General features: G+C 43.2%; 2 protein-coding genes across 5 annotated transcripts in view; both read left to right on the top strand.

Moving 5' to 3' along the window:
• The window catches only part of rnf10 (ring finger protein 10), a 28149-nt gene extending 10442 nt beyond the window's left edge, over positions 1–17707 (top strand). Inside the window, exons 2-17 of the mRNA XM_023978392.2 lie at positions 791–975; positions 1258–1463; positions 1567–1657; positions 1746–1930; positions 2048–2184; positions 13774–13928; positions 14101–14229; positions 14320–14545; positions 14663–14796; positions 14913–15030; positions 15143–15244; positions 15340–15477; positions 15851–15942; positions 16103–16160; positions 16331–16495; positions 16593–17707. Coding sequence (XP_023834160.1) covers positions 791–975; positions 1258–1463; positions 1567–1657; positions 1746–1930; positions 2048–2184; positions 13774–13928; positions 14101–14229; positions 14320–14545; positions 14663–14796; positions 14913–15030; positions 15143–15244; positions 15340–15477; positions 15851–15942; positions 16103–16160; positions 16331–16495; positions 16593–16666 — 2195 coding nt within the window. The 3' untranslated portion in view covers positions 16667–17707. The remainder of the gene's footprint in view (positions 1–790; positions 976–1257; positions 1464–1566; positions 1658–1745; positions 1931–2047; positions 2185–13773; positions 13929–14100; positions 14230–14319; positions 14546–14662; positions 14797–14912; positions 15031–15142; positions 15245–15339; positions 15478–15850; positions 15943–16102; positions 16161–16330; positions 16496–16592) is intronic.
• Positions 17708–29743: 12036 nt separating this feature from the next.
• Positions 29744–69624, top strand: LOC111957482 (uncharacterized protein KIAA1671). 4 transcript variants are annotated; one of them, XM_070437018.1, is made up of 14 exons: positions 29744–29982; positions 34355–34445; positions 35173–35301; positions 36187–37541; positions 37647–37737; positions 39033–41771; positions 44325–44450; positions 57908–58017; positions 61749–61914; positions 62005–62176; positions 67050–67189; positions 67330–67472; positions 67609–67698; positions 67898–69624. In XM_070437018.1, exons 2-13 carry the CDS (start codon positions 34395–34397, stop codon positions 67682–67684), a joined length of 5298 nt encoding a protein of 1765 aa, XP_070293119.1. In that variant the 5' UTR covers positions 29744–29982; positions 34355–34394; the 3' UTR covers positions 67685–67698; positions 67898–69624. The 4 variants fall into 4 exon arrangements, with proteins under 4 accessions (XP_070293119.1, XP_070293118.1, XP_023834084.2 ...); XM_070437017.1 differs by having other exon boundaries at positions 29745–29982; positions 57902–58017; XM_023978316.3 differs by lacking the exon at positions 35173–35301 and having other exon boundaries at positions 29746–29982; positions 57902–58017.
• Positions 69625–72089: the final 2465 nt, after the last annotated feature.

The following is a 72089-nucleotide window of genomic DNA, read 5'->3' as shown; positions in this document are numbered from 1 at the left end:
TTACTTTCTTCTCCAACACTTTGTTTTTGCATTATTTAAACCAAATTGAACATGTTTCATTATTTATTTGAGGCTAAATAGATTTTTATTGATGTATTATATTAAGTTAAAATAAGTGTTCATTCAGTATTGTTGTAATTGTCATTATTACAAATAAAATACATTTTAAAAATCGGCCGATTTTTTTGGTCCTCCAATAATCGGTACCGGCGTTGAAAAATCATAATCGGTCGACCTCTAATCTCTACCTCATTTGAAGTTGAAATATAAAATGGTTTAGGTAGGGGTCGACCGGTTGCTGACCACTGTTGTAGACTGTATCTTTGCCATTCATTTGGGATTGAGGCATGTAACAGGATCTACACACATAACAGGTCATTTTAGAGTGATCTATCACTTGTGTGCAAGTATGACTTGACTTGCTCTGGCTTGTGCTGATAAGTGCACATGACACGGCCCACCCTGTACTAGTCATGTGGGTTCTAAAGATTAGCTTTTTTTTAAACTAGAGGACCGGCAGGATATGTTTACCTTTTACCAATATGCCTTTCTGCTTTGGTGTCTTTCAGAGAGGTATTTGGTACAACAGTAATAATATCAGCAAGATTTGCATAATCTTCACCCTTCCCTTGGTTGATTTAGGCTACAAGCTGGTACAAGTTAATTTCTACTTTACATCACAGTGCCCCGCAACAGTGAGCATGAGAAAAGCTATGATAATGCAAATAGAATTGCTGATGATCCTGCTGGAATGATAAATCCCCTTATTTTCCCCTGTGATTCTCCCCAGATGGTAAGAATAATGGAGGTTCTAAGCGCTACAGCCGCAAGCGAGAGCCCTCCGTTCCCAAGAGTGACAGTTTCCCTGGCCCTCGTCGCACCAATTCACAGAAAAGCAAGAATTTTGACAAGAGACCTCCCCAGAGAGGTGGATCCCGGCAGTATGGCGTTACAGGTGGAGGAAGATGTGAAGAGGTGAGCATTCACAAGATAACAAAAACATGTATCTGTTGTTGGCTATGGAATAACCTACATAAGCCTATTTAAGAGAGCTTTGTTCGGCCCTATACTTGTATATTCCAACTTTTGGGATCTTGTTAGCTCTTAAATAGCACTTATTACAGTGAATATTTATATGCTAGAATGGTTTGAGTCACTGATCGGTAGAAACAAGGCAGCATCAACCCATAGGAATATTATTATTCCTGCCTGTGAACCAGGAAAGTCGGGTTCTAATTATTTTCTCCCTTCCCTCAGGTAGCAGAGTGCCGCCAGGCTGAGTTCAGCCCGGCTCAGTTTGCTGGACCTAAAAAGATCAGTCTAAACCACTTGCTCAACTTCACCTTTGAGCCTCGTGTGGGCCATGGTGGTCTAGGAGGAGAAGGACACTCCTGCTGGGGCCGCCGCAACAAGTGGGGCCACAAGCATAAGCCCTTCAACAAGGAGCTTTTCCTGCAGGCCAAGTGAGCGCCCTCTCAATTCAAATCTTTCTTGTACAGTATGACAGAAGGCTTGTTGAATTGTTAGTTTGGTGTTTATTAACTTTTTGGTCTCCTTTTGCCTTAGTTGCCAGTTTGTGGTGACCGATGACCAGGACTACAAGGCTCACTTCACTGACCCAGACACTCTGGTGAACTGGGACTGTGTGCAGCAAGTGGTAGGTTCCGTACATCAGCCCTCTCTTTCGCTTGAAATCACCACCTCCTAATTGGACTTTTATTGCATCTATTATTTCCCCCCTCCAGCGCATCTACAGTCATGAGGTGCCCTCCTGCCCCATCTGCCTCTACCCCCCGGTAGCGGCCCATATCACCCGCTGTGGCCATATCTTCTGCTGGCCATGCATGCTGCACTACCTGTCTCTCAGTGACAAGAGCTGGTCCAAGTGCCCCATCTGCTATGAGTCTGTGCACTCTGATGACCTCAAAAGGTTAGAGAGATGTTAAGCAGCCCTATTAGAACATTCTGTATCGCCACCTTTGGGAAAGAAAATATAATGGTTGAAAATGGTGAATAACGCACTCTATCCCCTCATGTCTCACTGCAGTGTGGTTGCGATGGAAACCAGGCAGTATGCAGTCGGTGACCTCATCACCATGTGCTTAATGCGGAGGGAGAAGGGGGCTCTGGTGGCCATGCCCAGCTCTCAGTGGGTGAAGGTGGAGGAGCCTATACTCTTTGGAGGTGAGTGATGAGGAGGATGATTACCATATGTTTGTGTTGTCACGATACCAGAAGTTTGACTTCTATACCAGGTTTAGTATCACGATACCGCAAGGAGAATGACTGTGATTTTCCAGGTTTTTGCTCTGAAAATCACACATTTTAATGTTTTAATCACACCAGGGGACCACTTTTGAAAAACGAATACATTTTGATTTGTGTAGCTACCCTTTATTTCATGTGCACATGCACCAGTGTTGCCATGTCTGCGGTTTTCCTGCAGCTTGGACTACTTTGAAAATGATGTCCTGGTGAAAATGTATTGGTTGCTGGTTTTTGGGCTACTTCTAAATTGTGCCGTGGCCACCATGGCATTTCTCTTTATAAAAACAAATTAGAACCTCTTCTGGTTAGAACCCTTCATCTCAATATCCGACTAAAATGACATACCCAAATCTAACTGGCTGTAGCTCAGGACCTGAGGCAAGGATCAAATCGAATTTGATTGGCCACATACACGTTTAGCAGATGTTATTGCGGGTGTAGCTAAATGCTTGTTTCTAGCTCCAACGGTGCAGTAGTATCTAACAAGTAATATCTAACAATTTCACAACAATACACACAAATCTAAAGTAAATGAATGGAATTAAGAATATATAAATATTTGGACGAGCAATGTCAGCGCGGCATAGACTAAAATACAGTAGAGTAGAATAGTATATACATATGAGATGAGTAATGCAAAATATGTCAATTTATTAGTGACCGAGTGTTCCATTATTAAAGTGGCCAGTGATTTCAAGTCTATGTATATAGGGCAGCAGCCTCTAGGGTACTAGTGATGGCTATTTAACAGTCTGATGGCCTTGAGATAGAAGCTGTTTTTCAGTCTCTCGGTCCCAGCTTTAATGCACCTGTACTGACCTCGCCTTCTGGATGATGAGTGAGGTGAACAGGCAGTGGTCGGGTGGTTGTTGTCCTTGATGATCTTCTTGATGATCTTCCTTCCAGTGACATTGGGTTCTGTAAGTGTCCTGGAGGGCAGATGGTTTGCCCCTGGTGATGCGTTCGGCAGACCGCACCACCCTCTGGAGAGCCCTGCGGTTGCGGGTGGTGCTACTATTGTTGTGTTGTCTGCCAACTTGATTAAGTAGAAGGCGTGCGTGGCCACGCAATCATGGGTGAACAGGGAGTGCAGGAGGGGGCTAAGCACGCACCCTTGTGGGGCCGCTGTGTTGAGGATCAGCGAAGTGGAGGTGTTGTTAAATACCTTCACCACCTGAGGGGCGGCCCGTCAGGAAATCCAGGACCCAGTTGCACAGGGCGGGGTTCAGACCCAGGGCCCGAGCTTAATGATGAGCTTGGAGGGTACTATGGTGTTGAATACTGAGCTATAGTCAATGACTTTGCACACACACTGTTGCATATTTGTGATACTATTTTAAAGGAAACACTTTGAAGTTTGTGGAGATGTATGTAGGAGAATATATTCTCCTAATGTAGGAAGAATATAACACAATAGATCTGGTAAAACATCAAATAAAACAACAACTTGGGAATTTTATTGCATCATCTTTGAAATGCAAAAGAAAGGCCATACATTGAGATAGGAAGCTGGGGATAATTTAGATGTTGTCCACAACAGGGCAACAGTGTGTGTGAAAAGTTTCAGACCGATATATTCAAGAATGTGAGAGCTAGTGCTGGGCGATATGGCCAAAATCTCATATCCCGATAGGTCATTTCATATAACGATACATATCATGATATACACATTTTCTGTTAATTCAATGAATAAATAGTTTATCTAAAATGACCACATGTAAAGGCCTATTTCTTATTACATTTTGAATTATACTCAACAAATAAAGGTATTAGCATTTGGTACCTTGGGTCGAGTGTTAGCACCAACTCACGAAACCCCAGTTTCTCGACCGTGTAAATTGGGGCCAAGTCTTTGCAGATGTAAATTGTAACTGCAGCTGTTATCTCCTATCTTCGTGATTCTTTTCCATATGCTGTGCCGCGGGCAAAAGCCTCTTGCAACGTCTGAGTCGAGGGTTTGTTTTGAGCACTCAACTGTACTTTTTTGGGTCTCATCCGTAGACTCTCTCCATACTGTTTCACTTGATTCTTGCGTAGGTGGTAAAAGAGGTTAGTGGTGTTTGAGCCTGTTGTCAGGACCGGCCTGCGGCATATTCTGCAGAGGACGGTTTTCTGGTCCGTGTCGGACTTTTCATACCCAAACCACGTCCATGCGACCAAAGTGGCCCTTATTTTAGGTACGGTCTCCGTGCTTTGTGTCACGTTCGCTCTCCTCCATGTTTGTTTGTGTTGCAAATTTCAGAACGCAAAGCGACGTCCAATGGATGAAAACTATTGCCGTAAAGAGTGTGATTTGCGACACAACGAAATAAATGATAAAGCGTAATATGAAACCATAGACGTTTTTCTATCGTCACACGATATATATCGTCATATCGCCCAGCCCTAGTGAGGTACATAATATTTAGTATGAAGTCTCCCAGATGTCCCTCATGAGTTTGCCCAAATGTAGCCAAGTGGCCTCCAAGTGGCTGAATTGGTCAATTGATTAATGTAAGTACATAACATTTTTGTATGTTCTCTATAGTTATGTTAATTAAAAAATAAGGTAACACAAAGATGAAGGGGGCTGTACTTTCCAGTCATGTCCAGCTGAGGTCCTGGCTACCTTTTAGGTTGAAATGTTGGTGGAAGTGGCACCACGTCATCCTCTAGTACAGTGTGCCAACAGTCCTCTCCCTCGGTGGTAGTTGCCCCCGGTGCACTGGCCCTCCTCCGCTTCTGGGCTGGCAGCTTCACACCTCTAGATGGCCTGGTGGGGGTGGAGCCAGAGAAAGCAGCAGGGGTCAGACTGGAGGAACCAGTTCCTACTTTTGAATGAGTGGGGGATGGAGGGCTTGAACGTGGTCTCTTTAGAGTTGGCTCCCAGAGGTCATCTCTACCACTATTGAGGATATTTTTTTTTTCTTCAGTTAAGTCAAGTTTACTATTACTTGTTTTATTTAACCTTTATTTTAGCAGGGGGTGAGCCCTGCGTCAATACATCAAATACACAAGACATATGTATAAACATTTATATTGAGTATGGGGAACACAATCACTATAATGAAATATGTGGACCAATAGGCAACATGACACTCAAACCACAGCCAACATAACATACACACACACAGTGCATTCGGAAAGTATTCAGACCCCTTGACTTTCTCCACATTTTGTTACATTACAGCCTTATTCTAAAACTGATTTTTTTTTTTTAATTTAAAATTTAAAAAAATTAAAATAAAAAATAAATCCTCATCAATTTACACACAATACCCCATAATGACAAAGAAAAAACAAGTTGTTAGAAATGTTTGCAAATGTATTAAAAATAAAATTAAAAAGTATTTAGACCCTTTGCTATGAGACTCAAAATTGAGCTCAAGTGCATCCTGTTTACGTTTATCATCCTTGAGATGTTTCTACAACTTGATAGGAGTCCACCTGTGGTAAATTCAATTGATTGGACATTATTTAGAATGGCACCACCTGTCTATATAAGGTCCCACAGTTGACTGTGCATGTCAGAGCAAAAACCAAGCCATGAGTTGTCCGTAGAGCTCAGACAGGATTATGTCGAGCGACAGATCTGGGGAAGGGTACCAAAAATATTCTGCAGCATTGACTGTCCCCACAAAACACAGTGGCCATCATTCTTAAAAGGAAGAAGTTTGGAACCACCAAGACTCTACCTAGAGCTGGCCGCTCGACCAAACTGAGCAATCTGGTGAAAGAACCCAATGGTAACACTGACAGAGCTCAAGAGTTCCTCTGTGGAGATGGGAGAAATTTCCAGAAGGACAACCATCTCTGCAGCACTCCACCAATCAGTCCTTTATGGTAGAGTGGCCAGACGGAAGCCACTCCTCAGTAAAAGGCACATGACTGCTTGCTTCGAGTTTGACAAAAGGAACCTAAAGGGGACTTGATGAGAAACAAGATCCTCTGGTCTGATGAAACCAAGATGGAACTCTTTGGCCTGAATGCCAAGTGTCACGTCTGGAGGAAACCTGGCACCATCCCTACGGTGAAGCATGGTGATGGCAGCATCATAATGTGGGGATGTTTTTCATTGGCAGTGACTGGGACACTAGTCAGGATCGAGGGAAAGATCAACGGAGCAAAGTACAGAGTGCTCAGGACATCAGACTGGAGCAAAGATTCACCTTCCAACAGGACAACGACCCTAAGCACACAGCCAAGACAAAGCAGGAGTGGCTTCAGGACAAGTCTCTGAATGTCCAAGAGGCCCAGCCAGAGCCCGGACCTGAACCTGATCAAACATCTCTGGAGAGACTTGAAAATAGCTATGCAGCAATGCTCCCCATCCAACCTGACAGAGCTTGAGAGGATCTGCAGAGAAGAATGTGAGAAACTCCCCAAATACAGGTGTGCCAAACTTGTAGCGTCATACCCATGAAGACTCGAGGCTGTAATCTCTGTCAAAGGTGCTTCAACAAAGTACTGAGTAAAGGGTCTGAATACTTATGTGAATGTGATATTTCAGTTTTTTTAATACATTTGCATACATTTCTAATACCCTGTTTTTTTCTTTGTCATTATGGGATATTGTGTGTAGATTAAAAAAACAATTGTATAAATGTTAGAATAAGGCTGTAACATAACAAAATGGGGAAAAAGTCAAGGGGTCTGAATACTTTCTGAAAACACTGTAGGGTAAGTTAATACATTGTATACTTGGACTTCGATTCAACTCTTCCACTCTGACACGGAACCCAAACCGGATGCGCGCATAAATGTATTTTGTCCCGCTACACCAAACGCGATCACGACACGCAGGTTAAAATATCAAAACAAACTCTGAACCAATTACATTAATTTGTGAACAGCTCGAAAAGCATTAAACATTTATGCAATTTAGCTTGTTAGCTTGCACTTGCTAGCTAATTTGTCCTATTTAGCTAGCTTGCTGTTGCTAGCTAATTTGTCCTGGGATATAAACATTGAGTTGTTATTTTACCTGAAATGCACAAGGTCCTCTACTCCGACAATTAATCCACACACAAAACGGTCAACCGAATCATTTATAGTCATCTCTCTTCCTTCCAGGCTTTTTCTTCATATAACTTATATGGTGATTGGCATCTAAACTTTCATAGTATTACTACACCGACCGGCAACACAGTTCGTCTTTCAATCACCCACGTGGGTATAACCAATGAGGAGATGGCACGTGGATATGTGCTTCTATAAACCAATGAGGAGATGGGAGAGGCAGGCCTTGCAGCACGATCAGCGTCAGAAAGAAGGAGTTCTATTTTAGCCCTTGGCAACGCAGACGCTCGTTGACGCAATAATTGAACAGCATAGATTTCTAAAATGTATTTTGCAACGCGAGCGGTGTGCGAGCGGTGTGGTCAGCCTATTAGTAGCCAAGTTTTACTTTTTCAGTTTTGAGAAAGTTTGTAGAATAGAACAAACCGCTGCGTAACGCAAATTACCGTTCGTTCTGTTTTCTTTCCCCTTGAGAATGAACATGGTTGTGCACAGGTCTAGCTTGATGGCTGTTTGTCGTCAAAGGGCGTTCACATACTACTGTAAAGCCCAGCTCATTGGTTATCTGGCTAGCTATGTTACGATAAGTGGTCATAGGACCAATACACTGTCAATCAAGGGAACACCGCTCGTCTCATTGGTGCGTAATGATGGCTGACCTTCATGGGCTAATTGACGTGCTGTGTAGCCAATATGTAATGTTGAATGATGGAACAAGTTTGGTTGCCTTCTAGAGTGTCTGAGGATTGCACAGAAACCGAATTTGACTGGGTTAAACAATGTTTTGCAGATTAGATTTAATAAATTGTTCTGTTGCAAGTTGAAAGAGTCGGAATTCATGCAAAACACTGTATACGACATGGATGTTGTTAGAGGTCGACCGATTATGATTTTTCAACGCCGATACCGATTTATTGGAGGACCACAAAAAGCCGATACCGATTAATCGTCCGTATTTTTAAATGTTATTAATTTTTTATTTATATTCATATTCAATGACAACAATACTGAATGAACACTTATTTTAACTTAATATAATACAGAAATAAAATCTATTTTGTCTCAAATAAATAATGAAACATGCTCAATTTGAAAAAAATAAAATAATAATCTTACGTTTAAGTTCCTTGCTCAGAACCAATGAAAGCTGGTGGTTCAATATTCCCAGTTAAGAAATGTTAGGTTGCAGTTATTATAGGAATTATGACGCGTCGACTATTTCTCTCTCTACCATTTGTATTTCATATACCTTTGACTATTGGATGTTCTAATAGGCACTTTAGTATTGCCAGCCTAATCTCAGAAGTTGATAGGCTTGAAGTCATAAGCAACGCTGTGATCAAGCATTGCTAAGAGCTGCTGGCAAACGCAGTAAAGTTTGAATGAATGCTTACGAGCTTGCTGCTTACCACCGCTCAGTCAGACTGCTCTATGAAATATGAAATCATATACTTAATTATAATATAATAAACACAGAAATACGAGCCTTTGGTCATTAATATGGTCAAATCCGGAAACTATCATTTCGAAAACAAAAAGTTTATTATTTCAGTGAAATACGGACCGTTACGTATTTTATGGAACGGGTGGCAACCCTAAATCTAAATCTTGCTGTTACATTGCACAAACTTCAATGTTATGTCATAATTATGTAAAATTCTGACAAATTAGTTCGCAACGCATATTTAGCATATTTAGCTAAAAGAAATCCAGGTTAGCAGGCAATATTAACCAGGTGAAATTGTGTAATTTCTCTTGCGTTCATTGCACGCAGAGTCAGGGTATATGCAACAGTTTGGGCCGCCTGGCTCTTTGCGAACTAATTTGCCAGAATTTTACGTAATTATGACATAACATTGAAGGTTGTGCAATGTAACAGGAATATTTAGACTCGTGGATGCCACCTGTTAGATAAAATACGGAACGGAATAAACGTTTTGTTTTCGAGGTGATAGTTTTCAGATTAGTCAAAGGTATATGGTTTAGAGAGAAATAGTCGACGCGTTATAATTCCTGTAATAACTTGCGGCTGAACTTGAAAGGGGCTCCTTCGTTATTTTACCGTTCATGTCTTCCATAGAGAATGTCTTGATCTACTTCAAATAAGGTCTGTGTTTCGCGGAGGAGCAGACTGACAGGGGACCATGCAGACAAGCTTTGCTTTCTGCACTACAACCTAAAACTTCTTAACTGGGAATATTGAAGACCCATGAAAGCTGGTGGTTCGTTTTAACATATGTTCTCATGTTATTTGAGACTAAATAGATTTTATTTATGTATTATATTAAGTTAAAATAAAAGTGTTTTATTGTTCATTGTTCATTCAGTATTGTTGCAATTGTCATTATTACAAAAATGTGTGTGTGTGTATGAGATATATATATATATATATATAAATACATTTTATTTTTAAATCGGCCGATTTAATCGGTATCGGCTTTTTTTGTCCTCCAATAATCGGTATCGGCGTTGAAAAATCATAATCGGTCGACCTCTAGTTGTTAGGATATAAATATGGATTTTATCAAACAAAACTATGCTACATTTAATCTCTGGTACCCTCAGGATGACAAATCAGAGCAAGATTACTGAATGTACGTACATTATTTACCGTCAGAGGTGAATGTATCAAACCAATTGCCTTGATAAAGGAATTTTGTTGTTGTGCACTATCCTCAAACAATAGCATGGTATTTTTGCGCTGTAATGGCTATTGTAAATTGGACACTGCAGTTAGATTAACAATCATTTAAGCTTTCTGCCAATATAAGACATGTCTATGTCCTGGAAAATTGGCTGTTTACAATGACATTCTAGTGAAATATATATGGATTTGGAGTGGTCAATGTGTTGGTAATTTTAGTTAAACCTGGCAACCTTGCTTAGTATTGTTTGGTTTCTGTAGCACACATGGAATTAGAAAGATTCTTCCAGGTAGACATAGGTTACTTTGCAGTACATTTTTAATTGAGTTTTTTGTGGAAGCCTTTCCATCTACCTGACGACGGTTAGCATTAGCATGCTAAAGGCAACACAAAGTGGTAGACATGCAAGCGCTGCACGCATTCCTGTGTCCTATTGTCTTCAGAAAGTTGCAGGGAATATGAATCAGGGATGCATTCTGTTTGTCTTAAACTTGGGATAATTAATACATTTTTGAATAAGTAAAATACATTTAGTTGGTTTCCAAACGTGAGAGACTTTTAATAGACGAACCGGAAGTAACAAAATTCTATCTAATCGTTTTTCATGTTGTAGTTAGGGCTGTTGCAGGGACCGTATTACCGCCACACCGGCAGTCATGACCACAGTCAAAGTAATCTCTTGACATGTGTTTGTAGTAAGCAACTTGCCAACTACCATCAGGTCCTAATGGCCTGGTACTCAGGGCTCTATTGTCCCTCTAACCACTCTGACATCAATGCAAATGCTATCGAAATCACATCAACCACTTATCAAAATAATATCATGATTTTAAAACTCGCCTCACTGTGACGACAGCAGGTTCAACAGCAGGTTGAAACTGAGTGGGAAACACGGTTGTTGTTGATGTTGTTTTAAAGCCAAACAACGAAATGGACAGCGCTTTAAGGTGATTTAATTCAAAGCATTTAAGACATTGCATGTAGAACATCCATACACATAGTAGAGCTTATGCATTCGCCTATATACAGTGGGCAAAAAAGTATTTAGTCAGCCACCAATTGTGCAAGTTCTCCCACTTAAAAAGATGAGAGAGGCCAGAAAATCACATTGTAGGAAATATTTTTAATTTTTAATTTTTTTTATCCCATTTTCTCGAAACAGAGCCTGGGCGCAAACCCAGAGACTCTGGTGGCGCAGTTAGCACTGCGATGCAGTGCCCTAGACCACTGCGCCACCCGGGAGGCACATTGTAGGATTTTTAATGAATTTATTTTCAAATTATGGTGGAAAATAAGTATTTGGTCACCTACAAACAAGCAAGATTTCTGGCTCTCACAGGCCTTTTTAAGAGGTTCCTCTGTCCTCCACTCGTTACCTGTATTAATGGCACCTGTTTGAACTTGTTATCAGTATAAAAGACACCTGTCCACAACCTCAAACAGTCACACTCCAAACTCCACTATGGCCAAGACCAAAGAGCTGTCAAAGGACACCAGAAACAAAATTGTAGACCTGCACCAGGCTGGGAAGACTGAATCTGCAATAGGTAAGCAGCTTGGTTTGAAGAAATCAACTGTGGGAGCAATTATTAGGAAATGGAAGACATACAAGACCACTGATAATCTCCCTCGATCTGGGGCTCCACGCAAGATCTCACCCCGTGGGGTCAAAATGATCACAAGAACGGTGAGCAAAAATCCCAGAACCACACGGGGGGGACCTAGTGAATGACCTGCAGAGAGCTGGGACCAAAGTAACCATACCATCAGCAGGGGCATTGAAGATGAAACGTGGCTGGGTCTTTCAGCATGACAATGATCCCAAACACACCRCCCGGGCAACGAAGGAGTGGCTTCGTAAGAAGCATTTCAAGGTCCTGGAGTGGCCTAGCCAGTATCCAGATCTCAACCCCATAGAAAATCTTTGGAGGGAGTTGAAAGTCCGTGTTGCCCAGCAACAGCCCCAAAACATCAGTGCTCTAGAGGAGATCTGCATGGAGGAATGGGCCAAAATACCAGCAACAGTGTGTGAAAACCTTGTGAAGACTTACAGAAAACGTTTGACCTCTGTCATTGCCAACAAAGGGTATATAACAAAGTATTGAGGTAAACTTTTGTTATTGACCAAATACTTATTTTCCACCATAATTTGCAAATAACTTCATTAAAAATCCTACAATGTGATTTTCTGGATTTTTTTTCTCATTTTGTCTGTCATAATTGAAGTGTACCTATGATGAAAATTACAGGCCTCATCTTTTTAAGTGGAAGAACTTGCACAATTGGTGGCTGACTAAATACTTTTTTGCCCCACTATGAGCCCAAGCCACACCAAAACAGAATCAAAATAATGATTGTGCCACAGTTATACAATACATCACCTACCGCATATAAAAAACATCTATTTAAGATGTCTTTGGTACATAATTGGTCTAGCCTATAATCCACAATTAAACAATCTAGTAATTGCTTTTGAGTGTGGACTGTATTATGCATTCTGGATGGACTGGTTACCTTATGTTACGCTCCAATCTTTCTATCCATGAGTCTGGGAGGGAACATATAGGCCTAGGCGATGCCGTTGGTTCATTGATTGTGCAGGGCAGTTTACGAATTTAGCCTACATTTTATAGTGAATTTGAGTTTGAATAACCTAGTAATGGGGCACGTTTTAATGTTTTCATAATTTATAGGTTGACACACTGCCTTTTTTAGCTATAGAATATCTCACCACTGCGTTTCTCCATCTCCTCTCCTTCATTGCTTTCTCGGTCGTGCAGAGATGGGGGGGGGGCTGTCAACAGTTTATTGAAATGTTTTGTTGTGAAAACTTGTTACTATCGACGTTTCCAAAATTAAGCATTGGGTAGCTGCAGGAACATGGTTGGAGAGCCCATGACAAACATGTGTGAAGTGAAATGAATGTTTTTTAAACAGACATTTCTATATGCAATCCCATGTGAAAGCAGAGTTTTGAATGTTGCCACTAAAAAGAGGATCCCAGCTGCTACTATAGTAGCATACCCAGCATGATTTACACTGCGGGAAGCGGCTGCCAGTCGTTATTCAAATGCATATGGATTACATTTATCTGTCCCTGGTCCTGCCCTTTTTTGTGACTTTTTAAAATAGTTAATAGCCTGTAGTCGCATCATGCAGCCCATATATGTTTGGATTTCTAAGACATTCTAAGGTTTGTGTCATTCACAACTAAAGTTGCCAAATAACTCTAAATCCTGCGTATAGGAGCCGTTTCAAATGATCACTTTTTATGCTCAACATAGCCGCTTCATATGCGCACCCGCTCCGATATTGAAAAATATCCTTTCTATTTTATTCCGCTAAGTTCAATTATATTATTCTTACAATAAAATCATATAAAATAATGGCACTCATAAGCATATCTTGTCTGCTAAATAAACTAAAGCCTACAGCCTTTGGCATGGCGCATAGTCAGTAGTAGGCCAACTCATATTCGGTTCCTTTTGAAATATATATTTTTTTCATTTAATGTCTCTTTAGATCTGCCTAAAATAGATGATGGATTTATTGTGATGGTGTATATTAAATGGATTTATTACACTTTTTTAAAATGTAAATGTTCCAAAGGCACGCATCAGTGACTTGTATGCCTGGAGATGCTAAACATGTTTGTTCATTAACGGTCAATTACCGTGAGATCAGCATACATTTGCATGACAATAACCGGCTAACAAAATGTCATGACTGCCACAGTCCTAGTTTGTAGTATTGAAAAAGTACCAAAGTTTTAGTGTACCATGCAACACTGTTTACCATATACCTGTTTCTGTGGTATGGTATATGTGAGTCGTTGTGACACGGCTGTACCCCTGTGCTGTAGATGTGCATCTGAGCCCGTACTCCAAACTGCTGCTGGCCTCTCAGGAGCAGGTGCTGGGCCTAGTGGCCGAGGAGAAGGCCGCTCTGCAGGGTCAGCTCACCCAGGGAGAGGATGCCACAGCCTGTTTCATCCAGAGTGCCCTGTGCAATCTGCAGGTAACACTGACAAACTAGCAGCTTGTAATTTAAAATACAGGCAGCTTCTACTGCATGAAGCAAGAAGTGATGTGTGTGAAGTTTGACTTGTTACACAAACTTAGGTCAAGTCATATATGATATGCCTATATAGCATGAACTGACCCCCTCTCTTTCCTGTGCTGTGGTCCAGGAGCGAGTGGAAGCTCTGCTGAAGCACCAGAAGGCATGTGCTGAGGACAACCTGGAACTGTCAAATCTCACCCTGGCAGATCCCCCCTCCCCTGAGGAGGAAGTGGTGACCACCTTTAGCAGTACCAAGGTAATTGTTTGCATTTATAACCCATTAATATACTCTCCAAACTCGCCCGTGTTATTGGCTCAGAGATTCTCCATGTTTTACTCTTTTCAGCCAGTTCTGCAGTATTCCTCTGCATTTGATGATGAGGTGGCAGAGGTTCCAGAGGAGGACCCTGAGGAACCACAGCTCCCTGAAGGGCTCCTGGAGAGAGTGCTGGAGGAGTCCCCTGAGGATGCAGCTCCAGAGCCCCAGCCTGCTGAGGAGAACCATCCCAGCCAGGCTGAAACGACGCGCCCCCAAACCTCAGAGCATGGACCCTCCTACTACTTCTACCAAGGTAGGATACCCTTTAGCAGAACTACGGTTTATCAGTGTCTCTCCACTTAACATCTACCATGTCCTCTTTATTACATTCAAAAGTCCAGTCTCTGCACTTACTCCTTTGTTCTTCCAGCGGAGGACTGCCAGCAGATGTTCCTGCACCCAGTGAATGTGCGCTGTCTGCAACGTGAGTACGGCAGCCTAGAGGCCAGCCCCCACACTATCACGGCCACTGTGGTGGAGATTGAGGGGCAAACTATCACTGAGGTAAGTGATTAGATCTAAACCATGTTTGTTCTTGAAAAATGTACCAAGACTTTGTTTCTTCTGCTTCATCCCAGGAACATGTGCAATATCTCAGGTTTTGATTCTCTTGGCTACAGGAGATTCGCCGTCGACACCGCTACCTGGCTCACCTGCCGCTCACCTGTGAGTTCAGTATCTGTGAGCTGGCCCTGCAGCCCCCCACCCTGTCCAAAGAGACCCTGGACAGCTTTGCAGGTCAGAACCTAACATACTCTCTATTCTAGTCATGTACATTGCTTCTTAGAGTAAATACTAATCCAATACTGATCTTCTTTCTCCCTCACTTTTTTTTCCTTCTGACTCTCAGATGATTTGGAGAAAAGAAAGCGTCTCAGACAAAAGAAAGCAAGGGATGAGAAGCGCAGGGAGAGGCGTATTGAGATGGAGGAGAACAAGAAGCAGGGGAAATGTGAGTCCATTTTACTTTTGGTTGTTTCTCAATGTAGAATGTGTAACTGAAAAATTGTCGTCAGATAAAGTATCTTCATATGAATGTTTTCTCAGATCCAGAGGTGCATATTGGGCTGGAGAATCTTCAGCAGTTCCCGGCATTTGGGTCACCACCTCACAACGGCAGTCCACAAGTGTATCCTGAATTTCTGTTGGCCCCTCACTCAGCCCTCACCAGCAGCGCTGTCTCTGGTGAGACCAGCTCTTTCAACTGTCCTTTATTTTGACAGGCTTGGAAATTTAAAGTGTCACTGTTTTATGGACTTCTGATAGTAATGTTTGTATTTTGTGCCATGGAATTCGTTTTTTATTTAACCTTTTATTTAACTAGGCAAGTCAGTTAAGAACAATTTCTTATTTACAAGGACAGCCTAGGAACAGTGGGTTAACTGCCTTGTTCAGGGGCAGAACGACAGATTTGTACCTTGTCAGCTCGGGGATTCGATCTAGCAACCTTTCTGTTACTGGCCCAACGCTCTAACCACTAGGCTACCTGCCGCCCCAAATATAGCACATTACAAATGGTGTCTTGTAAACTGAAATCGCCATTTCCATCTTGTTGTAGATGGGATGATGTTCCCTAGTCTGACTGGAGACAGCCTTGCGCCCAGCGTGGGCTGTGTGGAGGATGACTCTCACTGCATGTCCTTTGCTCAGGTCTGTAGGCCTAACTCATTAATTTAGTCACTCCTACATGTCTGTACCTACTATTTTTTTATTACGAGCTGATTACCTTGGATGTCAGGATGTTACAACTTTTGGATATAGACAATTTAGATGACTTTTCTCTCATCACCCCTTATTCTCCCCTGATAAGATGCTGAGGGATGGGAAAGCCAGGGCTGATGCTGGGCCGTGGACCACTCCAAAGAAAGGTGACAACTCCACGTCTACATCATTCATTTCTCCTCAGTTTCTGTTAGTGTTTGCTCAAATCAGTTGGCACGGTGAGCACTGTCAGCTGAACCCTATGTTTGTTTGGACCATAGTGTCAGTGTTGGACCATGTTTGATTGTTTTTTGTTGTTGTTGTGCTGCTCCCTCAGAAATGCTTCTGGCTCCTCCAGCGGCAGACAGCGATGGAGAGAGTGATGTGTCTGACCGGGTCCCAGTGCCCAGTTTCCAGAACTCTTTCAGCCAGGCCTTTGAGGAGGCACTCCTGCAGCTGGACCATGGTCCAACTGCTCCACCACAGCCAGTGGTCATCCCTGGTCAGTCTTTCACTGTGTTTGTCTGTGTCTTAGCTTGTGTAAGTGATGCCTTATTTGTGGAGTTGGAAGACTGCATACTTATCCTATTCTCTCTCAGATGAAAAGGGGGGAAAGAAGAAGAAGAAGAAACAGAAGCTTCTGTTCAGCACCTCTATGATTCACACAAAGTAGATGACACTGAAGTTGAAATGTATCCCTTCAACTGCTCACATTTTAGTTTGATCCATCTCTTGTCACTGTCATTTTCCCATGCAGCTCTATTTTAGAATGACAGACAATGGAGAATTTTTGTTGTTGTATGTAGCCAAGGTAAGTAATGCCTCGACCACAGTCCCACTCACAATTTCTTACATTGTGCCATTGGTTTATTATGCGTTCTACAATACTTCTGGTGCACAAAGATTTGTTCCAACTTCCTGCCACATTGAAAATCTTCTTTAAAAATATGCTGCAAGGATGGAGGGTAGAATGAGTTACATTTGATATAGAGACCATATTAGGATCTACGTTGGGTTGAATGGAATCGTTTTGAGGGGTGCATTTTATTTGGGGTAGCAGTCAGCCAGCTGCAGGTACCATCCCAGATTTTCAATCCCAAGTCCCAAACACTGTCAGCCCTGAATTTGGTCTTCAAAAAAATGTCTGCTTAACAAAAACAAAAAACGTATCCAATGCAAGTTGTATGTTCTGCTTGCGTTTTACTCTGATTTGGCCTGAACATAGCACAACCTCTATGCATGAGTCTGATTCTCATACCGGTCTGGAGGAAATGCAAGGAATACAGTGTAGCTTGTATTAAAGAAAGGATTGGAAATATTTTGTGTGTTGATGGCAGACAACTCAAATACACTGTGGACCTTGTGTTTGAATTATTAGACCATGGATATGCAGTTTCTTCTCTTTGATCTATTAATTTTCCCCCTTCTACCATAGTCGTTTGTCCTTCCTAGTCTAATTTGTAACATTGGCACTTTACCCCCCTGGTTTCAATTCAGTGTTGCAAATATGTTTTATGTGTGAAGCTAGAGATCTGCTGACTTTTGATTACTTGCTATATAAGGAGTGAAAAGGTGGGATGTAAAGATACTATATAGAAGATGTTTTGTTTGAGGGTTCTTTTTGGTCATTGATTATTTTTTAAGTTTGTAGTGAACATGAACATTAAAAATGTCAACTGGCCTGACATTGGAATAAAGGATTATGCACAGCAAACTAATTGTCAGGTTATTTTTTGTATTGCAGCGAAATGAGAGGGTATTGATGCACAATTTATTTTGTTACTATTATTTTTTACTTTAGTTGACACGTGGCTGTCAGAAGGAGTAAGGTAGTTGAGTGTACTGGGATTATTTTTTTAACCTTTTCTTAACTGACTTGCCTAGTTAAATACAAATTCTTATTTCCAATGACGGCCTAGGAACAGTGGGTTAACTGCCATGTTCAGGGACAGAACGACATATTTTTACCTTGTCAGCTCGGGGTTTCGATTTTGCAACCTTCCGGTTACTAGTCCACCTGCCTAGTGAATGGCTTGATTTATGAAAAATGTCTCTGAAAATGTTTTAATAAATCAGAACCTACCTATCAAGAACAATTTCGAAATAAATGTGCGATTTTGGGGGGGGGGGAATACGACCGCTAGATGGCCCGTACACGCAAAGGATATTGTAATTTTTTCTCAGGGGTTCGTTCAGTTCAATTGGACGTTTGCTACGTTGCGTAAAGATTTGTATTAAACGACACGTTTTCCCAAAACGTTCTTGATGATACTGAGGTACGTTTCCTCCGTTTGGTGGGTATGGATTGATGCAATGAGTGGCGTATTTAAAGGGAAGTGGTTGGCCGCGTTTCATTTTGAACTCATAACCTAATCCCTCCCCGTTTTTCAACTGGTCGTTCAGAACAGGACCGTTTCCGTTTAATTGAACGAAGCAGTACGTTTCTCGTATTGAACGCAGCCCAGGAGGACCCAAGCAGCAGCCGATTCTAACCTGTCACCGACCGTGTCAGGGTAGTAATGAAAACTGTACAAAGGGTGGCACACCATACCTACCAATTTGTAGCTAACAGCCAGCCAAGTGCGACCAGCTACATTACCACAATCCTAGCATTAGATACCTAGCCACCTAGCTAGAATTCTTAACATATCATACGTTTGGCAAATTCGTAACATGTTGTACATTAAGCAAATTTGTAACATATTGTACGTTTTGACAATTCGTAACATATCATACGAAATGGGTGATGGACATCCACACATGAATAAATACCATATGAAAGGTAACATATCATACTAAATGGAGTCCCTTGGATTTACAGACGGAATAATACGAAGTGCACTGAGACCAGGTTGAATGTTCTCCATTGTTATTCTGAAAGCTTGTTTATACTGTGTACTGATAGCCTTGTCTCTTGTAATACATTTTGCACTCTACAAAAAGTGCCTTTGCTGACCTTTATAGATAATCATGACAATATAGCTTGTAAATAATCTTGTCTCTGTTATTATTTTTGATAACTAGGTAGTAGGCCATCACTGTATACAGCACGCCTTGATAAGCAGTATATAGTCATATCGGCCTACAGCTTGTAAATAATTGTATCCATTGCTGTTCAGAAAGCTTTATTATACTGTGTCCTTAATAGCCTGGTTAATATTCATTACATTTAACTTGTAAATAAATTAGATTTTCGTTTTGATAATAAAGTTTAGCTTTTGTGTTTTTGTTGTTGAGTGTGTATTAATTTCAAGACCATGAATAGGGGAAAGAATTGGAGGGCGCTCCACCAATGTGAGTCGAGGTGCAAACAAAAAATCGAATCATCATCGAAAAGAAAAAGGAGCAACACTCCCTCACCATAAAGTAAGTTTTATTTAAGCAAGGTTAAAAGATTGACGTTTTGGCCTTCAATGGACCATGGATAGTACCAGGTCATTTAAAGCTGTGTTTCTGGATATTTACGACACAGTCCCACTCCAAAACTTCACATATTTGTTTAGTAGAGACCTTTGTGAGTATTTCCCACCCCACTTTAGCTGAGACAGGTAGAAACGTATCTTTACAAGCCAATATGTATCCCATGTACAGTGTATTGCATTGGGGGCTACGGAGGGGTGGAGTGAAAATCCAGCCGCAGGCCGTACGACCGGTGGTTGAAAAAGTACCCAATTGTCATACTTGAGTAAAAGTATAGATACCTTAATAGAAAATTACAAGTAAAAGTGAAAGTCACCAAGTAAAATACTACTTGAGTAAAAGTCTAAAAGCATTTGGTTTTAAATATACCTAAGTGTCAAAAGTAAATTTAATAGCTAAAATATACTTAAGTATTGAAAGTAAAAGTATAAAACATTTAAAATTCCCTATATTAAGCAAACCAGACAGCACCATTTTCTAGTTTTTATTTATTTATGGTTAGCCAAGGGCACACTCCAACACAATTTACAAACAAAGCATTTGTGTTTAGTGAATACACCAGATCAGAGGCAATAGGGATGACCAGGGATGTTCTCTTGATAAGTGCATGAATTTGACCATTTTCCTGTCCTGCTAGCCATTCAAAATGTGAAGAGTAGTTTTGGGTGTCAGGGAAAATGGATGGAGTAAAAAGTACATTATTTTCTTTAGGGATGTAGGGAAGTAAAAGTAGTCAAAAATATAAATAGTAAAGTACAGATACCCCCAAAAACTACTTTAGTAGTACTTTAAAGTATTTGTACTGAAGTACTTTACAGTCCACCTCCAAGACTAACCTTAGGATAGTAGAGACCCTACTGAGTATTTCCCATTCCACTTTAGCTGAGACAGGTAGAAAACGTTCTCTCTACAAGCCAATATGTATCCCATGTACAGTCTATTAGTGTTTTGCATTGGGGGCTATGGATGGGGCAGAGCGAACAGCCAGAAGCAGGCAGTGCGACACAGTCCCCTTATAAAACGGGCCATCTTTGGTTAACAGAGACACGACTGAGTATTTCCCTACCCCAGTTTATATGATACAGGTAGTAAAGTTCTCTTCTACAACCCAATAAGTATCCCATACACAGTGTAGTGTATTACATTGCAGTGAATGGAGTAAGGAGTCGCCAGCACTCTGTATTATTATAAACCCGTTGCCCAGCACAAGATACCAATTTAAGTTTCGCATAGTCTGAGTAATTCCAATAATATACACTGCTCAAAAAAATAAAGGGAACACTTAAACAACACAATGTAACTCCAAGTCAATCACACTTCTGTGAAATCAAACTGTCCACTTAGGAAGCAACACTGATTGACAATAAATTGCACACTGTTAGCTGCTGTTGTGCAAATGAAATAGACAAAAGGTGGAAATTATAGGCAATTAGCAAGACACCCCCAATAAGGAGTGGTTCTGCAGGTGGTGACCACAGACCACTTCTCAGTTCCTATGCTTCCTGGCTGATGTTTTGGTCACTTTTGAATGCTGGCGGTGCTTTCACTCTAGTGGTAGCATGAGACGAAGTCTACAACCCACACAAGTGGCCCAGGTAGTGCAGCTCATCCAGGATGGCACATCAATGCGAGCTGTGGCAAGAAGGTTTGCTTGTTCTGTCAGCGTAGTGTCCAGAGCATGGAGGCGCTACCGGGAGACAGGCCAGTACATCAGGAGACGTGGAGGAGGCCGTAGAGGGGCAACAACCCAGCAGCAGGACCGCTACCTCCGCCTTTGAGCAGGAGGAGCACTGCCAGAGCCCTGCAAAATGACCTCCAGCAGGCCACAAATGTGCATGTGTCTGCTCAAACGGTCAGAAACAGACTCCATGAGGGTGGTATGAGGGCCCGACGTCCACAGGTGGGGGTGTGTCTTACAGCCCAACACCGTGCAGGACGTTTGGCATTTGCCAGAGAACACCGAGATTGGCAAATTCGCCACTGGCGCCCTGTGCTCTTCACAGATGAAAGCAGGTTCACACTGAGCACGTGACAGACGTGACAGAGTCTGGAGACGCCGTGGAGAACGTTCTGCTGCCTGCAACATCCTTAGCATGACCGGTTTGGCGGTGGGTCAGTCATGGTGTGGAGTGGCATTTCTTTGGGGGGCCGCACAGCCCCCCATGTGCTCGCCAGAGGTAGCCTGACTGCCATTAGGTACCGAGATGAGATCCTCAGACCCTTGTGAGACCATATGCTGGTGCGGTTGGCCCTGGGTTCCTCCTAATGCAAGACAATGCTAGACCTCATGTGGCTGGAGTGTGTCAGCAGTTCCTGCAAGAGGAAGGCATTGATGCTATGGACTGGCCCGCCCGTTCCCAGACCTGAATCCAATTGAGCACATCTGGGACATCATGTCTCGCTCCATCCACCAACGCCACATTGCACCACAGACTGTCCAGGAGTTGGCGGATGCTTTAGTCCAGGTCTGGGAGGAGATGCCTCAGGAGACCATCCGCCACCTCATCAGGAGCATGCCCAGGCGTTGTAGGGAGGTCATACAGGCACGTCGGAGGCCACACACACTACTGAGCCTCATTTTGACTTGTTTTAAGGACATTATATCAAAGTTGGATCAGCCTGTAGTGTGGTTTTCCACTTTAATTTGAGTGTGACTCCAAATCCAGACCTCCATGGGTTGATAAATTTGATTTCCATTTATCATTTTTGTGTGATTTTGTTGTCAGCACATTCAACTATGTAAAGAAAAAAGTATTTAATAAGAATATTTCATTCATTCAGATCTAGAATGTGTTATTTTAGTGTTCCCTTTATTTTTTTGAGCAGTGTATATTTGAATTTGATAAAAATGGTATTTCTTTAAATATAGCATACACAATAGCTTTTAACATACCAATGTGTAAACTTTCAAAATAAATGTTGGTATAAAAATAAAATTATCCATGTATTTTTTCAAAGGTTGCAATGCTGTGAATATCAGTTGTACCGCACTAGTGCGAAGAATTATCGATATTCCGAGTTTAGCGTGTCTTTTTAGGAGACAATTTTTTTTATCCGCGATCATACTGCCAGCATAACAGCCTAATGCTAGCTAGGCTAGGGGTGAGGGTTAAGTTTGGGAGTTAGGTTAAAGGGTTAAGGTTATGGGAAGTGTTGGCTAACATGCTAAGAAGTTGCAAAGTAGCTCAAAAGTAGTAAGTAGTTGAAAAAAAAATACTTATTTTCCACCATAATTTGCAAATAAATTCATTAAAAATCCTACAATGTGATTTTCTGGATTTTCTTTCTCATTTTGTCTGTCATAGTTGAAGTGTACCCATGATGAAAATTACAGGCCTCTCTCATCTTTTTAAGTGGGAGAACTTGCACAATTGGTGGCTGACTAAATACTTTTTTGCCCCACTGTGTATATATATATATATATATCGTTGGACTTGTAACCGAAAGGTTGCAAGATCGAATCTCTGGGCTGACAAGGTAAAAATCTGTCATTCTGCACCTGAACACCTGGATATATATATAAGAAATTTGTGGAGTGGTTGAAAAACGAGTTTTAATGACTCCAACCTAAGTGTATGTAAACTTCCGACTTCAACTGTATGTGTATATATATATATATAAATATATACACACATACATATATACATATATATACAGTTGAAGTCGGAAGTTTACATACACTTTGGTTGGAGTCATTAAAACTCGTTTGTCAACCACTCCACAAATCTCTTGTTAACAAACTATAGTTTTGGCAAGTCGGTTAGGACATCTACTTTGTGCATGACAAGTAATTTTTCCAACAATTATTTAGACAGATTATTTAATATAATTCACTGTATCACAATTCCAGTGGGTCAGAAGTTTACATACACTAAGTTGACTGCCTTTAACACAGCTTGGAAAATTCTTGAAATGATGTCATGGCTTTAGAAGCTTGATAGACTAATTGACATCATTTGAGTCAATTGGAGGTTTACCTGTGGATGTATTTCAAGGCCTACCTTCAAACTCAGTGCCTCTTTGCTTGACATCATGGGAAAATCAAAAGAAATCAGCCAAGACCTCAGAAAAGAAATTGTAGACCTCCACAAGTCTGGTTCATCCATGGGAGCAATTTCCAAATGCCTGAAGGTACCACGTTCATGTCATCTGTACAAACAATAGTACNAATTTCCAAATGCCTGAAGGTACCACGTTCATGTCATCTGTACAAACAATAGTACGCAAGTATAAACACCATGGGACCACGCAGCCATCATACCGCTCAGGAAGGAGACGCGTTCTGTCTCCTAGAGATGAACGTACTTTGGTGCGAAAAGTGCAAATCAATCCCAGAACAACAGCAAAGGACCTTGTGAAGATGCAAGAGGAAACGGGTACAAAAGTATCTATATCCACAGTAAAACTAGTCCTATATCGACATAACCTGAAAGGCCGCTCAGCCATAAAAAAAGCCAGACTACGGTTTGTATCTGCACATGGGGACAACGATCGTACTTTTTGGAGAAATGTCCTCTGGTCTGATGAAACAAAAATAGAACTGTTTGGTCATAATGACCATCGTTATATTTGGAGGAAAAAGGGGGAGGCTTGCAAGCCGAAGAACACCATCCCAACCGTGAAGCACGGGGGTGTCACGCTCCTGACCTGTTTTCCCTTGTTTTGTATTTGTTTAGAATGGTCAGGGCGTGAGTTGGGGTGGGCATTCTATGTTATGTGTTTCTATGTTTAGGTTCATTGTTAATTAGCCTGATATGGTTCTCAATCAGGGGCAGGTGTTTTACGGTTCCTCTGATTGAGAACCATATTAAGGTAGGCTGTTCACACCGTTTGTTTGTGGGTGATTGTTCCTGTGTCAGTGTTTGTGCCACACGGGACTGTTTCGTTTGTTAGTTTGTTCCTGCGTTCTTCGTTGTCTGTAAGTTCTCATGTTCAGGTCTGTTTACGTCGTTTATTGTTTTGTAGTTTGTTAAGAGTTTTTCCGTCTTCGTCTTTCTTCAAATAAATCATCATGTATTCTCCCCAAGCTGCGTTTTGGTCCGATCCATGCTCCTCCTCAGACGAGGAGGAAAACGACCGTTACAGGGGGTGGCAGCATCATGTTGTGGGGGTGCTTTGCTGCAGGAGGGACTGGTACACTTCACAAAATAGATGGCATCATGAGGAAAGGAAAATGATGTGGATATATTGAAGAAACATCTCAAGACATCAGTCAGGAAGTTAAAGCTTGGTCGCAAATGGGTCTTCCAAATGGACAATGACCTCAAGCATACTACAAAAGTTGTCAAAATGGCTTAAGGACAACAAAGTCAAGGTATTGGAGTGGCCATCACAAAGCCCTGACCTCAATCCTATAGAAAATATGTGGGCAGAACTGAAAAAGCGTGTGCGAGCAAGGACTACAAACCTGACTCAGTTACACCAGCTCTGTCATGAGGAATGGGCCAAAATTCACTCAACTTATTGTGGGAAGCTTGTGGAAGGCTACCCGAAATGTTTGACCCAAGTTAAACAATTTAAAGGCAAACTACCAAATACTAATTGAATGTATATAAACTTCTGATGCACTGGGATTTATTTTTTAACCTTTATTTAACCAGGTAGGCTAGTTGAGAACAAGTTCTCATTTACAACTGCGACCTGGCCAAAATAAAGCACAGCAGTTCTACACATACAACAACACAGAGTTACACATGGAATAAACAAAACACAGTCAATAATACAGTAGAAGAAGAAAACAACAAAAAAGTCTATATACAGTGAGGTAAGATAAGGGAGGTAAGGCAATAAATAGGCCACGGTGGCGAAGTAATTACAATATAGCAATTAAACACTGGAATGGTAGACGTGCAGAAGATGAATGTGCAAATAGAGATACTGGGGTGCAAAGGAGCAAGATAAATAAATAAATACAGTATGTGGATGAGGTAGTTGGATGGGCTGTTTACAGATGGGCTATGTACAGGTGCAGTGATCTGTGAGCTGCTGACAGCTGGTGCTTAAAGCTAGTGAGGGAGATTGGAGTCTCCAGCTTCAGTGATTTTTGCAGTTTGTTCCAGTCATTGGCAGCAGAGAACTGGAAGGAAAGGCGGTCAAAGGAGGAATTGGCTTTGGGGGTGACCAGAGAGATAAACCTGCTGGAGCGAGTGCTATGAGTGGGTGCTGCTATGGTGACCAGTGAGCTGAGATAAGGCAGGGCTTTACCTAGCAGAGACTTGTAGATGACCTGGAGCCAGTGGGTTTGGCGACGAGTATGAAGCGAGGGCCAGCCAACGAGAGCGTACAGGTCGCAGTGGTGGGTAGTATATGGGGCTTTGGTGACAAAATAGATGGCACTGTGATAAACTGCATCCAATTTGTTGAGTAGGGTGTTGGAGGCTATATATGCACCCATGACCAGCTCTGAAACCAGATTGCTTAGCAGAGAAGGTACGGTGGGATTCAAAATGGTCGGTGATCTGTTTGTTAACTTGGCTTTTGAAGACCTTCGAAAGGCAGGGTAGGATAGATATAGGTCTGTAGCAATTTGGGTCTAGAGTGTCTCCCCCTTTGAAGAGGGGGATGACCGCGGCAGCTTTCCAATCTTTGGGGATCTCAGACGATACGAAAGAGAGGTTGAACAAGCTAGTGATAGGGGTTGCAACAATTTCGGCGGATAGTTTTAGGAAGAGAGGGTCCAGATTGTCTAGCCCTGCTGATTTGTAGGGGTCCAGATTTTGCAGCTCTTTCAGAACATCAGCTATCTGGATTTGGGTGAAGGAGAAATGGGGGAGGCTTGGGCAAGTTGCAGTGAGGGGTACAGGGCTGTTGACCGGGGTAAGGGTAGCCAGGTGAAAAGCATGGCCAGCCGTAGAAAAATACTTATTGAAATTCTCAATTATCGCAGATTTATCGGTGGTGACAGTGTTTCCAAGCCTCAGTGCAGTGGGCAGCTGGGAGGAGGCGCTCTTGTTCTCCATGGACTTTACAGTGTCCCAGAACTTTTCAGAGTTAGTGCTACAGGATGCACATTTCTGTTTAAAAAAGTTAGCCTTTGCTTTCCTAACTGCCTGTGTATATTGGTTCCTAACTTCCCTGAAAAGTTGCATGTCGTGGGGGCTATTCGATGGTAATGCAGTACACCACAAGATGTTTTTGTGCTGGTCAAGGGCAGTCAGGTCTGGAGTGAACCAAGGGCTATATCTGTTCCTGGTTCAATTTTTTTTAAATGGGGCATGCTTATTTAAGATGGTGAGGAAAGCACTTTTAAAGAATAACCCGGCATCCTCTACTGACGGAATGAGGTCAATATCCTTCCAGGATACCTGGACCAGGTCGATTAGAAAGGCCTGCTCGCTGAAGTGTTTTAGGGAGGGGTGGTCGTTTGACCGCGGACCCATTACGGACGCAGGCAATGAGGCAGTGATCGCTGAGATCCTGGTTGAAGACAGCAGAGGAATGTGATGAAAGAAATAAAAGCTGAAATAAATCATTCTCTCTACTATTATTCTGACATTTCACATTCTTAAAATAAAGTGGTGATCCTAACTGACCTAAAACAGGGAATTATTACCAGGATTAAATGTCAGGAATTTTGAAAAACTGAGTTTAAATGTATTTGGCTAAGGTGTATGTAAACTTCCGACCCAAAATGTATATATATATATATATACTGCTCAAAAAAATAAAGGGAACACTAAAATAACACATCCTAGATCTGAATGAATGAAATATTCTTATTAAATACTTTTTTCTTTACATAGTTGAATGTGCTAACAACAAAATCACACAAAAATGATCAATGGAAATCAAATTTATCAACCCATGGAGGTCTGGATTTGGAGTCACACTCAAAATTAAAGTGGAAAACCACACTACAGGCTGATCCAACTTTGATATAATGTCCTTAAAACAAGTCAAAATGAGGCTCAGTAGTGTGTGTGGCCTCCACGTGCCTGTATGACCTCCCTACAACGCCTGGGCATGCTCCTGATGAGGTGGCGGATGGTCTCCTGAGGGATCTCCTCCCAGACCTGGACTAAAGCATCCGCCAACTCCTGGACAGTCTGTGGTGCAACGTGGCGTTGGTGGATGGAGCGAGACATGATGTCCCAGATGTGCTCAATTGGATTCAGGTCTGGGGAACGGGCGGGCCAGTCCATAGCATCAATGCCTTCCTCTTGCAGCAACTGCTGACACACACCAGCCACATGAGGTCTAGCATTGTCTTGCATTAGGAGGAACCCAGGGCCAACCGCACCAGCATATGGTCTCACAAGGGGTTTGAGGATCTCATCTCGGTACCTAATGGCAGTCAGGCTACCTCTGGCGAGCACATGGAGGGCTGTGCGGCCCCCCAAAGAAATGCCACCCCACACCATGACTGACCCACCGCCAAACCGGTCATGCTGGAGGATGTTGCAGGCAGCAGAACGTTCTCCACGGCGTCTCCAGACTCTGTCACATGTGCTCATGTGCTCAGTGTGAACCTGCTTTCATCTGTGAAGAGCACAGGGCGCCAGTGGCGAATTTGCCAATCTTTGTGTTCTCTGGCAAATGCCAAACGTCCTGCACGGTGTTGGGCTGTAAGCACAACCCCCACCTGTGGACGTCGGGCCCTCATACCACCCTCATGGAGTCTGTTTCTGACCGTTTGAGCAGACACATGCACATTTGTGGCCTGCTGGAGGTCATTTTGCAGGGCTCTGGCACAAAGGCGGAGGTAGCGGTCCTGCTGCTGGGTTGTTGCCCTCCTACGGCCTCCTCCACGTCTCCTGATGTACTGGCCTGTCTCCTGGTAGCGCCTCCATGCTCTGGACACTACGCTGACAGACACAGCAAACCTTCTTGCCACAGCTCGCATTGATGTGCCATCCTGGATGAGCTGCACTACCTGGGCCACTTGTGTGGGTTGTAGACTTCGTCTCATGCTACCACTAGAGTGAAAGCACCGCCAGCATTCAAAAGTGACCAAAACATCAGCCAGGAAGCATAGGAACTGAGAAGTGGTCTGTGGTCACCACCTGCAGAACCACTCCTTTATTGGGGGTGTCTTGCTAATTGCCTATAATTTCCACCTTTTTGTCTATTCCATTTGCACAACAGCATGTGAAATTTATTGTCAATCAGTGTTGCTTCCTAAGTGGACAGTTTGATTTCACAGAAGTGTGATTGACTTGGAGTTACATTGTGTTGTTTAAGTGTTCCCTTTATTTTTTGGAGCAGTATATATATATATATATATATATATATATATATATATATATATATATATATACATACACACACACACATATGTATATACACATATATATTATTATTTTTATTTCATAAATGACTTACTGCCTTTTCTTGTTGGCACAAGAAAAGTGGCCATTGACTAAAATTCTATATCTTTTGATGCAGTTTTGAAATCGGCTTTTATTTAGGTTTCCTCATTGCCGTACGAACGTGACGTCATCATCTGTGCTGCTGGCAAAATACTAGAGCTAACATTAAAAAAATAATAACAATAATAAATAAAAAAATTAAAAACTAGTGCTAACATTAATTTTTTTAAATTTAATAAAAAAAATAAAAAACTAGTGCTAACATTACTACAATTCCCTCAGCAAGATTCTTTTGGTCAAATATCTATGGCGATATACAATGGAGGAAAGCATGGAAATTTGCTAACAAATATTGTATCAGTAACAAGGTAAAGGAAGTTTAATTTAAAATGTTACATAGAATTTATCCTGTGAAACATGTTTTGGAAAGAATCAAGCTGAATATTGACTAGAAATGTTATTTCTGGAATGGAGGAGACCATTTTACATTTGTTTTTTTGCCTGTATTTATAGTATAATTTTTTGGATTGACAAACAGAATTTTGTTACAAAAAAATAGGACCGGTTGTACTATTTAATTGTTTTGATATAATGATTTATTTCAGAAATTCTGACATTGATAAAGATGTGGTATATTTAATTCAACTGCTAATAATATTAGGTACATTTCACATTCACAAATGCAAATGCTCTAATTCAAAACCTAACTTTTTTCACTTTAGAAATGAATTTAAACAATATGGCACTACTTTAACTAAAATGAAAAACAAAAAAACGATTTAAACTTGTTGTATTATTAATTAACATGATTTGTTTGTTTAGGGTTCCTGGCAACTTAAAATAGTTTGTATGTATGCTTGTTTGCATGTGACTATTCCTCTTTTGTTTGTTAATATTTGTTAATAAAAAATAAAACAAATAGTTCTAACATTACACTACAGTATCACGTCTACTAGCTATCATGTTAAGTGAGCCAGATGGCAAGGGTGTGAGAGCAGAGGGAAGTAAGTCAACTACTAGATAACGTTACAGATAGCTATGACATCAACTTATTTAGCTAGCTAACTTGCAAGTCTACCTTTTGAAAGCTCATGTCTCCGAAGTAGTCCGAACAACCTGGCTAGTGACGTGTTAGCAACAGGTTTGCCTCTGACTGACCGACCATATCCCACACCGCAGTGCGATTGACTGGGTTTTGGTTGAAGAAAATAATTATCTGGCTCGCTAGGTCCCTGGAGGGAAATAAGCATAAACGCGACAGGTGGGTGGAATTTCAATTAAGTAGGTTTGTTAGTAGCTTCCTATGTTAGCTAACGACTAACGTTAAAGGCTTAGACAGGATAAACATTCAAGCCAGACCGCTTTTGTATTTATGGTAGCTAATGTTAGCTAGCTTGCTATAACAGTTAACGTTACTCAGCTGGCTGTCTCAGTTTATCTGGTGCTTGTTTAACGTTAAGCTCACAGTTTCAGATAAAAACGTAAGGATATGGCTTGGTGTGTAGACTAACGTTACCGCAGTAAGTAAGCCAGAAGCTAACGTTAGCTAGCTACATTTAGCTAATTGTCAGATAGTTACTGTAAATTAGCTAGTTGGTATTTTTTTTATCGATCTCTGATCCGCTTATGGTTTCACATTCTACAATATTGCAATGTGTATGTTAGCTGGTTGTCTGTTTTGCTAACTCAGCGTCTTGACTTCAGTCTGTAGAGTGTAACTTGGGTCCCGGAGACTAACGTTAGACAGTCAGCTAATTCTTAGAATAACGAACGTTAGCTAGTAAGCTAATGTCCGAATAGTAATACGAATTGCCCTGGCCTGAGAACGTTGCAGCCAAATGACTCGTTACTGTATTTCAAAGAATTGATTCAGGAATCGAAGTTATGTACCAAGTGTTTCAAAAAGTTGGTACGCCTGGGTCAATTTTCTTTGTACTCATGCCGTGGTGCGTAGGTAACGTTACCTAGTTAACGTTGGTGTGTCAGGGCTAGATTGGTTGTTGAAATAAGTATTATGATGGAGGATGTTTTTCTCTCTTTCCTGGGTAATGAGTGCTCCAATTAACCATAATCTGACAGGACATTCATGAATAAATAGGGTACATATTTTTTCATACACAGCAACTTCTGTATTCAGAGGTTCAAGTTTGTCTTTGTTCCCATAAGACCGTTTTGGAAATATTTTTCCTCTGCAAAACGAGCTAAACCAGACTGCCATTGACATAAAAGTTACCAACACACCCACACAAAGCCAAGGCACAACACAGGAAATGTGGTTTTATTTGACACATTCCAGATAACTTTTTTTACTACATGAACTCCTGTAGTGTTACTCAGTGTGAGTACAGTAACTTTAGCTACTAGCTAGCCTATGTGTATCTGGACCACACTGCCAAATATATCCTAATTTCCTCCTGAGAGCACTGATTTAAGTCTAAAGGTGTTTTCTATACTCAGTGTTTCTTCAAGGATTTTTTTCAGCGGCGGTGTCAAAGTTAGGAGGGGGGGGTGCAGAAATCTTTTGTTTGTCTGAAGCTACTTTGCTGCAACTCTACACATTTTGCAATGGGGCAGAGAGAATATTTCACCGTTTTAAAGTTAGTTTCCTGCAAGTCTACACATTTTGTCACGGGACTGAAAGACGTGCCAACCTGCACGCATTTTGCATATCAAACCCACAATTTGAGGTCAAAGTAGCTGGTATGAAAAACTACCCTAAAATAAGCAAAAAGTCTTCTAGTTGGGCTTCCATAGTCGTAGCACCCACAGTTTTCTTTAGTACTATTTTACTACACCGATCTGGATGATAGCTCTCCACTTTGTCTGTTGATACCACTGATGTGTGAGCGAAAAGGGTAGGGAAAATGGAGAACGAAATGTTTGCCAAATACATTTTCCAAAATTGTATGTGTTAGTCAAGCTCATATATTATTTCGTAGTTAGCTCCTTAGCTAAATCGTCATTATGACAAAGGTAGTTAGCTAAAGAGTTTAGTCAACTAAGCAAGAACACGTTCTTGCCCGCACATGCTTTGATCTCTGCAACAGTAGTAGGTGCGAGACATTGACTAGCAAGGAAAAGTGCGGCGTTGCGTGGATTGGAACAGACATGGCAGAGAGCTGTTCTTCTAATACCGTCCTTCACAGAAATGAATGTTAGACTGTTAAAGATTAGTAGACCTATGTTTAATTAGTCAGTTCTTGATCTGTCCTCTTGATAACAGCGTGTGTCAACAGTAGGCTGCTAATGATGTGATAATAGCCTAGTCAGTTCACCAATGACAAGGCATATTGAATGAATGGTAGCCTAGTAGTCAGACCTAACTTGATGGGTGAGTTCAGGGATGGAGATCTGAAGCAAGCTTATAGGTCGTGTTCAGTTGTTTCATGTTCTAAATACAGTAGGCTAAACTACTACAGTGCATCTAGTAATTTAATGATTATTTTAGCCCCAAACAAAATTAAGAAGCAGCCAATTTACATTTTCACTAGACTATCCACATAAAGACTCCTATTTACAATAATCATTACATTTTAAATTTAACCTAGGAAAAATTGAAAGTGTAATTGAGACCACCTCAATTTCATTAAGGACCAAACACTAGACTATTGTGTTGGGTAACATTGTTTGATGTAATTTAAGACTAGGTTTCAGGAAGTGGCATTTACAGGTTTAAAATAATGCAAAATGTGTCGTTGTGAGGTCTGGGGCAAGGAGGTGCCACTGCAGTGATGAATCGATACTCATAAAAATTCTTCACGGTTGACAGGTCTGGACTGAGAGAGAAATTGCAGTTTTAATGCTAATTTCCTGTAATTCTACACATTTTACCATGGGGCTTAAAGAAATTGCAATTTCAAAGCTATACTGAACAAAAATACACAGTGGCCTCCCTCATTCTTAAATGTAAGAAGTTTGGAACCACCAACACTCTTCCTAGAGCTAGCCGCCTGGCCAAACAGAGCAATCGGGGGAGAAGGGCCTTGGTCAGGGAGGTGGCCAAGAACCCAATGGTAACACTGACAGAGCTCTAGAGTTCCTCTGGAGATGGGAGAACCTTCCAGAAGGACAACCATCTTTGCAGTACTCCACCAATCAGGCCTTTATGGTAAAGTGGCCACACGGAAGCCACTCCTCAGTAAAAGGCACAGGACAGTCCGCTTGGAGTTTGCCAAAAGGCACCTAAAGGACTCTGACCATGAGAAACAAGATTCTCTGATCTGATGAAACCAAGATGGAACTCTTTGGCCTGAATGCCAAGCGTCACATCTGGAGGAAACCGGGCACAATCCCTACGGTGAAGCATGGTGGTGGCAGCATCATGCTGTGGGGATGTTTTTCAGCGGCAGGGACTGGGAGACAAGTCAGGATCCAGGGAAAGATGAACGGCACAAAGTACAGAGAGATCCTTGATGAAAACCTGCTGCAGAGCACTCAGCACCTCAGACTGGGGTGAAGGTTCACCTTCCAACAAGACAACAACCCTAAGCACACAGCCAAGACAACGCAGCAGTGGCTTTGGGACAAGTCTCTGAATGTCCTTGAGTGGCCCAGCCATAGACCGGACTTGAACCCGATCGAACATCTCTGGAGAGACCTGAAAATAGCTGTGCAGCGACGCTCCCCATCCAACCTGACAGAGCTTGAGAGGTTCTGCAGAGGAGAATGGGAGAAACTCCCCAAATACAGGTGTGCCAAGCTTGTAGCATCATACCCAAGAAAACTCGACACTGTAATCGCTGCCAAAGGTGCTTCAATAAATTACTGAGCAAAGGTTCTGAATACTTATGTAAATGTGATATTTCAGTTATTTATTTGTAATAAATTTGCTAAAAAATATGTTTTTGCTTTGTCATTTTAGAATAAGGCTGTAACGTAACAAAATGCATTCTAGGGCTCATCTCAACCTTAGCTCTGCAGGTGTACTGTACTCTACTTGAAGACATATTCTGTCAGAGCTCACAGAAGCTATGATTTACTGTCATTTTAAATTATGTCTACTGTATTCTCTTCCCCAGTTATGATTAGCTTATTTTGAATCTCTCATAGCAGAGCTCATTCAGTTTTTTTTGCCTCATTTGTTTCTAGCTGAAAGGTAGTCCCTACTCAATTTAATTTATTGAAATCTCGTACAGATTTAGATTTTGTTATTTGTACTTTAAAAAGCAAATGAGTTGTTTGCAAGGGCAATGATGATTGTGCAATGCAATTCTTACAGCCAGTGGTTTCTCTTCCCTGCTGTTCCTGGACCCTCCATTAACAGTGCATGTTTAGCAAAGCTGTTTCCTGTCAACAACCACTGCCTCAATTTATCAGACCCCTGCTGGCTGTATGCAAACACTCTTTCCCTTTACTCTAATTCCTTCTTTTCTTCTCCATGTTCTATTTGTTATGGAAGTTGTAAATTCCACTATTTTTGTGTTAGTCTGTTTTTCGTCCTTTAAAATGTGTGTTATGGTATTTCTCTGTGTCTAATTCTGTGTGTTTGCATAAATATAAACATACTAAATGGTTTTCCGGTGGGAGGCATGATAGTGTGGAAGTCTATGCTATACTTTGATGTATGCAGCCTCAGGGTCTACAGGAAACCGTTCCTTCCTTCGTAATGACACCAAATTGTGCTCTCTTCTCAGGCTCTTCCTACTCCTTACTCGTGTGATATGACATCACTGCATGGTTACCACAGAAACCAGGGCTCAGTTCAGACGGTTGACAGCCAGTCAGGTGAGTGAGGATGGGATTGCCCATAACAACTACTAAGAAGAAACTGCTGCCAAAGCAGAATTAGATAATTGCGCCACCAACTAGTTCTGTGCGTTTAGTGATGCACGGGTTGACTCATAACCCACAGTCCCTGCAATTTTATTGCGGGTTTAGGGTCATTGAATATTGTGTAGACGTAGGGCGGGTTGAATACAGTTCTTTTGTAAGTGCGTAATCCTTATGACCGGTCAAACTGATGTCATTTGGAAATTGGGACATAAATTACTTTTTTTAACTGCATTTTCTCCCAGGTCCCTAAACGTCTTTGCTCCGTGAAATAAACAGAGATGACAGAGAACTTTACAGATTGAAGCTAGATTGAAGCATTCAGTCTAGCGATTTATGACATTCTGGTGAGCAAGAGTTTATTTAGTCTTCTAGGGCAACATATAATGAGCAGAAACGTATCTAAATCGGACAAAAACAGTCCTGCACCCCCAGTCAAAAATTTGTTCCGCTGTCTTGGACTGTAGTTTACAGCACATTTTCTGTATTAGCGAGTTAGTGTCGGGTTCGCATCAATCTGTTACAGAGTAGCCTAACTCGAGAAGAAAATGTGGAATGCATTATGAGATCTACAGGAGCCTATAAAGGGCAGCAGTCCACCAAAAATATCTGCTTGTTGACATTGTTGCTCTCCCTCTTCTACCCGTACTGACCATAACCCTTGGGCTCCCGAGTGGCGCAGCTGTCTAAGGCGTTGCATCTCAGTGCTAGAGGTGTCACTACAGACCCTGGTTCGATTCCAGGCTGTATCAAAACCGGCCGTGATTTGGAGTCCCATAGGACGACGCACAATTGGCCCATCGTCGGCCGGGTAAGGCCGTCATTGTAAATAAGAATTTGTTCTTTAACTGACTTGCCTAGTTAAATAAATGTAAAATAAAATAAGAGGGAACATCTGATTTTACTCAGTGTTTATAGTTATTACATACTTATCCCTTATGTACAACCACAAAACATCTCTCAAGTGAACAGTTCTCTGATAACCATTCACAACAGGAATCTAGCAAGTTTAGAGATATTGTTAGTGGGGGAGGAGCAAAATATCCTAATTACTCATATCGTTTTTCAATGGAATTCCCCTTTTACTGCCATATGCCATACCTTGTCTTGCATTACCACACTGACTCTATGGAAAAGACTCCTAGGAGAGTGAGCCTTCCTGCATCTGCCTCTCTGATGCAGCTCTGTAATCTTCAGATTATTGTTGATCCTCAAAACAACCACCAGACAGTCATTGAGCTGTCAGGATTTCTGCTGTCTCACCTGTAGAAGTAGTCTGAGGTTCACTAGCTATGCTGCCAATGAACTGAACCCTTCCCATATCCAGGGAACTGAACCCTCCAGAGGAGATGGATCTCTGCCTCTCCCCCTGGCTGAGGCCTGCCATACTGATGAATAGCCTCTGTTTAACAGCACATCTGCTTCTAGAGCAGCCAGCCACAACTCTGGGTGCATGACTCCTCCAAAGGTAAAGTCCAGAGTGATGCCCAGATAGAGGAAGTAAAATCTGCCTTGGTTCTCCCATGTTCCTGATGTGAAGGCCACAGTCCTAGTACAGTCATTACATTGCATCAGAGAGAGAAGTGGCAGTAGGACTCACTAAGTAGTATACATCATTTATTGGATTATGGTTTTACTGCTAGACGTACAGTTAATGGCCAAGGTTGCTGATAGAGATTTGTACATTTCTCTCTAGGTGTTTTTCACAGGGATGGCTGCACAAGTGGAGGTACAGACTGGGGAGGTGGGAAGGACAGGTGTAGGGGGGCGACTGCACCTCAGCCCTCTGGCTGACTCCAGCAACAAGAGCCTAACAGAGGGCCCAACCAACACCCAGGGCTCCCTCATCATCACTCCAGAGTCCAGTAAGCCTGTCCCTGCACCCAAACCACGGCTCACTCCCAAACCTTTCGCTGTGGAGAAAACCGCCACCATCCGGCCCATACTTGCTCCTAAGCCTAATACCAAGCCCCGACCAGAGCCCACTCGCCCTACTTTTTACAAACCTGACCCTCCCAACGGCCCAAAACCTCAGCAGCCGAATGTCACCAGCAAACACAGGCCAGTGTCGACCAACCACAGCCGTCCTGCTCCTACCTCCTACAAGCCCTCTCCCAAGTTGAGCACGGGACAAACCACCAAGCCTGTAGCCCAGCCCTTCAAACCTGCCCCTCTATCACTTGGGGACCCCAGCAAACCAACTCCTTCCCAACCGTTGGGGCGTCAGAAGCCAGCTGCGGCAGGCTTGTCCCACTCACAAGGCCCTAAGAAACCCCCTTCAGTGGAATGGTCCGGATCCACCAAACAGGAGAAAGAATGTGGCAAAACAGCATCCACTATCAGAGCTGGAGGAGCCTATTTGACCAGAACCAAGTCAATGGGCTTCCTCCGTCAGATAGGGCTAGAGGGGGAGGAGAGGAAGGAGGATGAAGGGCCAGAGGTCACAGTCCAACTCCGAACCCAGTCTACAGGCTCCAGGCCTAGACCTGTGTCGGCTATCTTCCTGCCCTCTCCCACTCAGGCTGAGTCGTTCACCCCAGCTGATCGCTGGGTCGGGAGACGGCCCCTTTCAGCCGACCTCACCTCCAAGTTTGAGTCCATTGGCCTGTCACTGCACCGCGGCTGTCCTACCAAGACTGGCAGCAAGGAAAACACTCCAGAGGAGGGAGCACTGCTACGGACGAGAGAGGGGGAGACGGGAGCAGAGGGGACCATTGTTACACCACAGGCCCCAGACAGCAAGGCTTCAGCCCTAGCACGAGGGAGCGAGAAGAAAAAAGAGGAAGAGAAGGATGAGGGAAAGGGTGGAGGAAGCATTAAGAGACGGATCAGTCTCTTGCTCGATTCCTCTTCTTCCTCTCCTGTGGTTTCTCTCCGTGTTGCTGCCCAAGGACCGGAGCCTCACTCTCCAGTGCAGCCAGTCCCAGAGGCAGATGTACCACTGGGTGGTGTTAAACAGAGAATCAAGAAGCTAACAGAAGATACTGTTACGCCACCTGCACAGACCCTGGCTGTTAAACCCCACCCTCTGCCCCCTGACCTGACCAAAAGGTAGGAGCTCCTCACCACCTTCAGTCTGCCTGTCTCTGTCCTTTTTATGACTCTCCCATTGTCATTACCGGTCTTGTGGGATGTGTGTGTGTTTCTTTTCATCAGGTTTGGATCTGAGAAGTCCACAGACCTCGGCAGTCCCTCTCCTAGTAAGGCGACAGACCGCCATGAGAGTGACACTGATCCTCAAGGGAGGGTAAGAGAGCTTGTGGAATTTGCTTAGATTAACATAGGTGATTTGGTGAAGGATTGCAGTGAGCCTTGTGAGAATTTCTCTAACTCCTGTGCCAACCAGACAAACCCAGAGGAAACACTGCTGTCTTTAATAGGCAAACAATGAGGTTACAGTTAAATCCTTGGTCCTCAGTGAACAAAGTCAAGTTTTCTATTTTGCTGCAAAAATAGAATGAGACCGATTCCAGAAACCTACTAATGCCCAATCCAATTAGAGTTTACTGCCCTTAAAGCAAATTATCAGAGTTATGTTAAGTTGATGGATAAATTTAATCAACCATCATTAGTGGCACAGCGGTCTAAGACACTGCATCGCAATGCTGGAGGTGTCACTACAGACCCGGGTTCGATCCCGGGCTGTATCACAACCGGCCGTGATCGGGAGTCCCATAGGGCGGCGCACAATTGCCCAGCATCGTCCGGGTTAGGGGAGGGTTTGGTCGGGATAGGCTGTCATTGTAAATAAGAATTTTGTTCTTAACTGACTTGCCTGGTTAAATAAATAAAAAATATTCAACAAACCAGTTAAATGATCTTGATTGAGTTAAGTGAAGTGCCTCTGTTACACCACTGGGGGGACTGGAGTGCTTGTACTGTATGTTCCCCATCTTGTTTTACAGTCACTTTGTTTGGTGAGCAACATCTAAAGATGGCTTTGTGAATACAGTATATTCCTTTATTTTAATTGAAAAATAACTTGTTTAGGTTTCTGACATTTAATGTAATGAATATTCAGGAGTTTCTTAGTTTGCCCCTGTAAGCCTAAAAGGCCTAAGCAAAATGCCCGTTATAAGCACTATATTCCTGGAAAAATTCTGATTTGCATTTCATGTCTCAAACACTCTGGGCACCATTTTTTTCTCTGAATCAGTCTTTGTCTTGGAGCATACAAGCGAAGAGAACGTCACTGTCACAAAGGTACAAAGAGCTTTGAAATCAAAGCCAGGGCATTAGTCATCTCTGGTGGTTCTTTGGAACATGCTGAGAGTGAAGCACTGGGAAAAGGTCAACACAGTGAGGCTTTGATTACCACCTCAGCACCACACCCACTTTCATTGGCCCAACAAAGAGGAGTGGGATCCACTTTCTGCCCAGACACAGTTGCCTCACTCAATCACTTGTCTTTGTATCACCCTCTCTTTTTCTCTGTCATTATATAATACTTGCAGCAAATAATACTAAGTTCATGATGATCATGCAGACAGTGTCCAGAATCTGAATTAACTTGGGCCAACTCTTTGAATTACTTAATTCTAGGGGAAGGACTCAGTCTTCATCTTCAGTGACCAAAGGAAGGTGGATGAACACACCAGAGGGTCCAAAGAGCAGCCCACCCAGACCTCTTCTGACCCCTCAGCTGGAAGGACTGCGGCACAGCGGGGGCTGGAGATTGAGGCCCAGGAGAGCCACCCGAGCAGTGGGGTGCAGACGGTGCGAGCAGCCCTGTTTGAGAACGTGGTGGAGAGACACAGTGTGCTGCTGATGGAGGAGGACAGAGCGCAGAGCAACACAAAGAGCTGTCCCAAGAGAAGTGTGTCTCTCAAACTGGGGGATGGGGAGAAAGGCGGCAGCCTGGTCACCTCCCCCTACCGCGAGCCTGTCTCCCCCTCCAGCCCGCTTCGTGTGGAGCACTTGTTTGACACGGTGCACGCGGTGGGAGAGAGGAGAGCCGTTAGTGAGAGTGTCCCCTCGGCTCAGCTGGAGGACAAGGCCATGACCCTCCGTTCCAGGCATTCTGATGGGAACAGGCCAGCTAGGGCTGAGCCAGTGGAGAAGAGACCTGCTCGGGTCCAAGGAGACCTCAATTCGGCTCAGAGGGGAGCACCAGCCTCCCAACATGAACAGGGACCACGCTACCTCAGGGTTGGAGCTCTGCAGAAGTGGAATACTGCTGAGGTGGATAGGGGGGCAGAGGTAGAGAAAGGAAGGCAAAGGGAAATGGAAAAGGAGAGACACATGGAGAGAAAGGAGGAGGAGAAAGAGAGGCAGAGGGAAGCGGAGAGGAGGATGCAAATGGCTGTAGAGAGGGAGAAGCCGAGAGAGCAGGACAGGGAGAGAGAGGAAGTGGCAGCACCGAAGCGTTTGAAAATGCTGGAGGCAGATGAGCAGCCACCCAAACCCAGGGCCACCTACTTTGCTCTGACTGGTCAGATCCAGGAAATCATATCCCATGGGGATGAGGGAACAGAGAGAGGGGACATGGAAGTGCCCTTTGAAGATTTCTCTGTGATGTCTGGACAATGGGGTTCTCAAGGGAAGGTAAAAAGGAACCCCTCTCTAGGCAAAACTTTTGGGAAAAGCTCCCAAGGTCAAGAACAAGAAGAGGAACTGATGGAGAGGAAGCAAACACAGGCAAGGAAGAGAGAAACGGCATGGGACAGAAAGACCGGGCTGGAGGAGATGGAAATAGAAAAACAGAAACAAGTCCTTGAGAAAGTAAGAGAATTGGAGAGGGAGAAAGAACGTCAGAGGGAGAGAAAGGAGTTTGAGAGGGAGAAACAGAGACAGCTGGAAATTGAGAGACAGAAACAGTTAGAACATGCTAGAAAGAGAGAGATGGAGAAGCAGGGAGAGTTAGAAAGGGAGAGACAAAATGAGTTGGAAAATGAGACACAGAGAGAGTTGGAGAGACAGTGTGAGCTGGAGAGGGAGAGACAGTGTGAGCTGGAGAGGGAGAGACAGTGTGAGCTGGAGAGGGAGAGACTGTGTGAGCTGGAGAGGGAGAGACTGTGTGAGCTGGAGAGGGAGAGACTGTGTGAGCTGGAGAGGGAGAGACTGTGTGAGCTGGAGAGACAGAAAGAGTTTAAAAGGGAGAGGCAGCGACAGTTCGACTTAGAGAGACAGAAGAAGTTGGAGAGACAGAGAGTTGAAGAGTTGGAGGAAATAAAAGAAATGGAGAGAAGGCAACTGTTTAGGTTTGAAAAGCAGAAGCAGGCTGAGAGAGAGAGACAACAGCTTCTGGAGCTTGAAAAGCAGATACTGAGAGAGAATATGGAGAGAGAGGAGCAGGAGAAGATGAGACAACAAGCAATACAACAGGAGGTAGACCAGGAGAGACAGAGGGAGTCGGAGCGGGAGAGACAGAGGGAGTCGGAGCGGGAGAGACAGAGGGAGTCGGAGCGGGAGAGACAGAGTGTAGAAGAATTGGAGATAATAAAGAAGCTGGAGAGAAGACAACTGTTTGAGAAACAGAATGAGAGAGAGAGACAACAGCTTCAAAAGCAGAGACTGAGGGAGAAGATGGAGAAAGAGGAGCAGGAAAATATGAGACAGGTAGCTAGACAACAGGAGGCAGAGAGACAGAGAATCCTGGAGAGACAGAGGAGAGAGAACCAGGAGAGGGGGGTGCTGGACTCCTTACCTCTCAGACCTAAAGTGCTGGATCTAGACTCTGTGTCTCTGGGTGTCCTGCACTCCAGAGGCAGTCCCCACTCCCCTGGTGCCCGATGGAAGCATCCATCTCCCCGGGGAGAGGACCACTACAGGCCTGGCATCCTGGACATAGACTCATTCAGGTCCCAGACCCAGACGCAGCCCTCGCCCACTAGAGAGGTGTTCCCTATCGCTGGCATCAAGGGCTCAGACCCAGGTAGTGGGGTGAGATCCCACACTCCAGAGAGGGACGTTAGCCGTAGGGCTGGTGCAGTGGGGCGACCCAGCCCAGTGTGGGCCCCCTCTCAGCAGGAGCTGTGGGAGCAAAGGCTAGGATTCAATGAGGAATCGGTGGACAGGCCCATGGCTGGACCAGAACCACCCAGGAAGCCTGCCAATAAACCCAGCCTGGAGCAGCTCCTCCATAGGCAGTTGGACAGGGCCACGGCCCCCATTCTGGTCCCAGAGAGACGCTGGTCTGGTATGCCCAGTGAAGCATCCTTCCCCAGGAGAGAGCCCTACAGCCCTGGGTCCCCCATGGAGCAGACCTGGTTCCCCCAGGACTCAGAGCCCCAGGGGCACAGGGTAGAGGCCAGAGGACAGAGGAGATCTCAGGGCTACCAGGTAAGAAAAGTATCTTATAGAGAGACCTAGGCTATGTGAGTGAATGGCATCTACAGAGCACAAAAGTCAGTGAATTCAACTAGTAATAATGGCTAATTAAAAAAGGACCATTGCTTGCTTCTTTTTTTATTTGTATTGTTTTACTGCATTAGGTGAATAACATACTCAGACCTTTTGGCTTTCGCCTTCTTCACGGTGTAGGTTAAAATCTTACAATCAGGAACAACTTTTGCTTCTAACCAGGTTAGTCATCTGCCAATCAGGGATGGCTTCTCTCGTCTACCTGTATCAGGGCTCTCCAACCCTGTTCCTGGAAAGCTACCCTCCTGTAGGTTTTCATTCGAACCCTGTTCCTGGAAAACTACCCTCCTCTAGGTTTTTGCTCAAACCCCAGTTGTAACTGACCTGATTCAGCTTATCAACCAGCTAATTATTGGAATCAGTAGCTCTCAAGCAAAAAGGTTGGAGTGACAATCTACAGTACAGTAGCTCTCCAGGAACAGGGTTGGAGTGACAATCTACAGTACAGTAGCTCTCCAGGAACAGGGTTGGAGTGACAATCTACAGTACAGTACTCTCCAGGAACAGGGTTGGAGTGACAATTCAAGTACAGTAGTCTCTCAGGAACAGGGTTGGAGTGACAATCTACAGTACAGTAGCTCTCCAGGAACAGGGTTGGAGTGACAATCTACAGTAGCAGTAGCTCTCCAGGAACAGGGTTGGAGTGACAATCTACAGTACAGTAGCTCTCTACGGAACAGGGTTGAGTGACAATCTACAAGTACAGTAGCTCTCCAGGAACAGGGTTGGAGTGACAATCTACAGTATGGTAGCTCTCCAGGAACAGGGTTGGAGTGACAATCTACAGTACGGTAGCTCTCTAGGAACAGGGTTGGAGAGCCCTGACCTGTATACATGTTACAATCACAAAGAAAGTACAGAATTGTAAGATATGGGAGCGGGCTCAGAAGGCAATTGGGAGTGTCAGACGTGAACCGTTCAATAATCAATTACCTTAGGTGTACTTTATGAGTTAGCCCCACATATTTATGAACAGCTTGGTGTCCTTTGTGGCAAGCTATCTCATAAATTGTTATAAGGTATACCCAAGTAAGCGGACACCTAAGGCAATTAAATTGATTCTTTAATGGTCCATGCCTGATACACTACATGGCCAAAAGTATGTGTGACTTTCAACATGGCACCATTATAGGATGCCACCTTTCCAACAAGTCAGTTTGTCAAATTTCTACCCTGCTAGAGCTGTCCCGGTCAACTGTAAGTGCTGTAATTGTGAAGTGGAAACATCTAGAAGCAACAACGGCTCAACTGCGAAGTGGTAGGCCACACAAGCTCACAGAACAGGTCTGGCGAGTGCTGAATCGTGTAGCGTGTAAAAAATCGTCTGTCCTCGTTTGCAACACTACCGACTTCCAAACTACCTCTGGAAGCAATGTCAGCACAATAACTGTTCCCGCGGGAGCTTCATGAAATGGATTTTCATGGCCGAGCAGCTGCACACAAGCTTAAGATCGGCATGCGCAATGCCAAGGTCGGTTGAAGTGGTGTAAAGCTCGCCGTCATTGGACTCTGGAGCAGTGGAAACCCGTTCTCTGGAGGGATGAATCACACTTCAGTCGCTGGCAGTCCGACGGAAGAATCTGGGTTTGGCGGATGCCAGGACAACGCTACCTGCCCCAATGCATAGTGCCAACTGTAAAGTTTGGTGGAAGAGCGATAATGGTCTGGGGCTGTTTTTCATGGATCAGGCTAGGCCCCTTAGTTCCAGTGAAGGGAAATCTTAATGCTATGGCATACAATGACATTCTAGACAATTCTGTGGTAACAGTTTGGTTAAGGCCCTTTCCTGTTTCAGTATGACAATGCCCCCAAGCACAAAGCGCGGTCCATGCGAGATTGGTGTGGAAGAACTTGACTGGCCTGCACAGAGCCCTGACCTCAACCCCATCAAACAACTTTGTGATGAATTGGAACGCCGACTGCATGCCAAGCCTAATCGACCAACATCAGTGCCTGACCTTGTGGCTGAATGGAAGCAAGTCCCTTCAGCAAGGTTCCAACAAATAAATAGTTGAAAGCCTTCCCAGAAGAGTGGAGGCTGTTATAGCAGCAAAGGGGGGACCAACTCCATGTTAATGCCCATGATTTTGGAATGAGATGTTCGACGAGTAGATGTCCACATAATTTTGGCCATGTAGTGTACTCTCAATTGTCTTCCGTGCCCACTTCCATATCCTATAATTCTGTATGTTTTGTGTGATTGTAACATGTAGACCAGAGAAGCCATCCTGAAGACCATTAGAAGCACCTGAACGGTGCTCACCTGTGTTCCCTAGAAAAGTTGTTCCTGATTCTAAGATTTGAACCTGCACACTGAAGGCAAAAGCCGAAACATCAGTGTGTGTTGTTCTCCTAATGCACTAAAATAATCTTTGTGTGCAGACCCATCTCCCTTTTTACCTATGTGAATATAACCAGAACAAGGGCTTCCGTGTAAACGTTCCATTTAATTCTACTATCCCTGTGTCTTAGGAGCTGAACCGAATGAGGTCCCGCAGTGTGTCCCGTCGATCGGCCCCGTCTGAGAGTGCTGTGGAGGGGAGCCTGTCCAGGATGAGGAGCAGGAGTGCACATAGAGAGAGGGACCGACAGAGCTGGGTGAGTCATGATGCTTCTGTTTCCATGCACACGGGTATAAACACACACAATCCCCGAATTTCTGACTCAAAGCTGGACGAGTTTCAGAAATGAGCTTCTGCTACAGTGATATTAACCTGCTTCAACATGGTAACAATTGGAGCCCCCTCGGTTCTATGTTTAATCAATGTTTCCTTTCGAGCTGATTCTCACAGAAGACCCCAGTTATTTGGAAGAAATAAGCTTGTATATAACTTCAGTTGCTGGGTTTGTTGGTTGGTTGTGTGTGTTTTGTTACAGTAGGGTGGAGTAGGAATGCAGTTAGTTCACTGGGAGAGTTGAGTGCTGTGCGGAGCACTGGGAGTAATGAGTTGATGAGTAATGTGAAAGGCATGGTCTCACTCATCTCCACCCTCTTTCACCTCACATAGCAGAGAAATTGAGGCCAGATATGTTCTCAGGTCTGTAATTCAGGATTGTCATTAGCTAATACGTGCATGTACTGCTCACTTTGACAGCATCCTGTTTGCATAGCTGGAGGAAGGCTCTGCTGTGAAATTGGCCGTAGTGATATTGATATTACTTTTATTTAAAGCTACAATATGTAACTTTTTTGCGTGACCCACAATTCACATAGAAATGTGAGTTATAGATCTGTCATTCTCATTGAAAGCAAGTCTAAGAAGCGGTAGATGTGTTCTATGTGCGCTATTTCTATGCTTTACGTCTTAAGTTTAGTTTTTCCGTCTTTTACTTTCGGTTTTGTACACGAGCTTCAAATAGCTGAAAATACAATATTTTTGGTTATGGAAAATATATTTTACAGCGGTGTGGATGGTACAATGATTCTCTACACTTTACTTGCTTGTTTTGTCACATAAACTGAAATTAGGCGCACTATTTGAATTTTAGCAAGTAGTGCATCTTTAAAAGGATTGGACCCTTTTATTCAATTTTCACCTAAAATGACATACCCAAATCTAACTTCCTGTAGCTCAGGACCTGAAGCAAGGATATGCATATTCTTGATACCATTTGAAGGGAAACACTTTGAAGTTTGTGGAAATGTGAAGTTAATGTAGCAGAATAACACATTCGATCTGGTAGAAGATAATACAAAGGAAAAAAACATGAATTTATTTTTATGCAAGAGAAAGGCCAATATATGACTTAGGAATCTAGGCGCAATTTAGATTTGACACTAGATGGCAGCAGTGTATGTACAAAGTTTTAGACTGATTCAATTAACCATTGCATTTCTGTTCAAAATGTTGTATCAAGACTGCCCAAATGTGCCTAATTTGGTTTGTTAATACATTTTCATGTTCATAACTGTGCACTCTCCTCAAACAATAGCATGGTATTCTTTCACTGTAATAGCTACTGTAAATTGGACAGTGCAGTTAAATAATTTTTAATCCAAGCTTTCTGCCCATATCAGATATGTCCTAGAGGTCGACCGATTAATTAGGGCCGATTTCAAGTTTTCATAACAATCGGAAATCTGTATTTTTGGGCGCAGATTTGCCGATATTTAAATATTTTTTTTATACCTTTATTTAACTAGGCAAGTCAGTTAAGAACACATTCTTATTTTCAATGACGGCCTAGGAACGGTGGGTTAACTGCCTGTTCAGGGGCAGAAGGACAGATTTTCACCTTGTCAGCTCGGGGGATCCAATCTTGCAGCCTTACAGTTAACTAGTCCAACGCAATAACGACCTGCCTCTCTCTCGTTGCACTCCACAAGGAGACTGCCTGTTACGTGAATGCAGTAAGCCAAGGTAAGTTGCTAGCTAGCATTAAACTTATCTTATAAAAAACAATCAATCATAACCACTAGTTAACTACACATGGTTGATGATATTACTAGATATTATYTAGCGTGTCCTGCGTTGCATATAATCTGACTAAGCATACAAGTATCTAAGTATCTGACTGAGCGGTGGTAGGCAGAAGCAGGCGCGTAAACATTCATTCAAACAGCACTTTCGTGCTGTTTGAATGAACGCTAATAGCGTTTCAAACGTCACTCGCTCTGAGCCTTCTAGTAGTTGTTCCCCTTGCTCTGCATGGGTAACGCTGCTTCAATGGTGGCTGTTGTCGTTGTGTTGCTGGTTCGAGCCCAGGGAGAAGCGAGGAGAGGGACGGAAGCTATACTGTTACACTGGCAATACTAAAGTGCCTATAAAAACATCCAGTAGTCAAAGGTTAATGAAATACAAATGGTATAGAGGGAAATAGTCCTATAATTCCTATAATAACTACAACCTAAAACGTCTTACTTGGGAATATTGAAGACTCATGTTAAAAGGAACCACCAGCTTTCATATGTTCTCATGTTCTGAGCAAGGAACTGAAACGTTAGCTTTGTTACATAGCACATATTGCACTTTTACTTTCTTCAACACTTTGTTTTTGCATTATTTAAACCAAATTGAACATGTTTCATTATTTTCTTGAGGCTAAATTGATTTTATTGATGTATTATATTAAGTTAAAATAAGTGTTCATTCAGTATTGTTGTAATTGTCATTATTCCAAATAAATAAATAAATAGAAATCGGCCGATTAATCTGTATCGGCTTTTTTTGGTCCTCCAATAATCGTTATCGCCGTTGAAAAATCATAATCGGTCGACCTCTACTATGTCCTGGGAAATTTTCTTGTTACTTACAACCTCATGCTAATCACACTAGCCTACATTAGCTAAACCGTCCCGCGGGGGGGACACCGATCCTGTAGAGGTTTTAAGCACCTGTCTACATATCAGCCTGTGCTACAAAGGATTCCATCCAGAAACAAAACAAGTTTATATCTGCCCAAGTGTAAGTGACTGAAAGGGAAATGTTTATAAGCATACCAATATATTCATTATATCAGAAGAAAATGAATGAGGGAAAAATGTTGCACGGCTGCCATCCCAGTGTTACTCCATGATGAGTTTTTGCGTGTGTTTCTGTCACCACCTGCTGGTCTGTGGTTGTTGTGTAATACAATATGTTGAGAGCCTGAGTGGTGCAATTACCACAGGTATTCAGGGTTTCCTTGAGCCGGTAATAGCCGGCGTTTGGCCGTTTTTTGTATTATTATTTTTTATTAAAATAAATGCCATCGGGAGAAGAAAAAATCCCATTTGCAAGAATAATTATTTTTAGCCAATTTATTGATGGAAATACCAGCTGATGTAAATACATATGACTGGTCATGCTTATCGATCTATAGGTTCATTTGCTTAATTTAGTGGAATTAAATTGGGGCGTGTGTACAGTATATTCGTTATGTATCTTATTTATCACACACATATAGAGCCTTTGAGCGGAAAATCTGTGAGACAGTGTGAAAGCTGCTGCTACAGCATCTCAAACAGCAAATGCCTAGGCAACGGGAGGCAGGCTTCATCCGCGCGTTACGCAGCACTTTGCAATGAGCTGGAGGCATTATGCATTTTGAAAACACACTTGTCTAAAACCTGAACGTTTTACTACATATTATGAGTCATGTCTTACCTTGCTTTAAAGTAGCCTAGCCAAAATCAATTATTTTATACAAGCTTTCTTTGGCTGCTCAGTAGCCAGAGGCACAATCCTAGTCATATTAGTAAGCAGCCCGTGCTAGTTGTTGCATATTAGATCTCCCTTCTTTCTAACAGATATTTTCATCTCTGTCACATGAAACCGCTCGCATGCGGTGTGCTTTTGACAACAGTGTTTTCCAGCTAATTGCATTATGGAACGAACATTCGCGAGTAGCCTACTGCATTGTGTGGATTGCTGCACTTATAATGTGAAGAATTAATAGTTTGAACATTTTAAGCTAAACATTCTGATCTGGCTCATTTGCTTTTTAATGTACATTTTTTTAATGTAGCCTACTGGTTCTATGAATTTGGGAAGCATCGTCCACAACTGTCCCAGATTCTGTTTGGAATTGAGTATTTCTTTCTTGACAAGCTGACCAATAGAATAGGTACATTTCTCTATTATGGGGGATAGTAGATTGACATAGGCTAATGTTTTTGCTGTTTGTTACTCGTCTTGTTGGCGGAGGGAAAGTAAATATGGACAGTTATTCTAACATGTTCAAAGTGCACATCTGAATTCGGTAAGAAGGACCACACATCGTTGCATTCTCTGTTAAGATGAATTACCATAATTTACATTTGATTTCTGTCATTTTGAGCACCGTAGGTGGACGCCGTAATTAGGTTATACACCCAATCAATGTACATGGGTCTGGCAAATTTCTCAAATGACCAGTAAATTAAAATGTTGCCAGTCAAATGTCAGACGCCACATTTTCTCAATGGAAACCCTGGGATTCTAGTTTTTAATTGTGTAGAGCAACTGGAGACACCAGTGTGAAATACCTGGTCTAGACTGAATTACTGACATAAGTTGTGGGAAAAGGTGTTTTATATAATTTCAGTTTGGGGGAACAAGGGGTTTCATTAAAGATGGGAAATTCCTTTTCTATCAGCATGTGTTAATGACTTGCTGTTGTGATAGTGTTTTTCTGTATCAGTGTGGAGGTTAGGCCTGGTATGAGAGTGCACTATGGGAAATGTGTCTATCTCTCATGAGATCACACTGGTATGATCACATCATTACTAATGCCATGGTTAGAGAGGGCAGAGGAAGTGAAGAGAGGTAAAGACAGACAGATGGTCGCCGGGCTCAGAGACATGGTGTACTACATGAGGCTGTCCTGCTGTCTGAGGCTTCTACACTGGCTGTGGGTAAGTGATGGGAGATCGTTAATCAGAGCAAGGAAGCAAGTAGGGCTATGAATTGCCAAGGACCTCACAATACGATATTATCAAGATACTTAGGTGCCGATATATGTATTGTGATTCAATACTGCTATTTTTTGTTGTTGAAATTTGATGTTGCAAACATATTTCTCACTATGTCTGCAGCAGAGGGACAAGAGACAGCATGAGAAAATGAGTTTATCAGTTGTGGAAATTAAAGTGCTGAAAACATGTTGGCTCATTATTTAAAAAGAAGATGGAGAACAAGCTATAGGATGAAAAATAAGTGTTTTGGCACAGGTGGCGTCGACTAGGACTAGCTAGCAAAAAAACGATGATAATTGGAGTCAAAGTATCAATATTAAAATAATAATTGCAATATGTAAGTGTATTGATCCCCCATCACTAGAATCAAGGGAGAGGACAGACTAAAAGAGGCCTTCGTATAGCTAGGAATGTGTGGCTACTGGCTATTATACGTCTGATCGAAGCAAGTTATATTAGCCCTATATATGCTTTGTTACGGTGGCTGGTTGTGCAAGTGTGACTTCATCATTTAAAAAAAAAAACTTGGTAATGCATATTTGAGTCATATTTTTTGCTGGTCAATTGTTATTAGCTTACATTTTCGTTCCTGCCGTAAAACCTTTTTCTCCGTAGTCAGTTGGTGTTGATGAAACTTGAGTCTATGTTTTTTGTGGAGAGAACTGTGATTTTCTAGCTATAGAATGGTTCGAGGAGGGAGACAGTTTTTTGGTGGCTTTAGATCAATGTTAGATCCAGACGCCTACCAGAGGGCACAGTTTGAGGTGCCACGTTTGTCTTGCAGAGTATATCTTACATACTAAGGCTTAACTCCGAGAGATGACTCTGGTAGGTACGATGGAGTTCTGAAAGGGGAAAGGAGAGACTTCTCTGATCTGACATGCAGTTTGCATGAGTCAGGGAGCCATTTGTTAGGCAAACTCTGACACGCTGTCATGATTCTTCTCTTTAACCATGAGCTCACTGTGCTGCGGACAGACTGGCTGACAACCACAGTCTCAGCTCTCACACACAGCCACACCTGTCTCATCCTCTCTCTCTCTCTCTCTCTCTCTCTCTCTCTCTCTCTCTCTCTCTCTCTCTCTCTCAGGCATGCATTCTCTATCTATTTAAAGGTATAGGCTAAACAACATAAACATCCACCCATGAACTTGAACTCTTAGTTCCTATCACTATCACACACACACANCATAAACATCCACCCATGAACTTGAACTCTTAGTTCCTATCACTATCACACACACACACACACACACACTTTCCCCATCCCTCCTGTCTTCCCACCCCTTCCGCCCTGTGCCGAGTGCTGACTATGCCTGTGAGAATTCTCTCTCGCACTGCAAGCAGAAACAGGCAAGAGAAACAGAGCACTGCAGAACATATATCACCCTCCTGCACTGCAAATCCGGGCCCTCCCTCTCTCCACTCCTCCCTCTCTCCACTTCTCCCTCCCTCCCTCTCTCCACTCCTCCCTCCCTCTCTGCTTCCTTTCTCCCCTCCCTCACTTAGTTCGCAAAGGTTTCTCCTTGAGCGTGAGTCCTGCAGCGCTGGGGACTAGTAGCAAGAGACTGACGCATTTGTCCTCCACCTGCCCGTACCTGCAGGGGAAGAGGAACCAGAGGGCGCTGGTCTCGTTTTGTCTCTTACGGATTCAACTTTAGCGTCACAATCTCCTCTCCTGTTTGTGCTTCTATACCCACGGCGCTGCTTTGCTGTTGGTGTGCTAGGTACTCAGCTGGAATAGGAATGAGTACAGCTCTCCCTCAGTCTGCCTGACACCAGCTGTTCTCTTCTGGACTGTAGTTTTCCTGTAAAGTTTTCCACCAGGAAGACGACAGCAGCGTGGATACCATGGGAGAGGTAGATTCATGGATTGTCTTCCTCTGTGATTCCGGACGTGTCAGAGCGACGGCTTCAGGATTCCGCTGTCAGGTTTGACATGTGAGGGGTATGTGTGTGAGATTTTGTTGTTGCTACTGAGGGTGACCATCAGTATGTGGCTGTGAAGAACCTGTTTGCAGACGGTGCAGTAGTAGATCTGCTGTGACCGGAGTCTCTACCAGCTGAGGAACTGTAGAACAGCCGTATATACCATTTTGGGTTTCCCGCTACATAGTCTTGCCCTTCTGTATAACTGTTTATGGAAATAGGCATCTCACAGAAATAGACTTCACCTTAGCCCCAGATTCTAGGGCCATTGCTGCAGATGATGGACTGAAATGGAGCCATGACGGCACCAGTGGGACTCGACAGCACAGAGGCTCACTGAGAAGCACCGAGGGACAGTGACCTGGACTGCGAGCCTGTAGCCGGAGCCAAGTGCTGCATTGCTGCATGTTTTTGTAGACACTAGGGCATCTGACTGGCTGTGCCATCTCTTCCAAACAGCCCAGCTACTGCAGCATTAACCTAGCTACGCACCTCAGCAGTATCCAGGACACCAGCTCTGAACCTGGACATCTACCTGGCTCAAGGACTTTCCCTCGACCATATTAACACACTGGACTGCTCTGGACCTCCGCCTGACTGAGCGCTCTGTCCAGGCTTCATTCTGCAACGTTGGTCCTTTAGTGATCTGATCTAAACTGAGATGGAGTACCTGGGGGACAAGCTGTCGGTGGCCCAGTCCCAAGTGTCTGGGTGGATGGGGAACGTACGCCGCTCCCTGCAGGGGGCGCTCAGCGTGGTGTCCAGTGCGGTGGAACGTGGGGGCAGGGGGGCCGAGGACAGCCCTGGTGGCTTCAAGAGGGCCAACTCGTTACGTTCTCTGGCCTCTCGCAGCCGGGACTCTTTCCGCAGGTTCTCTCTGCGCAGCCAGCAGCGCCTGTCCCTACGCAGGCGTCCTGGGAGCAGCACCCCCAACACCCCCACCGCAGTAAGACACACTTTGTTTACACTCACCCCCCCCATCCATCCTCTCACCACCAAATGGTCTCCCATCAGTCACTACACATTCCAAGCACCTCAAACTTGTCAAGGCCTTCTCTATTTGTATGTTTCGTGTCTTTGTCTATTTGTGTTGCCATGTGATCTCTCTCTCTCTGATCCTGATAGTTCCTGAATGTTCTGCTTTTGTTCGCTTCTCAGTGCTCACCCCCCTCTGCGCCTCATCTGCTTGTCTCTCTCCTCCTCTGATACCGTCTTTGACATAACACTAACCTTAGTCTGTATGTCTGCACCATAGCTCCCATTCCAGCAGTGTCACTGGCTCCTTAGGGCATAGCTTACTGTGGGCTGGAGTTGGGTTTCTCGCCGACCCTCACTCTTAAACTATGGTCTGTTTTTACCCTTTACACTTGTGGGAATTGGCCTATATGGATAGGGCTACATTTAAATGTATCAATTGAAAGGGAACAGTTTTGAGATTATGGGACAATTATTAGACCAAAGTTCAGGACACAATAGTTCACCTGATACCAGACTGATTCCAAACATTACACTGTTGATTTTATGTGCATTTGACATTTAATGTACTTCACCTCATTTGTTGAAAATGAAATCTGAAAATACTCTGGACACATTCAGTAACATGATATTTTCCTGGAAAATGTGGGGTAGGTGCAACATAAGACAAAATAATAACAAGGGTTTGACTGAGAGGACTAACTGCTGTCTCAAGTGTGCACAGTTCCTAAGTCACTTCCATGTACGTTGATGACTCAAAGAAGAGTCTTCAACTAGAAAGGTGTTTTTAGAGCTCCTAACTGTGGCGTTGAGGAACTAGAGCGAACACACTTGTAGTTGTTTGGAACACAGCCCTGCATCCCCGCCTCACACAATTACTGATTTTTACGCAATCCAAAAACGGACCATTATGAATTGCCATTTGGGTCAGGTGGGCCTCATTTCTAAGTTTATTCTATTGCCAACATGACTAGCTAAGTTATAAAATAGGATCTTACAGTGTAAGTCTTTCACAGGGCAGTTCAGAGAAACAGATAGTAATTTTGGTGATCATAGAATGGAGTCATGAGTGCATTCAGATGCGTGGTCCACAGCTCATTTTCTACACAATAGAGAAACACAGAAACACATTCTGTTCTGAACAACTCAGGGTATGACGCCATGTCATCTTGTAACTGTACATCAAACAGAGATCATAAATGTTGACACTGTATACTAGATGAGTTTTATGATATGGAAATGTAACGTGCAGATTTGGACTTGGCTTGCTTGTATGACATCAAAGTGGTATTTATTATAATCCTCAACGTCTCATCTTTCAAAATACATCGATTCCTCATAATTTACAACATTTTCCTCATTCAGACAGCAATAATTTTGCAAAACTTGACCAAATTAGCAGGAGGGATGGTAGCAACTTCTGTTGTATTCGGCGCATGTGACAAATAAAATTTGATTTGATTTCAACTTGTCACGGTGCTCAAGTTCAGATCGGCTGTCACTCAGGAGCCCCTTAAGGCACTGCATCGCTGTGCTAGAGGCGTCACTACAGACACTGGTTCGATTCCAGTCTGTATCACAACCGGCCGTGATTGGGAGTCCCATAGGGCGGCGCATAATTGGACCAGCGTTGTCCGGGTTACGGTTTGGCCGGGTTAAGCAGTCATTGTAAATAAGAATTTGTTCTTAACTGACTAGCCTAGTTAAAAAAAAATATATATATTTTTATTTTACCGTTATTTTACCAGGTAAGTTGACTGAGAACACGTTCTCATTTGCAGCAACGACCTGGGGAATAGTTACAGGGGAGAGGAGGGGGATGAATGAGCCAATAAAGTTTAAATCAAAAAAGTTGCGATACAGTTTGATTGCATTTTATGTAAGATTTACAGATTAGGCCTAGCTTGTTTGTGTGTCACTGAACAGGAGAATCAGTGTGTGCTGCCTGTGAGGAGAGGTTGTGATGAATGGTCAGAGCACTGAGGCCAGTGAGATGTGGGGAGAAAGAGGTGGACAGGGGCCAACCAGCTAATGGAGCGGTAGCGAGGATGATGGGAGGGGATTGGGGTTGGTCAACTCACTGAAAGGACCAGGGGGGTGGAGGTGGGGCTGCTGGGATGGATGGTGCATATGCACAATTAAGGCCTGCAGTACTGCTGGGTCCCGTTTGGCCCAGTTGGTAGAGCATGGCGCTTGTGGGTTCTATGCACTCATTACTGTAAGTCGCTCTGGATAAGAGCATCTGCTAAAAAAATGTATTTAAAAAAAGCTGTTCCCCCCCCCCACAGCATCTAATGCCCAGAAAGTCCACACACCTGTACCCTCACGTCTTAATCAGTTGCAACGCATAAACAAAACCCCGCAGACACGGCAGCCCTTTACCGATTCACTCTCTCGGTGTGGTTTGTGTGTACGTGTGTCCTTTTTAGCTGGAGCCTGTGTAGTTGTCCGTACAGTACCGGAGAGTCAGCTGGTGGATCATCCAGATACCTCTAATAGGCCCTGGTCTCCCTCAGGCTGACTTGAACCCACCATCTCTCCGTCTGGACCCAGTCCTCTAACCTGCAGCCTGTATCAGCCAGGCCTGGTCTTAAAGGGATACTTTGGGATTTTAGCAAAGAAAGAGTCAGATGAACTCGTTGGTACCATTTTTGTGTCTCTTTGTCAAGTATGAAGTAAGTTAGGGGTAGTTTTGCCAGCCAATGCTACAGATAGCATAATGACTGGAAGTCTATGGTAACGCTTGTTAGCAATTGCGCTAACGCAAGTTAGCAACTTCTTTCAACTGCACACAGAGACAAAAAAATGGTATCCATGAGTTCATCTGACTCTGGGGAAGTAGATAAAGGGCCTCATTGCCAAAATCCCAAAGTATCCCTATAAAAGTTCTTAAGCCAAGTCAGTCAGGTTTTACTAACATTCTGGTGTGCTCTGCATTCTTAGCAGACACTTGTACATTGCACTTATGTAATAATGACAGAACTAAATACCCTAAACATGTCCTTTTCAGTTCTCTATCAGAGGTCAGTGTTTTGGTAGCTCTGTAAAATGTGACTGGAGTGCTGCTCTGTTGTTGACAGGGGATTAGTGCTCATGGGATCTGTAGTCATGTTAGGATAGATGCAGAGGGTCGTCATTGACCAGTCTGTCAATGATGAGTGTGTTAACTGTTCAACATTCCTACCCAGAGGGGTTGGAGCAGGAGAGTGGGGCTGGTGTGATGTGTGTTCTGTTGTGTTAGTGTTGGGTTCATTGTACCTGCACTAACTAACCGGCCTGCGCTGTTGTCTGCTTCCAGGCAGCATGACCATATGTTAAATGTGTTGGAGCTGCACAGCACTTCCTCATTCATAGAGAATTGTGAATGGCCATTATACACGACAGAGATGAACTGTTCTTTTCCAGTTTGCACTAAGGAAATAGATTCATAACATGTCCAACTCACTAGTAGGCCTTCAGTTTTATTTTACCAGGTTAGTCTCATTGAGATTAAAAATATATTTTTTTTTAAACAGAGACCTGGCCAAATTACCAGAACATAAAGTGTCATACAAAGGCACATTTACAACATCAAACACTACAGTTTAAAAACATGAATTTACACATTGACCAGGCAAGATGCTTTGGAGAGGTTTGGTGCATTTAGGGGTCAAAACATTGAAAGCCCCCCCCACTTCATTGTCCACCATAGTTTCCACCCAGTCTTTAAAGTCATTCAAAGAGAACAGCTCCTGTAATTTCATGTCCTTTTGTAGCTTGTTCCAAAGCACAGTCAGTAAAATAGTCATGTGAGCTTAGGCGATAATTGTAATTTGTCTGCTGGACAAAATGGGCTATATCCTATTTTCAGCACATCAACCCAAAGTTGTCATTTTGGATTAAATTAAGAGAGTGGGTGTTATAAATAACTAGCCTACATTTACATTATTGATGAAAGATCTCTCAGGTCATGTTGATGTCTGTGATGGTGTAATCGTGGCAGGCTGTTATTATTCAGAGCTGTGATGTCTGTTTGGTCTAATTTTCCAAGGCGCCTCAAATTCTTCAGCCACATGTCAGGTTGACTGACAATCTCCCTTGGTGGTCAGCCCTTTCTCTCCTTCCATTCATCCGCTCATTGTTCTGTCGTTTCCCTTGACGCACCCTTCCTGTCCGCAGATGGGGGGGCGGGCGGGCAAGGGCTCATGTTAAGGAAAAGTCAGCTTCACTACCACTCTGATTCAAAATCACAGCCAGAAAGAAACCTATTTACCAGATAAGGTGCCTGGCAGGCCTGCTCTGTCCTTGTATCCAGTAGATTGTTGATAGCAGAGCCTACACCCTCACATTGTCAATACTGAAAGGCTTTCAGCAGCACTAATAGTCAGCCAGTTCATGCTATTTCTTAACCCTCTCAGTCTTGCTGCTATTGTTTGGTTGACAGGTAACAGGGTAGCCTCGGGAGTGGCAAACACGAAGTGAGGGTGTGTTTGGGTGTGTTCATCCACGTACACTGTGGATATGGTAGGTGTTCACAGAATTTAGATTACAGGAGATTTTCTTATTGAATGGTACATGCTTAGTCCTGTGCATTAGCTGTGTTCACAGACCCTTAGGGCTGCAATTCATTATATAATAAAGGGGTTTTATGAAGTGTGACTGTTTTTTGACATATCATAAATAATTCCTGCCTCAGACAAGACATGACAAGGTCTCTACTTTGTTGCTATTGTTACTCCTCTTTTTCTCAGTAAAGGCCTGGAGTCGATAAAGGTAGCTGTACTCGAGCACTGACCCAACCTGGTCTGTTTGAAAGGCTAAGCATGTATCTGGATTAACCTGCCTGTTTAATTGTCATGTGACCAGCATGTTCAAACCCATGGTTGGAACTGGAACTCTAATACTTGTTTAACAGCTAAAGCCAGATTTGGCACAGAGATCACGGTGTGGATTTGAAAACCAGCCTATGCTGTGATGTAGAGAGGACTCATATTTAGGGCTGTTAAACCTGGAGAATAGGAAGTACACTGCTTTCTCAGATGGACGGAGTTTCTCACTGTTCACCCTGGCCTTCTTTCTTCCTGTCAGGAAAGGCATTGATGATGAATGACATCCTGTACTGTTGGGCTATTTCTCTCTTTCTCCCTCTCTCTCTGGCTCTCACTTCCGTGCAGTGACAACAAACAAAACACCTATTACATTTCCTTCCATCCTTCTCTTTAGACAGCCTATTGTGTTGTTGTGCAACAGTGCATCTGTATAGCACGATGCCATGGAAGTCAATAGAGATCATGTAAGTTCAGCGAGATTTCTCTGCTTGTGTGTGTGTGCGTGCGCTCACAGTCTTGAATGCATACACAGGAGGAGTGAGTGGTATTAGGACAGTGTGCCCTCTGTAGCATCCTCATTAAAAGAGACACGGTTCAGTAGACAGCAAACACACAGTGGCTCACCAGTCTCTGTCCCTGTCGCTATGAGCTCATCCCATTACCTCTCATTATCCTGCTCACCCACTGTAGGTTTGGCCATAGCCACACAATACATGGTCATCAGGACCAGCACCTCACTCACAGACACAGCTGACCAATTGTCTGTTACTGTAGGCTGGGCGGGGCTTCAACCAGGAGCCAATAAGAAGCATTGATATTTTTATTCAGTCCAGCAGAGATTAATCCAGTTCTGTCATTTTGGAATCTGTTTTCTCTGACCTAGTGATATTCCAATGGTACATACACTTCTACTCCTTTTTGACTGACTTGTCATTTTCTCCCTGTCCATCTCTCTCTCTCAGGAGCAGTTGAAGCAGAGTGTGGATGGTGAGGAAGAGGGGCGAGACATAGACACACTGGTCCATGAGACAGACAGCCAGTATGGGACCTGGGAGACAGGACTGCGCACTGACGATAGGTGAATACACACACACACACACGTGGCTGCTGTGGCCTGGGCCAACACCTGTGAAACATGGTGTGCTCCTGTTTTTGGTTACTAATATGCGGATCTTCATTCCTCAATATGATTACAAATTTTCCCTGAGGCTGTACCCTGGTATCAGGACATCCCGACATTGCTGGTTCTGAATGCGTCTCAAATTGTGCCGATTCATTTCTCACTCTAAATATACAATACTCGTTTGAGCTTGAAATTTAACACTGCCTGGATCGATAAGTAGTATCGAATGGGTGCACTCTATCAGGTGTTCTGCTGGCGCAGCATTGACCTTTTCGACAAAGTCACTGAGCCATGTTATATCCAGCCTTCTAAATAGGGCAAAGTGGATAGTTAGCCCCAGGAACTGATTCTCTGCTGTCCTACCATTATGGCTAATGATGGTAATCTCAACATAAATCAAATAACATTTGATTTGTCACATGCTTCGTAAACAACCGGTATAGACTAACAGTGAAATGCTGACTTATGGGCCCTTCCTAACAATGCAGAGAGAAAAAAAGGTAAATAGAAAAATAATAACACTAGGAATAAATACACAATGAGTAATGATAACTTGGCCATATACACAGGGTACCAGTACAGAGTGGATGTGCAGGGGTATGAGGTAAATGTGTACATATAGGTAGGGATAAAGTGACTAGGCAACAAGATAAAACAATAGCAGCAGCGTATGTAATGAGTTAAAAGAGCAAAAGGCTCAATGTAGATAACCAATAGCTAAATGGACTAACTCTTTAACTAACTATTTAGCAGTCTTATGGCTTGGGGATAAAAGCGGTTCAGGGTCCTGTTGGTTCCATACCTGCTGCATCGGTACCGCTTGCCGTGCGGTAGCAGAAGGACAGTTAATAACTTCGGTGGCAGGAGTCTTTGACAATTTTTAGAGCCTTCTGCTGACACCACCTGGTATAGAGGTCCTGGATGGCAGAGAGCTCGGCCCCAGTGATGTACTGGGCAGTACGCACTACTGTCTGTAGCGCCTTCAGATGCCAAGCGGTGATGCAGCCAGTCAAGAAGCTCTCATTGCTGCAGCTGTAGAACTTTGAGGATCTGAGGGCCCATGCCAATTATTTTCAGCCTCTTCACAACTGTGTTAGTGTGTGTGGCTCATGATAGGTCCTTAGTGACGTGGACACAGAGAAACTTGAAGTTCTCGACCTTCTCCACTACAGTCCTGTCGATGCATGCTCGGCCCTCTGTTTCCTGTCGTCAACAATCAGCTCCTTTGTCTTGCTGACGTTGAGGGAGAGTTTGTTGTCAGTGACCTGGTAGTGTGGTGCCAGGACCTCTTCCCTATAGGCTGTCTCGCGATCAGGCCAACCACAGTTGTCGTCAGCAAACATAATAATGGTGTTGGAGTCGTGTGTGGCCATGCAGTCGTGGGGAACAAGGAGTACAGTAGGGAACTAAGCACGCACCCCTGAGGGGCCTTCTTGTTGCGGGTCAGTGTGGTGGATGTGCGGCCCGTCAGGAAATCCAGGATCCAGTTGCAGAGGGAGGTGTTCAGTTCTAGGGTCCTGAGCTTAATGATGAGCTTGGAGGGCACTATGGTGTTGAACACTGAGCTTTAGTCAATGTACAGCATTCTCATGTAGGTGTTCCTCTTGTCCAGGTGGGAGATGGCAGTGTGGAGTGCAATATAGATTGCTTCATCTGTGGATCTGTTTGGGCGATGTGTGAATTGGAGTGGGTCCAGGGTGTCTGGGATGATGGTGTTGATGTGATCCATGACCAGCTTTTCAAAGCATTTCATGGCTACAGATGTGAGTGCTATGGGGCAAAAGTCCTTTAGATAGTCCATGTGCCCAAGAACATCAAGGTACCCTATGGTGGTCTGCTTGAAACATGTAGGTATTACAGACTGGGTCAGGGAGAGGTTGAAAACTAGCTAGCAGGTTAGCGCAAGCTCTGAGTAAGTGTCCTGGTAATCCGTCTGGCCCCGCGGCCTTGTGAATATAAACCTGTTTAAAGGTATTACTCACATTGGCTACGGAGAGCTAGATCACAAAGTCATCCGGAACAGCTGGTGCTCTCATGCATGGTTCAGTCTTGCTTTCCTCAAAGCGATAATAAAAGGAATTTAGCTTGTCTGGTAGGCTCATGTCACTGGGAAACTCGCGGCTAGGTTTCCCTTTGTAATCCATGATAGTTTGCAAGCCCTGCCACGTCCAACAAGTGTCAGAAACGGCATAGTAGGATTCGATTTTAGTCCTATATTGACGTTTTGACTGTTTGATGGCTCGGGGCGGTCGTAGCGTGATTTCTTATTAGCGTCCGAATTAGTGTCCCGTGGCGCCTTTAGCTCAGTGCAGATGTTGCCTGTAATCCATGGCTTCTGGTTGGGATATGTACATACGGTCACTGTGGGGACAACGTCGTCGATGCACTTATTAATAAACCCGGTGACTGATGTGGTAAACTCCTCAATGTTATCAAATGAATCTCAGAACATATTCCAGTCTTTGTTAGCAAAACAGTCCTGTAGTTTAGCATTCACTTCATTGGACCACTTCCATATTGAGCGCGTTACTGGTACTTCCTGTTTTTCGTTTTTGCGTGTAAGCAGGAATCAGGAGGATAGAGTTATGGTCAGATTTGCCAGATGGAGGGTGAGGAAGATGCGTTTCTGTGTGTGGAGTAAAGGTGATCTAGAATTATTTTTTATTTTTTTAATTCGACTAGTTGCACAGGTCAAAAGCTGTTAAAAATTATGTAACACGGTCTTCAGTTTCCCTGCATTAAAGTCAACGGCCACTAGGAACGCTGCCTCTGGATGTTCATTTTCTTACTTGCTAATGGCGGTATACAGCTCGTTGAGTGCCGTCTTAGTGCCAGCGTCGGTTTGTGGTGGTAAATAGACAGCTACGAAAAAGATGGATGAGAACTCTCTCGGTAAATAGTATATCATAAGGTATACTAACTCCGGTGAGCAAAACCTCAAGACTTCCTTAACATTAGAGATTGTGCACCAGCTGTTGCATATAACACCCACAAGCTTCTCTTTCAAGTCTCAGGCACAGTTACTGATATTGAAATAAACAGATACTATGGTATCTATAGGTACTAACTGTACAGATACAATACCATCCCAGCCCTCCTGACACTGTGTGGTCAAGGAGCAGTAGCTCACTGAAACCTGCTTTACTTTACACCAGCTCTCAAAATAGCCTGAGTCTCTCTCAGCAGACTGGCGTACCACTGACCTCCTGTGGCCAGGAGAAGGTATCACAGCAACAAACTCCACACAGGTTGAAAATCTGGATAATGTTTTGTAGAAATTAATGGATGCTGTAAGAGTTTCAGATAAGATACGATATACGTCACTATTATAATGCAGTGGGTCATTGTCATATGAATCCAACTCTCTGGATGGAATAATCACCAAATAGTATGGTCATGTACATTATTGTGACTCAGCAGTGTTTGCTACCTTCATTCTGAAATGAGGAGCTTGTGGTCAAGTGGAGCAAGAGTCTGCCCGGTCATCCATTGTGTCTTCCAGTACATCCTCTATGAAATCTGATGCCCCTGCCTACAGTAAACCCAGACAGGAGAATATGACTCAGCCACACAGAGCTAGTAGACGCTGTACCTGTCACGTTGTTCTCTCAGCGGCAATGGCTGCATATAATAAAGACTTTTAGGAAGGTAGCCTAAAGTACTAGTCACGTCTGTCCTTCCTGTAGCCTGACTCCTGCCACGCCCACCTCAGACAGCAACCTCAGCCAGTCGCCTAGGAAACCCATTCCGCCCCACACACCAGGGGAACATGCCCCACACAGCGACCTGGACACTCCAGATGGCTTCTCCCCCTCGGTCCAGCCCGAGATGCAAATACTCCCCTTCCCTGAGGTAAGACTGACACCAACTTTTTAAAAGGACGTATCAGTGTAACAGTCAGATTTGCTTCTCGTGTGTTTATCTGTTTCTCCCTCTCTCCAGGCCTCCACCATCCTGCTGGACTCCAGTGCTCTGCGCTCCAGGGTGCAGCTGAGTAAGATGCGGGGGCCACGTTCGCGCCCCTCCAGGGTGGCTCGTCAGACTGCTGCTATGTCTGTACACCTTGAGGGACAGACCGCACCCACTGAGGACTGGCGCTCCCGAGACTCAACAGGTCAGGCTAGGACTCTGTTCTCATGTAGACACTCTGTCATATCTCCAGGGCATAAAATGAACACCCACCACTCACCAAATGCGGGTAGATTTTGGTATTGGCGGGTAGGCGTGTCTATTTCACCAGCCACGTTTCATATCTGCTAATCGCACAAAGAAATTTGAATCCTATATCCCACCTTCCGCAGCAACACTGCCTGTTTTTTGGCTATTTACATTTTTGTTCTAATTTGTTTGTTCTTCGATGTTAGTTTGAGTTTGCTTTAACTGTTAGCTAGTCAGATTCAAAATCTTAGACACACGTGACACCACTTATGTGGCCATGTTACCACGGTAACCTGAACATTTGTCTCGTGGTGAAATTTCTGTTAAAATGCTCGGGTCACAAAAAACGAAAAGAAATTGAGCAATATAACAACACATTACTTCTTACTAATACAGTCCTTTTTTTAGAAACATTACAAAGCATGGTCATTTTTATATAGTTATGGCAACAACAACAAAAATTGTCTCATGGCTCCATATTAACGCTTTTCCTCTTGTCCGGGACAAGTTTTATAAAAAATTAAAAAAAATAGAGAAAAAAAAGAAGGAAAAAAAGATGCCTGACAAGAAGAATATAGATTTGACTCGTCCGAAACGTGGCACAAATCACAATATCATACAGAAAGGCCAACATTGGAATAATATTCAAATCTATTTTTCATGTACATCAATAAAGGCCTAAGTGCTATGTCCAGACTGATGCTGACATGAGGGAGGTGCCAAACTTTAATGAGACTTTTAATGACATAAATATAGTCTAAACGCCAGTCATGCTTGACACATAATGGAGGATAATTAACATGAACATCTAATGGGCTGTTGACCCGATGCACGGTTTATTTAGATCAAATGATCACAAGACGGGAGAGTGAAAGACCTGTTGATCACCGCACATCACCCACCTTGAGTCTGAGTGGAGGCAGTCAGCATTTTGAAACTATTTAACCATAAAACGTTCAGGTTTTAAACAATTAAGTTTATGTAATTTTATTAAGCATGTCTTGCCTTGTTTCAAAGTAGCCTAGCCAAAATACGACCATAGGAATGTTGAGGGAATTATTTTATAAACACTCAATATGACATTGAAACCTGATTTATTTTTTTCATGTACTATTGATTTTCAAATCAACTTTATTTCATTGTCCTGCAGCCAAAGGCTAGTCATATTAGCATCCATGCTAGTTGATGCATCTTTAGATCTCTCCTCTTATATTTCTAACAGATATTTTCATCTCTGTCACATGAAACTGCTAACGCGTGCGTTGTGCTTTTGAGAATGGTCTTTTCCCGTTAATTGCATTTGGTAACATTTTGGCATAGCCTCCAGCTATGTGTGCATTTTTGAGCTTTTAATATGAAGACATACAACTTTTTTAACATTTTAAGCAAAAATTTGTTGCATCAGCCTTATTGCGTTTTTTAATGGGCAGTGGTTGTATGAATTTTGGATCTGTCGTCCCAGAACTGTCCCAGAGTCTGTTTTAAACCGCAGACTAGTCTTTGGACCCGTTCCGAAATGGACCCAGGGCTTTCCCACCCAGACCCGATATGCATAAATAAATAAATTATAATATAGAGAGAGAACACCGTGCCCAAGAACAACTAGACCCGTTCCGTATAGACCTGGTCGGACCCAGACCGGGTCCAATTTGAGTGAGGGAAGCAGTAGAAAAGTCATTTTTTAAAACTACTTTATTAACCTGAGCTGATACAGCGCGAGAGGAGGGAGAGAGGTGCCTCTCTAGCAGGCGGGGGAGGGGCCATACTGTGAGCAAGTGACATGAGGAGGGAGGACAAGAGACAGCAATCAACCAAGCCAACTCGCGCTGTAGTAGACTAATAGCTGCCATAGCTAGATTATTAATCATCAAATATGATTACAGAGTACCTGTCTTGGACTGAATCAAACCGGAACAAGAAGCTAGTTAAGCTAGCTAACGTTAGCTAGCTAGGCTAACTAATGCTGCAGTGCATGTGCTTTCTCATCCTACAGTTACAAACAATGGAGCCGCCAGGGATTTTTGGCCCCATGAAAAGATATCACATTGGGCCCCATCACCACAGGCCACACCAACCCTGCACAATTGCTGTAACCACACATCTCCAGAACCCAATCGACCCATTCAAAGCTTTAAATAACTCTACCTTTTGCAGGCTTGCAACTCTCTTGTAGTCCAATATTTACTGTACGATATTTACTGACAGTGAGCTGTGAAAATATAACATTGTGCAGACATGCATGCAACGTTCTGTGGAATTCACTATTTGATGCAAGACTGATACTCTCTATAAGAAATGTGCTAAAGGCCATTTTTTGTACAGTCTAAACGTAATTTTTATTTTAATGTTCTTGAATGGAAAATTCTCTTAACATTAATTAATAATTTAAAATAAATAACATAAATATACATTAACCTCTTCAATTAAAATAAATTAACATAACAAACAAAATAATAAAATCAGCAGCAGATTTTTGAACTAAGTATACATACCAACTAGAAAATTAGCAGCTGTAAAAGTGGAAATGGAAAACAAAATGGAAATGAAAAGGCCTGATGGTGGCGCTAGAGGAAAGGTCAAGTGGTCACCAAATCAATAGGTTTCTCCACTTGGGGTCTTGATTGTGCACAACAATTTTTATGGCAATCCAGCCATTATTTTGAGATATATCTTGTTCTCAGCCTGTGGGCATCATGTGTGTAGTGATCCAATATCCATAGCCATGCCATTTAACAGTCATCACTGGCCCTTGCTCAGCCTTACTCACCAAGAGCCCAGCGCTGAGCCTTCTTGCTAGCAAAGTCACTGATCAAGTCTTTGAAGTCCAGCTTTCTAACTAACTGACTTTCAATGGACAGCATGGCTTGACTGCAAAGTCTGTCCTGGGACATAGTGGCCCTCAAGTAGTTTATCAGTTTTAGCTTACTGAAAGCTCTCTCGCCACCAGAAACAGTCAGTGTGCAAAATATATGTAAAGCAACTCACACTTCTCCAGAAATGCTTTGCAGCTGCATCTTACAAATTGCATTCAGGAGACCAAGAGGGGACAAGTTAGGGGGGAAAGGGGCAGCATATACAGTGTTCAGGTGTCTTACTTCATGTTGAAACTCAGGTGTAAGATCTCTGGAATAGTTCATGATCAGTGGTTGGCACACAGAAGAGACTTTATCCTCACTAATCTGCCCAACTTTCAGAACAGCAGAAAATGATTCTACAATTTTTGCAGTGGTGTGGAACCTAGTGTCCAAGTCACTTGTGATGTTGTCCAAAGCAGTAAAAAACACTGTTCTGAAACACTGTTGCTGCACTGTCCTGAGCTGTCTCCTCTTCAGAGGTCTCATCATGGAATATCTTCCTTTTCCTCTGGCGGCTGTGTTCCTTGCTAAATTGAGTTGTAACATCCATTTGTGTAGCAATCAGTGTTGCCTCAGACAGGAGAGACTCCCATCCATCTCTAAGAGCCGGCATCTCTTCCTTTAAGGCTCTGATATTGGCTGCCTCTGTGTCAAGTGAGCTTTTTCCTGACTGGAGAATCACATTCCTGTCCTCAATGCATTGCAGTACCTGCAATTATGCCAACTGACATGTCATTCAACACAATGCTGCTCACCTCCTTCTTCAGTTGGGAGTAGGGCTGGTTCAGGGGGATGGGGATAGGGAGACAAGGCTGCTGAGCCTGAAGCTGCATCTGTTGGGCCTGGCACCAGGCAGGGGGAGGGACAGGGACAACTGATTTAGAAGGAATAGCTTGCTAAAAGTTTGCCTGCATTGATTAAAATGTCAACTAAAAGAGGAGCGAAATGTAAACACAAAATTTTCTGAGAAGATATTAAGTAACTTAGGCTAATTTTGCTCCCCTAGCATATTTCACTATGGACTAAGCTAACAGGTTCATTTCCACCACTCACGGACTACACCCACCTTCCTTTGTGAAATATTTGGTGACATACTGTCGCCCTTTCTTTTCTCTCTCGTGTCTTTCTTTTCGTTTTTGGAAGCCATATTTTTCTTTAGGAAGCTGAGACATGATGCTCCACCAGCACTCCTCACTCGCAATTCACTGCTAGCAAGTACCGTTCGCGCCTGGCTTGGGGTCAGGACCGAACCATTTCATGTAAATAGACAAGTCATTTAAAATTATACATACCCGTGACAATCATATCCGACCCAGACCCGTGATATTATTTATAATTCTGGATCCGGACCGGGTCTCGGGTATTCGGATACGGGTGGATCCGTGAAGACCTCTACCATAGACATATTTTTTTATCCTCTAAGGGACAACGGGACACCCTTAATTTTGAGCCCTGAATGGAATTATTTTAAGAGACATAAAAACTATTTGGTTGTAATTGTAAAGTTTCAATATTTTATAGGCTATGAAGGGTGGCTCACCACCTCCCAGGAGAGCCGTATTTTGAGACGGGCTTGAATATGCAGAGTGTAGCCTTTGTTTGATTCTCTATGGTAAAAACAAATATGTATTTTATTTTGTAAAGTGGTTCCTTGCATCATACGATTATGTAAAAATTGTGTTGCATACCTTTTTTGCCCGAAGGACAAGTGGCTAGAAAAGTTAATTTCAAGCCCTGTGGCTGGTAAGAAATCTGAGTGGCTAGTAGATTTTTCTCTTTCTGGTGTACCAAAAAGTACATTTTAGGTTTCTCTCTATCCAGTACCTTTCTCCCGCACACCTTTTTAGTATGGATTGAGTCGACTAGTTAGACAGGATGTTCTTAGATGGTCAAAGATCTGGTAGACTTCTGAATAACCTTCTATTTGTTATGAGTGTGAAATGATGTACTCAGAGAGTGTGTTGTCCTCCACAGAGGACAACATTGAGTTTTCCAAGCAGGAGGACTCAGACTCTGAGGAGCAGGAGAGAGGAGTAGACCCCCGCTCTGCTGCTGCCTCCTCCCAGCCCCAGAGAGTCGCCCTCTTTCCTGGGATGGACCCCTCCGCTCTCAAGGTGAGCCTCCCCAAGAGAAACAGATGTTGTGTGGAAAGCAAAGAGTTGACCAGGAGTGTAATGTAATGTTGTCACTCATTCTGCTGTGAAAAATTGGCCTTTGATATGTTCTCTTGCTGGTTTCTCCCTCTGTTTGGCAGGCCCAGCTCAAGAAGAGAGGAGACTCTGACAATCAGACAGACGGAGCCGCCCCATCTCCCTCCCAGCTGTCCCGTTCTCCTAAATCCCCCTTCCTGCCCCAGGCGTCCCGTGTGCTGCCCCCCTCTGGAGGGAAAGAAAATGGGTGAGATGGTGACCCTGTCTCTTCCCTCTGTTCAGCCTGGTTCTAATAACCCAAACCAGGGATTGTTGAGATAGTCAGACCAGAAGTATGTACCATTTGTAATGATTGTGCCTACTTTTGTCTGTCTGTGTCTTAGGGAGGAGGCCTCACCACAGTGGCTGAGAGAACTGAAGTCTAAGAAGCGCTCGAGTCAGTATGAAAATGACAGCTAAGTGTGAATGAGCAGGTAAGCTCTTCTCACAAATGTTCCTCACATCGTGAATCATTCTTATCTACTTTCATAGGGTACTTGTGCCCTAGGCAATAGACGTGACATTTTTCCACAAATTTCAGAATTAGACAATAATATTAAAGTGTGTCTGTTTTGCAAATAAATAACCCTAAAAGGCTTATGGTTTGTTTCTGTTTGCATCCTCCCTGTGTAGGTTGCCTTAACTGAATAATCTGGTGGAGAATTGGAGACAGAAGCCTTAACCTTTGACCCTGAGAAGATGGAAACTCTGCTGCTGACATTGTAATTTGTCATCTGTTTGTTCATTTTATCTGTTCTCTTCCTGCCCGGGTCACATACATGTGCATGGTGCCTTTTTGCAGACAACCTCGGTCTTATGGATGAAACGACCCAGGTTAAATATCTGGCTGCTCGGCTCCATTTGTCCATTTCCTTTGCATAGAGCCACTTTACCCTCTCACCTGACGGGAGAATACAAAAAGGGGGGAAACCCTTTCTCTCCTGTCAGGTTGCATTTCAGGACTTGTTAAACTTGTGGGACCACACGCCTCTTAACCTGGAAGTGCTTCAATAAGCTGGAGGACAGTCTAGTACCTCCACAAGATATAAATGTTTTTCTTTTTTTAAATGTATTTTTCAGGTTTGTCTACGCGTTACATTTCTATGTGTATCTATCAGTCAGGGGGTGTTGGTAATAGTCAACATAGGATAACATTTCTGATTTTATTTTTTGTCATTGATCATAAAGAACAAAACACTGCTGAACTAATGTTCAGCCAGGCTGTATATTATGTGTTAGTAATAAATATGGTATCTAATCATGAAATATTATATTTGTATTGTTGCTAATTTGACAGATGAATCATAACATGTCCGAGTGTTTAGTTTTGTACGGAGATCATTGCAAGTATCACTACAGCAGAGGCTCCCAAGCCCATTCCTCTGATGAACTGACTGGGGATCTGTTGTGTTGACCTTCTAACTGATGGGTGAAATGCTGTGGGTTCAGTCTCTTTTCAATCGTCATGTCTGAATATCTGTTTCTACTGGTGTTTGTATTTCTTAAGGATCCCCATTAGCTGCTGCCAAGGCAGTTATATACAATTAAAAAATAACACTTTTCGCAACACATTGTGTTCCCTCAGGCCACTACTCTACTAACACATATCTACAATACAACATCCATGTGTACGTGTGTGTGTGGAGTGCATGTGGGGTGGAAAAGGGGAGGAGAAGGGTTAATCACATTGGAGGACTCAATTACACTCCTACACACACACACACACACACAAATCAGCCTGTTCTTCCTCCCTTTACCTTCACTTACCTCTTCAGTGTAAGATCAAATGATTGTGTGTAATAGTGATGGCTGAGTGTGTAAGGAAAATATGATGGATGAGTGTGTACGTATTGCAAGGAAAATGGTCTAACTGTATGTGTTACCAATGAGCCATACATTCAATGTGCACTCCCTGGGTTCTGTTTTTATCAGGATGTCTGCAACATCTCCCATTTAGAGAGAGATTGTACCCACCTATTCTTTTATCACTACATCACTGTTGACAACATGTATGTTGACCATGTTAGCCATGCTGCACTGTCCCACTACTTCCATTAAGCACTTTGTCAGTTAATGCACTACAGCACTGACCTGTGCACTGGCTATTCTGTTATACGTCCCACCTTCCACATGTTCATAGACCGATGTTGGAATGCTAATGGAATGAAAGCGAATGTGTTGATTGGATCTTTGGAGTCGTCGTCCCTATGGTGTCCATGGCGTTTGACTTTGTCATGACTTGTCAGTTTGAGGGTTTATTTTTTTCTCTCATTTTATTTTTTAAAATAAAATATGTATATTACATTGTTTTAATGCCAGTGTCCAAAATTGTAACTTCTTAATAAAATGTACTGAGTTGAGCTTCTCACTTTGATGTAATTATTGGGATAAATGTTACTTCTGCATTTCAGCTCAGACCCACTTTCTCCAGTCTGCAGTATTAGGAAGTTCAATTGGTGTGTCTATTTATGGTGTGGGGTATAACAGAGGTCGATAGTGTTTGGTGTACCGGGTATAACAGAGGTCGATAGTGTTTGGTGTACCGGGTATAACAGAGGTCGATAGTGTTTGGCCCACACCAAAACACTATCAACTGTTACCCCAAGACTCACTGTTAACCCGACACCAAACACTATCGACACTCTGTTTACCCCTAACACCAACACTATCACTACCTGCTTATACCCACACCAACCACACGAACCTATCAACCTGTTATACCCCAACACCAACACTATCGACCTCTGTTATACCCGGAACACCGAACAACTATCGACCTCTGTTATCCCCACACCAAACACTATCGAACCTCTGTTTATACCCACAACCAAACACTATCGACCTCTGTTATACCCGGAACACCGAACACTATCGACCTCGTTATACCCACACCAAACACTATCGACCTCTGTTATACCCGACACCAAACACTATCGACCTCTGTTATACCCACCAAACACTATCGACCTCTGTTATACCCACACCAAACACTATCGACCTCTGTTATACCCACACCAAACACTATCGACCTCTGTTATACCCCACACCAAACCAACTATCGACCTCTGTTATAAACCCAAAAACAACACTATCGACCTCTGTTATAACCCACACCAAACACTATCGACCTCTGTTATACCCGGTACACCAAACACTATCGACCTCTGTTATACCCCACACCAAACACTATCGACCTCTGTTATAACCCCACACCAAACACTATCGACCTCTGTTATACACCCACACCAAACACTATCACCTGTTATACCCCACACCAAACCTATCAACCTGTTTATACCCAACAAACACTATCGACCTGTTTACCCACACCAAAACACTATCGACTTGTTATACCCCACACCAAAACACTGACCTCTTTATACCCCACACAAACACTATCGACCTCTGTATACCACACCAACACTATCGACCTCTGTTATACCCACACCAAACACTATCAACCTGTTATACCCACACCAAACACATGACCCTCTGTTATACCCTACACCAAACACTATCACCTGTTATACCCCACACAAACACTATCGACCTCTGTTATACCCGTCCAAACACTATCGACCTCTGTTATACCCCACACCAAACACTATCGACCTCTGTTATACCCACCAAAACACTTGACCTCTGTTATACCCACACCAAACACTATCGACCTCTGTTATACCCGACACCAAACACTATCGACCTCTGTTATACCCTACACCAAACACTATCGACCTCTGTTATACCCGGTACACCAAACACTATCGACCTCTGTTATACCCGTACAACACCAAACACTATCGACCCTGTTATACCCCACACCAAACACTATCGACTCTGTTATACCCCACACCAAACACTATCGACCTCTGTTATACCCACCACCAAACACTATCGACCTCTGTTATACCCACACCAACACTATCGACTCTGTTATACCACACCACACTATCGACCTCTGTTATACCCCACCAAACACTATCGACCTCTGTTATACCCGTAACAACCAACACTATCGACCTCTGTTATACCCGGTACACCAAACACTATCGACCTCTGTTATACCCGTACACCAAACACTATCGACCTCTGTTATACCCCACACCAAACACTATCGACCTCTGTTATACCCCACACCAAACACTATCGACCTCTGTTATACCCACACCCAAACACTATCGACCTCTGTTATACCCGGTACACCAAACACTATCGACCTCTGTTATACCGCGTACACAACCACACTATCGACCTCTGTTATACCCGTACACCAAACACTATCGACCTCTGTTATACCCACACCATAAATAGACACACCAATTGAACTTCCTAATACTGCAGACTGGAGAAAGTGGGTTTGAGCTGAAATGCAGAAGTAACATTTATCCCAATATTACATCAAAGTGAGAAGCTCAACTCAGTACATTTTATTAAGAAGTTACAATTTTGGACACTGGCATTAAAACAATGTAATATACATATTTATTTTAAAAAATAAAATGAGAGAAAAAAATAAACCCTCAAACTGACAAGTCATGACAAAGTCAAACGCCATGGACACCATAGGGACGACGACTCCAAAGATCCAATCAACACATTCGCTTTCATTCCATTAGCATTCCAACATCGGCTATGAACATGTGGAAGGTGGGACGTATAACAGAATAGCCAGTGCACAGGTCAGTGCTGTAGTGCATTAACTGACAAAGTGCTTAATGGAAGTAGTGGGACAGTGCAGCATGGCTAACATGGTCAACATACATGTTGTCAACAGTGATGTAGTGATAAAAGAATAGGTGGGTACAATCTCTCTCTAAATGGGAGA

The sequence above is a fragment of the Salvelinus sp. IW2-2015 genome, linkage group LG33, assembly GCF_002910315.2.
Source record: "Salvelinus sp. IW2-2015 linkage group LG33, ASM291031v2, whole genome shotgun sequence".
Taxonomy (NCBI): Eukaryota; Metazoa; Chordata; class Actinopteri; order Salmoniformes; family Salmonidae; genus Salvelinus; species Salvelinus sp. IW2-2015.
The sequence above is the reverse complement of the archived record's forward strand: the minus strand, read 5'-3'. Positions and strand labels throughout refer to the sequence as shown.

Bases quoted from the DNA above. Each gene is read 5' to 3' on its own strand.
- LOC111957482 (XM_070437017.1), top strand. From the start codon at position 34,395: ATGGTTACCACAGAAACCAGGGCTCAGTTCAGACGGTTGACAGCCAGT. The intron at 67,190-67,329 runs GTGAGCCTCCCC...TCTGTTTGGCAG, and splicing joins TGGACCCCTCCGCTCTCAAG to GCCCAGCTCAAGAAGAGAGG. The intron at 67,473-67,608 runs GTGAGATGGTGA...TCTGTGTCTTAG, and splicing joins TCTGGAGGGAAAGAAAATGG to GGAGGAGGCCTCACCACAGT.